Here is a 72,089-nt window from a genome sequence, read left to right as displayed (position 1 = left end):
ATAAATAAAAAAATGTATTAAAAACGTGTAAAGCATATATTATCGACAAACTATATCATATTATATTTTATTATTATTTATATTTATATTTATTTTTTAAAGTTTATATTTTAAAATAAAAATTTTATGCAGATTGAATTAGGGTAGGGGTGTAAACGAGTTAAGTCGAGCTCGAGTATTGATGAGCTCGACTCAATTTGAAAACTCTAAAATAGAGCTCGACTCAACTCAAAAACTTTCGAGCTTAAAATTTTCAAGCTCGACTCGAACTCAAAATCCTAAACTAAAGCTCGTGGGCAACTCAAAAAGGTTCGAAATGAAAAAAAAAATTAAACTTATCTCGATTGAAGTCTCAAACTCAAACTTAAACCTGAACTTTAAATATATGAAAATATTACTATATTTTTTTATAAATCAATACATAAATGTTAATATTATTAATTATTTATTTTAAAAAATAAAATCTTAATATATTATATTTTCGAGCTGTTCATGAGCTTTTCGAGTCGAATATCAAGTAGCTCGTTTTGGCTCGTTATGAACTCGAGTCGAGCTCGAGTCAAGTCAAGTCTATTCGATATGAGTATTTATCGAGTCTTGATCGAGTCGATATCAAATAGTTTACAATCTATCTCGTCTCATTTACAACCATAAATTAAATAGTTGAAAGAAAAAAAAAGGCCGTTTTATAAAAATTAAAGTTCACAATTTTCACGCTAGGCTGACTGAAGGGTACGTAGCTTAAGTAACAGATAAGACGCTTGGATTTTCTGTTTAAAAGAAATGGTAGTTGGAAATTTAACCAATATTTTTCTCATTCATTAATTGCTCTAAACAATGCGTTAGAGATGCTCACCTAATTCGTCACCATAGTTTCTTTGTACATAACCCTCCACGTCATCACAATTCATAACTGAAGTTTCCTGGCAAATCTACATGATTCACACATAGGCGGTAAAGGAATCTATTCGAAAACTTAAAAATGGAGTTTGACATTATTTAAAAGAGAAAATCGCCTCAGTGACCAAAAAAAAGTTATAATATACGATTTTAACCAACTTTTTTTGGATTTGCCAAAATGACCAACAAAATCGCAACGCGAAATAAAAATCGCAACGCGATCCCCAGAATCGCAAATCAGTTTCCAAAATCGCAACGCGATTCTTGAAAATCGCAATGCGATAGTACAAATTCGCATTGCGATTTTCCAAAATCGCAACGCGAATATGAAAATCGCAACGCGAACACATAAATCGCAACGCGTATCCGTAAATCGCAACGCATATGGGTAAATCGCAATGCGTATCCGTATATCGCAACGCGTATCCGTAAATCGCAACGAGAATCTGTAAATCGCAACGATAATCCGTAAATCGCAACGAGAATCTGTAAATCGCAACGATAATCCGTAAATCGCAACGAGAATCTGTAAATCACAACACTGAAATTTTGGGTATATAACACTGAAATCATAAACTAAATCCCTAAATCGCAACTCATTCCATCTCCATCTATCACTCTCTCCGGCGACATCCGTTCCTATATCCAACGACATCCTTCCCAATCCGGCAACAGGTTTTAGTTTCGCAGCTCGTCTGTTTAGTAAATTAATTTACAACCATGAAATCATCTAATGTTGATCATGTTTGGATAGATTTGTGTTTTGGAGGGTCATGGGATAATGTTCATGGTGTTTTACAATATATGCCTTTACCCATGAATCTTCAACTAAAATTGTCTTTACAAAAGTTAACTTATGAAACTCTAATGCTACGTGTTTCAAATAAATTGAATTTAGAGCCCCTAAGTGGATTTAGGCTATCTTATCAGAGAAATGGTAAAGTTTATTTGTTAACCGACAATGAAGATGTTGAACGATTCATTGCTTACATTAGTGTTTCACAAGATGATGTTACATTGTATGTTGTTGAACCTAGAAGTAGTATTGTTGGGTCAGTAGCGGGTAGTAATCAACTAAGTTTTTCTCAAAACCCACAACCTTTCTCTAATCCAAATCCCAATCAACTTTCAGCACCAAATTCCGGTTTTCGTATTGACCAGTTAGACGATGATGAGCCAACAGAAAAAATTGTGAGTACTAGTCAGTATTCGAAATTTGGTCTTGGTCAATATCCGGACTTTGATATTGGTCAATACACGGATTTTGATGATGTTTCAGAAGAAGAAACAGACCATGTGTGTAATGATTTTCATATTGGTCAATACCCGAATTTTGATGATGAAACACCCGTTGCCGAGGAAGATGTTGTTGATGATAATGAGGAGGAAGTTACGACTGTGAATGAACATGTTGAACATCCATTCTGTAATTCATATAATCCTGAAGAAGAAAAAGAAGAAGAAAAAGTCCCCGAAGAAAAGAAAATGCCACGGGAGTATAACTGGAATATGCCAGAATTACTTCAGTTACCGGAAGAAGAGTTGGCAAAGAAAGCAGTTGATTGTTACACAAAAGTTATTCGTGTCAAGAAAGATGATTGTTTTGATACAAAGGAAGACTTGAAGATAGCTTTGTATACGAAATGTGTGGAAGATGGCTATCAACTAAAAGTTAACAAATCAAGCAAAGATCGTTTCGAAACAAGGTGTATGATTGACAAAAACTGTACGTGGCGTATGATTGCAAAGAGAATAAAAGATTGCAAAATGTTTCAAGTTGGGACTTTTATTGATAAACATACATGTTCAAGAACCCAAGTTTTTCCTCACCATAGACAGGCAAACAAAAAGGTGTTGGGTGGTTTTCTGGCTGAGTTAATGTTTTTGAATGGCAGGGTATATCGGGGACATGAAATTATGACTGACATGAATGCTCGGTTCAAGATTAGTATATCATATTCTCAAGCTTGGAGAGCCAAATTTTATGCCTTGGAATTGTTGAGGGGGTCGCCAGAAGCATCGTTTGCCCAACTGCCGGCTTATTCTCACAATTTAAAGCTGAAAAATCCTGGGTCGGTAACTCATATCAAAACAGATAGAGATGGACGCTTTGAGTTGCTGTTTATCGCCATTGGTGCTACGGTTAGTAAATCAATATAATTTTGTTGACTCATTTTGTTAGTTACATGCATTTCACATTTAAATGATTATATTTTTGTGTATATTATTTTGTAGATTCGTTCGTTTATTACTTGCATGCGCCCAGTTATTATAGTTGACGGAGCACATTTGAAAGGTCGATACCTTGGAGTAAACTTATTAGCAGTAGCCATGGATGCTAACAATGGGATATTGCCAATAGCTTACGGGGTTGGCAAATCTGAAACCTCTGATTCATGGACATGGTTTATGGGGCATCTTAGGGATTGCATAGGTCCTATTAGCAATCTGACAATCATATCCGATAGGGCAAACTCAATTGACAACGCTGTTAGAAGGTGTTTCCCAGATGCTTTTCATGGACTTTGTGGTGTTCATTTGTATAGAAATCTAAAATCAAGGTCTGCTGGTATAAAAAAGCACAAATGGACATACTGGAAGGCTGTAAAAGCTTATCGGGAAGTGGATTTCAATAAGCATATAAATTGTTTAAGACGTGTTTTGCCTCAGTGTGCTCAAACACTAGAAGATGTCGGGTTTGAAAGATGGTCAAGAGTACATCAACTTGGAGCAAGATATGGTTTCATGACGTCTAATAGTGCAGAATCAATCAACGCTCTAAGTCGTCATTCCCGGAAATTACCCATTACTATGTTAATGGAGTTTTTTCGAGCCTCTATTCAACAGTGGTACTACAAGAAAAGAAACCATGCAGGTATTATTTCTTTGAATTCGTAACTTATCATATTTATATATTTTACTAAGTATTGTTTATTTAAATTTACAGGAACATTGGAACATCGTGTTACACCATGGACTGAAAAAAAGATAACGAAACGTGTTGTGAAGTCAACGTCATGGAGAGTTGAACCATGTTCAAACACTTTGTTTCAAGTACTGGATAATAACTTAAATGGGCTAGTCGATCTAAATGCAAAGACGTGTAGTTGTATGAAATGGCAAACATCTGGTTATCCGTGTGGCCATGTTATAAAAGTTGCTCTTCATTTAAACCAAGATGATTCAAGCGCATACGCTATGGATTGCTACACTACAGAAGTTTATCGACAGACTTATGCCGAGATTGTCTACCCTATTCCACATCCTTCTGAGTGGGACATACCAGATGACTTACAAACAGTTTTGCCACCAGCCATGGACAGAAGGCTACCTGGCCGACCAAAAAGTCACGATCGTATACCGTCTAAGGGTGAAGAGAAGAAGAGATCGACATGTAGTCGGTGCAAGGAAAGTGGTCATACAAGGTTGACATGTGGATCACCAGTGCCATCAAAATCATCTTTTCCTCTACCAAAATATGGATCCTCATCAAAATCCAAAGCTCATATGGTGTCAAGCAAAAGGCAACCATCTTTAAAATCCCAATCACAATTGGCTTCACCTTTTGGGACTGTTAACTTAGGTGATTTTTAAATGCAAACGTTGTATTATGTGGATTTTATGTGTGAACTTTTAACATTTTCAGTTGAATTAATGACTCAGGCCAACCATTTTGACTTAACCAACTCTTGTTATTCAGTTGTTATCACTATTAGGCATGCATTTGACTATCGCAACACGGAAATTACAATCGCAACGAGAGAATCGCAATGCGAAATGAAAATCGCATTGCGATTCTCTCGTTGCGATTTTCATTTCCGCATTGCGATTTTCATTTCGCATTGCGATTCTCTCGTTGCGATTTTCATTTCGCATTGCGATTTTCATTTCGCATTGCGATAGTCAATTTTGCCTTCAACATAATGCAGATTGAAATCAACAAAATCAACCATTACATTTCGCAATGCGGAAATGAAAATCGCAACGAGAGAATCGCAATGCGAAATGAAAATCGCAACGAGAGAATCGCAATGCGAAATGAAAATCGCAACGAGATAATCGCAATGCGAAATTAAAATCGCATTGCGATTCTCCCATTGCGATTTTCATTTCCGCATTGCGATTTTCATTTCGCATTGCGATTCTCTCGTTGCGATTTTCATTTCGCATTGCGATTTTCATTTCGCATTGCGATAGTCAATTTTGCCTTCAACATAATGCAGATTGAAATCAACAAAATCAACCATTACATTTCAATCAATTAAACAAGCACAAATAAGAATTATATTCGCATCAATTACACAAATCAACTTTTACAAATCATCTTTTACAAATCAATTAAACAATCAAAAAATAAGCAATAATTCTTATTTCCGATCATCTACTATTGAATCAACTTTTACAAATCAACCTCCCACCATGCAGGATAAAGTTTAGCTTGTCCATTGCCCAAATCAAATGATTCATTTCGTGCATTCTTCAAGTGAACGGCGTGAAAAGACGTCGGCATAATTGTATATCGTATATTTTTATTTTTCTTAAGTTTTCTTATTATTAGAAGACGTGTCACCCACGCATCGATATGCTGTTTTACAAAAAAAGACATATATTAGTGACTTACATAAATTTAAAAAAAAAATTAATCAAATTGAAATATAAGAAAAATATAAGACTTACCCCCCCATCGAAATAGCCATTGTCTTCGACCCCTAATAATACGCCCCACCAAGACCGATCAAGCAACAAATAGATATCATCGGTGAGCTTGCATATGTCAGTGAAACACCCCTGGCTCCGCTCATGTAGATAAAAATCAACAGCGGTCTTAGCCCAAAGGGTGTTATCCAGAATTGTGTCCGGTAGTTGTTCCCTCTCCTCTTCAGATACCGGTATGGTACTGGCCGGTAACTCATACAAGAGCCAACTTGAATCCATCATGTCCGGCACGTCAGAGGGTTTCTCAAGAAGCCTACATATGACGCCATGTGAATCGGGCTCTTGAATGGTGGGAGGGACCTCTTCAATGATGACAGTGGCCTCTTGAACGGTGGGAGGGGACTCTCGAGGAATGATAGGGGGGGCCTCTTCAACGATAGGAGTGGACTCTTGAGGGATGACAGGCGAGTCGGGCTTCTTCTTGCGGTGTCTTCGCACTATTGGGGTGTACGGAGACTTAATAGCACGTGCACGCTGTCTGATGCGTGAACTCCGTCGTGCAAGCATAACCCGACGTAAAGCATCCACTCTATCGGGCCGCTAAATAATTAAATACAAAAATCAGTAAATAAACAGACATGATATTTAAACAGTGAAAACAAAGACAAATATGTTTCAAACTTGCATTGTATTCACCCAAGTCATTATTCTATCATAGTTCACAAAATGCATCAGATAACAAAGAAAAATATGTTTCAAACTAATACCCTGAAGTTAGTATTTGTCTTTGTTTTGTCTTTTGGTTGAAAGTAAATTTATCCATTCAAGTTTCAATTTGCAGAAGAAGAAATAGTTTACTTTCGCAACACGAAACTTAAAATCGCAACGCGAAACCAAAATCGCAACGCGAAATGAAAATCGCAACGACAGAATCGCAATGCGAAATGAAAATCGCAACGAAAGAATCGCAACGCGAAATGAAAATCGCAATGCGATTTTGGTTTCGCGTTGCGATCTTGTCGTTGCGATTTTGGTTTCGCGTTGCGATTCTGTCGTTGCGATTTTCATTTCGCGTTGCGATTTTGGTTTCGCGTTGCGATTTTAAGTTTCGTGTTGCGAAAGTAAACTATTTCTTCTTCTGCAAATTGAAACTTGAATGGATAAATTTACTTTCAACCAAAAGACAAAACAAAGACAAATACTATTTCACAGTGTTAAAGAATACACAGTTTAGCAGAATTGGCAGCAACCGAACAAATTTACTTTCAACCAAAAGACAAAACAAAGACAAATACTATTTCACAGTGTTATAGAATACACAGTTTAGCAGAATTGGCAGCAACCGAACAAATTTACTTTCAACCAAAAGACAAAACAAAGACAAATACTATTTCACAGTGTTAAAGAATACACAGTTTAGCAGAATTGGCAGCAACCGAACAAATTTACTTTCAACCAAAAGACAAAACAAAGACAAATACTATTTCACAGTGTTAAAGAATACACAGTTTAGCAAAATTGGCAGCAACCGAACAAATTTACTTTCAACCAAAAGACAAAACAAAGACAAATACTATTTCACAGTGTTAAAGAATACACAGTTTAGCAGAATTGGCAGCAACCGAATAAATTTACTAAGCAATCTAAGTGAAATGGCTAATCTAAGTGAAATTACGAGTAAATTTATCATTAAGTTAAATATGGAAAATCTTAAACTTACCTCGTTGCGTAGAGTATGAACCTCATTCTGCAACGATACTATCATCTCACGTAGAGCGGCAACCTCACCACGTAAAGTTGACACCTCCACACGCCATGCACCATCGTTATCGCGTAGAGTACCGATCTCCTCACGCAAGGCATTGACCTCATCACGTAACTCCCTTGACTCATCCCGTTGAGGTGGAGGTGGAGAACAGGGAGATAGGAGTCGTGGCATCTTTGCCGGTCGCCTATCATGAGGTGATGGTGGAGAAGAGGCTCGATGATGTGACGGGATAGGTGATGGCTCTCGTTCTAGAGGTGTATAGTCGGGTCGATCGGGTGATGGCTCTAGGTGAGGTGATGGCTCTCGAATTGGAGGAAGTGGATGCTGCTCATCATCCGTGCCATCAAAAAAATTCAGACTAGCTTGCCACCAATCAGTGGCAAGCTCTTCCTCCGTGGGTGTCAGTCTTTGTAATGGAATGTTAGCCTCCTAAAATATAAAAACTCAAACAAAGTTAAACGTCTACTATTAATAACTTGTTTATATATTATATGAAAGTATTTGTGTTAACTTACATTATTTATTGTGGCATATGGTATTAAGTCTTCCCAATCCAACAGAGTTTTCCTCTTCCAGGAAATAGCCCTGGGAATATCATTTGACGTTTTTATTGCATATGTACGCATGCTGGGGAAAGCCTCGAATATCCAAATCTACAAACAATATAATAACAAAATTAGTAATTGTTAAATAATTAATTATAATTTTAGAAACATTATATAGAAATTCTTACCTTAAAGGCCCAAACAAAGCCTGACAAAGTGTATTTGGACCCATCGCCCCGCAAACTTTTGCGGTCATCAAAGGCAGACGACAACTTAGTCCAGGTAGCTTTCCATATATACGAACCCCACGGAAACAGATTCCATGCATTCAGGTCCTCTACCAATATTATTAGCTCCCGATGAATAGGTTGTCTGGCCTCTCTGCCTAAAAAGCCGGCATACACAAGTAGTAGAAGGCATACTCGGACAACATCGACGTCATCCATCCGAGTGAAACCAGCTTTCTTATTAAACAATTTCTTCAGGTCGTCGACATGTAGGTTCGGCTTCTCCATTGACTCATCCGGAAAAACCCGGGATAACCATGATGGGCGGGCGATATGACGAGTGTACCGGCCTACATCATCGTGTCCGAATCGTAGACCAGTGATTAAGCAGAACTCCTTCCGCCCAAAACAAGTATACGCTGGTGGAAAATGAAACCATATCTCTTCCTCACCACGTTGTATACTGTCGGGTAGATTTGATGTCATGGTCTGAAGCCACAAATGGGTCAAATTAGCATCTCCACCCGGATGCTGTACTCTCAGCCATGGCCCGAAGCAGGTTTCCTCAAACAATTGTCTTTGAGCAGGTGAAAGCTTCTTTGCAATTGTAGTGGCCAGGCTGACTTTATTTCTCAAGGTCAATTGAGCCGAAAAAAATTTCTACAAAAACAATAAACATACCAAGTTAGATATACCAAAAACTACACTGTGAAGATATACCAAAAACAATAAACATAAAAAGTAGTAGTTTATTCTTGAAACTAAAATTTGCAACACTGTTTTGTCTTTTGGTTGAAATGAAAATCGCAACGAGAGAATCGCAACGCGAGATGACAATCGCAACGAGAGAATCGCAACGCGAAATGACAATCGCAACGAGAGAATCGCAACGCGAAATGAAAATCGCAATGCGATTTTGGTTTCGCGTTGCGATTCTCTCGTTGCGATTTTCATTTCGCGTTGCGATTCTCTCGTTGCGATTGTCATTTCTCTCGTTGCGACAGTCATTCTCTCGTTGCGATTTTCATTTATCTCGTTGCGACTCTTCTGCAAATTGAAACTTGAATGGATTGCATTACTTCAACCAAAAGACAGAACAAAGACAAAGACAAATACTAACTTGAAAATCGGAACGAGAGAATAGCAACGCGAAATGAAAATCGCAACGACAGAATCGTAACGCGAAATGAAATCTAAGTGAAATGGTTAATCTATTATTGAAATGACCAGTAAACTTATCATCAGTTTCAATATGAAAAACCTACAATAATGCAAACATTTCAAAATAAAAATAATTAAAAAAACTAACCCTCGGAGGTTGATTTTCCATTTCTGAATATTGTGAGGGATTTCTGACCGTGAATGGTTGTGAGGGATTTCGCCGGAGATGGGGACGGAAATCTTCGGAGATGGGGACGGATTTCTTCGCCGTAGAGAGTGAGAGATGGAGATGGGACTGAGTTGTGATTTTAGGTTTTAGGTTATGAGTTGCGATTACGGGATTTTGTCTTAATATTCTTTTTGTAATTTGAAAATAAAATACGCGTAGCGATTATAATGGCGCTTTAAATATCGCGTTGCGATTTACGGATTATCGTTGCGATTTACAGATTCTCGTTGCGATTTACGGATACGCGTTGCGATATACGGATACGCATTGCGATTTACCCATACGCGTTGCGATTTACGGATACACGTTGCGATTTACGGATACGCGTTGCGATTTATGTGTTCGCGTTGCGATTTTCATATTCGCGTTGCGATTTTGGAAAATCGCAATGCGAATTTGTACTATCGCATTGCGATTTTCAATAATCGCGTTGCGATTTTGGAAACTGATTTGCGATTCTGGGGATCGCGTTGCGATTTTTATTTCGCGTTGCGATTTTGTTGGTCATTTTGGCAAATCCAAAAAAAGTTGGTTAAAATCGTATATTATAACTTTTTTTTGGTCACTGAGGCGATTTTCTCTATTTAAAATTGGTGAGTATAAAATTTTTAAGTTCAAATCGAATTTGAAGTCATGTTTTAAAATTTGAAAAAACTCGAAATAAAAAAAAATAAACTTAACTTGATTGAAGCTCAAACTCAAACTTGAACTTTAAATTTGTATAAAAAAAAACTTGAATCTTAAATACATGAAAATTTTATATTATATTTTTTTAAAAAAAAGAACACATAAATATTAATATTATTAATAACTTTCTAAAAATAAAATCTTAATATATTATATTTTCAAGTTGTCCACGTATTTTTTGAGTCGAGTATTAAGTAACTCATTTCGACTCGTTGAGAATTTGAGTTGAGCTTGAGCTCGAATTGAATCGAGATCGACTTCTAATAGAGTCGATCTAGAATATCTGCAATCTTTATCATTACATTTACAATCCTATTCACAAATAAACTTTTTACTTTTACTAGTTTTTTACGGGTTTTCTTTTACTTTTACTAGTTAAATATGTAGATCTTCACTTTTACACATTTTGAAAACGTATTTGAAAAGTTCAGAAATATTTTTAGCGAATACATATATATTAATTATTAAAAAATTTCATATAAAATGAGAATAAAATTTTATGGTAGACACATACCCCTTCTAGATAAACTTTGCATTTATTACTGTTTATACTAAACCTTTTTTGATGTATTATAAAAAAATCGAAAAATATTATAAATTTTATATTTGAGATACATTTTTCTAAAATGTTTAAATATTTTAGTGACATGCATTTCGGTAAACGTTATGAATTTCATATCGATAACATATTATAATTAAATCAAATGATTTTTTAATATATAATAAGCTAATTTTATTAAAAATGTATATAAAATATCTAAAATTATAATAAAAAAATATAAATTAAGTACATAATTGAAATGTTTTTCTAAAATCATTAAGATATTATTGACTACATTGACAAATGAACTGTAACACGATATTAAATTATTTAAAGATCGCACGAACCGAGCGACCTAAGTGGTAAAAGAATTAATGTTATTCCTTGAGGTTCCGGGTTCGAGCACCAAGATTGGCAGGAGTGTGAGCGTTCAATATCAAATGATTGAGAGTTATCTTTGAACAGATATTATCGTATACATACCCCAGATAAATAAAAAAATATTAAAAGATCACCGAGAAAATACAAATCAGAGTCAAACATCCTTAGATAACTATCTACGATCCAATTTGAGTGTCCAAAACAAGAAAAGTTAATAGGATAATAAATTAGCGTCATTTTGATCAATCGTGACGACATCAAATCCATTATTAAGAAAAATATAAGACAAACAATAAAAAAAAAACAAAAAAGGTTACAAAAGTAAAAAAAATGTATTGTAAAAGTAAGAAAACCGTACTAAGGCTAGTATCGTTGCTGACTAACAAAAAAAATAAGAAAAAAGACCAATAACGGGATAGAGAAACTGAGAAAGCAAACACTAAGGTTTAAGTCAAATGTTTTTTTATATTAATACTCGTTAATTTGATATTAATAAAATGATTGATCAATTATAAACATTGATTGATCGTTTCACAAACCAATCTATCTCAATAGTTAAAGATATGATTGTTGTTCTTAGAAGCCCTGTTCGAGCATCAACGTCTGTAAATAGAAGTGTTTGAAAATGTTCATTATCAAATGATTTAAAAAAAATACACAATACTAAATACTCATCTAGCCTTGATTATCATCAATCACAGCATTGCAAGATTGTACCCAACATTATCGTCAAGCACACGTAATACCCTAATGTATGAATACCATTGTCCTAACCAACGACTAGTCGATCACCCTTCTCACCATACCACTGATGCAACATCTCTACCTCACCCTTACCTTCAAGCCATTGTCGATCCTCTCCAACAATCTGTTGGAAGTATAACAATCTGAGATGATAAAATAAAAAAAGCTTATTTAAATAATTGATTCATATAATATTTAATTTCATGGCAAGATCTTGTCGCAAAGTTTATGTACATGAATCAAGGATAAAAAAATGATTAATCACATGAAAAAATTATTCTATTAAATAATCAAAAGAAGTGTAAAATAAATACACGACTGGAATCGCAACAACCAAATGGAAACGAGTTGAGGCATATAACTACGCAGTTTCCTTAAGAAATATTTTCAGGCACTCCTATAGTGCTCGAGATCATTGGTCGTCTATCTCCCAATATACAACAACTAGATAGTCAACTATAATCGCACTTTTGTAGAGATCACGAACTATTTTCTTGCCTTCATCTATCACTAAAACCAGAGAAAATAATTCTTTTGAATTTTTTGAGTTGTTTTGAATTATGTTTAACCTAGTAGGTTTACACTGTATTTATAGGGATTTCACATTGTGAAAGATCGAAATTTTTTTACCTAATGAAGCATTAATGAGAATCAAGCAACCAAGCAATTCCCAAAATTATTGTTTTGATTAAAGGAACCTTTTAATATTTATCATTTTAATTCCAAAACAAATTTTGAAAAGATGTGCTCTATTTGAGAAAAATATTTCACATTTGGGTTAAAATATCCGCAAGCCCACAAAGAGCCTGATCGGTTCGAATATTCATGTTACCAACGTAATGCACGTCTGCACATGTACGAACCAACAATTGGTTCCATATTTTCCTTAATAACATTTGGATCAATTTCTCATTCAAAGCTCCAAAATTATTGAATTTTTTCCAACAATCCCCCATGAATGAGATTGATCATGTTATCAAAACCATTTTGACTCGATGTGGTGATAGATTCTTCAATCGATAATTGCATATGATAGGTAGGTGTCCTCCTTTGAACATTTTCTTGTGACAACATATTTACTTTACTAGCTAACAAGTAGACATGATGTCCTTGAACTATTCTACCGTATGTGTAAATGATGATATACTTCACACAACTACCCCTCTAACAAGAATATTAGTTCTCATGGGTATGTCCATATAGACATTAACATTATATGTTTCTACAAGAGTTTGAAAGAATTGTGCCCAATAGTCTCCTTAAAGCGGCCCCATTTCACTCTCATATAGGTGACTTATGTTGCTCGACACATCAAAGCACACAATGGTCATTAAAACCTTTTCTTAATCTATACCAATTTAATAACTATTTATATCATAAGAATGGACTTGGGGATAAGAAAACCCCAGAGTGATCTCACACGATTTACACAATTAGGTTGTCTCTTTGAACCTAGATCTTGAGATCATCAGTCAACTAGGTAGGGTTTTACTTAACATTTTAAATTTCATGGGCTTTAGTCTCATTCATTTAGATTTTTTCTTAACTTGATATCAATTTAACCTTTTGGTTAGTGGATTCACTGAAAGCAACTTCCCTCACTGATAACCTAAAACTTTTTAGCATTACATTCATCATTTCTTTTTTTTAGAATTAATTCTTCTACTTTGTTACTCCATTTAATTTATGAGAGTATGATTGGTATCACTTCATTAATAACTTATTCACCACCTTTATCACTTCTTACCATCTTAATATTTTTATTAAGTTGGTTTTCAACTTTCAGTTTATAGAGAATAAATTTCTATATATAGCTTCACTTTTGCTCTTTAGCAAATATATAACAATACCTTTTGTTATCACCAATGAAGGTAATAAAATATTTATTCCTTATTGTTTTGAAAAATAGATCAAATAAACTCATTAAAACAACATGAATTAAATTCTCAAAGTAAATTTACTTTCAAGATCTCACTTTACAAACATATAGATATTTTCAAGACATAAATTTAACAATTTCTTTCTTTCTTACAAAATAGAATCATATTTGATTCCCAAGAAAATAAATTCAATCCAATGATTTATTTTCTTTTATAAAACAAGAAAATAAATCCAACGATTTATTTTATTTTACAAACAAGAATCATATAAGATTCCAAAAAAAAAGTCAATTATTTATTTATTTTTACAAAATAGGAAAATAAATCCAACGATTTATTTTCTAAAATAGGAAAATAAATCCAACGATTTATTTTCTAAAATAAGAAAATAAATCGAACGAGTTATTTCCTTTTACAAAATAGAAAATAAATCCAATGATTTATTTCCTTTAATAAAATAGAAAAATAAATCAAACGATTTATTTTCTTCTACAAAATATGATTTATTTTCTTTTACAAAATAGGAAAATAAATTCTACGATTTGTTTCCTTTTAAGTATCATAATCATATGAGATTCTTAGGAAAATAAATTCAACGATTTATTTCATTTTACAAATCAAGAAAATACATTCAACGATTTATTTCATTTTACAAATCAAGAAAATACATTCAACGATTTATTTTTTTTATAAATCAGAAAAATAAATTCAACAATTTATTTTCTTTTTCAAAATAGAAAAAAAATAAATTTTATGATTTATTTCCTTTTACAAAATAGAATCATATAAGATTATTAGGAAAATAAATTCAACAATTTATTTTCTTTTGTAAAATAGGAAAATAAATCCAACGATTTATTTTTTAAAAAGATAGAATCATTAAAAATTCATAAGAAAATAAATTCAACAATTTATTTCTTAATTCAAGATTCTTGAGAAAATAAATTCAACAATTTAGTTTCTTTAACAAAATAGAATCATTTAAGATTCTCAAAAAATAAATTTAACAATTTATTTTCCTTATAAAGTTAGAATCATTCAAGATTCTCAAGAAAATAAATTCAATTATTTATTTTCGTTACAAAGTTAGAATCATTTAAAATTCTTAAGGAAATAAATTCAACTATTTATTTTCCTTGCAAAGTTAGAATAATATAAGATTTTAAGGGAATAAATTCAACTATTTATTTTCTTTACGAAGTTAGAATCAACACAATATTCTAACATTGAAATAAATCCTCTTTTTTATGTTTTTATAATATGTTAAACAACATGATTAGTAGCAATAAAACCCGAAACAAATATATCATGACAACTTGATTTTTTAACCGAAAAAATCAAAAGAAATTAATACTTTAATTTTAGGAACCCAATAATCACAAGGAACTAATCCTTTGATTTTTAATTTTCGCAATCCAATAATTTAAAGGAACCAATTCTTTAATTTTAATTTTCGCAATCCAATAATCGAAGCGTGGATTAAACTCTGAATTTGCTTGTTTCTATAAAATTTCTCAAAAGAAATTATTAATACTATAATAAAATTTATAGTGTTTCCAAAACACGCAATCATATCAAAGATATTTTTTATTCATGCCATATTTAATATTCCATATTAAAAGGCCAAACGTTATAGGGAAATAATACCATAACAATAATCTCATGAATAATATCATGATTAATGCTTAAAAACACTTTTATGGGTGAAATCTTATCATAATGATATTCCCCAATAATACTATAACATAATAAGAATCACATTAATTTTTTATTTTTTATTTACTAAAGGTAAATCACCATGTGCTAATCACTATGCATTTTTGTATTTACAAAAGTTAGTTCCTATGTGAGCTTGCAAAACAATTTGCAAAAAGCTCATCTACTATTTGCGTAGATTAAAATCAATCTTGTTTATTTTCGATTTAATTATCGAACAAAATCAAAGTTTCAAAATCAGTAATCAACTAACTTTAATGATAATTTCTATTAAATAGATTTGTCCACTTTGAAATTAAGCAAACCCATTAAAACGGCAGGATAAATCCCGAAAATGAATTTATTTATTTTTTTCACGATTTTCCCAATATTTTTGAATCGTCTCGGATTTTTCAGAAAGTTAGAAGATAGAGTATGTGTTAAGATTGTTAGAAGTATAACAATATGAGACGATAAAATAAAAAATTATTTAAATAATTGATTCACACAAGTTGCGACAAATATCATTTAAATCCACGGTAAGATCTCGCAGCAAAGTTCGTGTACATGAATCAAGAATAAAACAAAAAAATATGATTAATCACATGGAAAAATTATTCTATTAAATAATCGAACGGAGTGTAAAATAAATACACGATTGGAATCGCAACAACTGAATGAAAACGAGTTGATGCCTGCAACTACACAATTTCCTTAAGACATATTTTCGGCCACTCCTATGGTGCTTGAGATCATTGGTTGCTTGTCTTTCAAGATACAACAACTAGATGATCAGCTACAGTTGCACTTCTGCAGAGATCACGAACTATTATCTTGCCTTCATCTATCACCAAAACTAGAGAAAAGAATTCTTTTGAATTGTTTTTGAGTTGTTTTGAATTGTGTTTAACCTAGTAGGTTTACACGATATTTATAGGGATTTTACATTGTGAACAATTGGAAATTTTTGACCTAATGAAGCATTAATGAGAATCAAGCAACCAATCAATTTCCAAAATTATTGTTTTGATTAAAAGAACCTTTTAATATTTATCTTTTTAATTCCAAAACAAAATTTGAAAAGATATGTTATTTGAGAAAAATATCTCACATTTGGTTTAAAATATCCGCAAGCTCACAAAGAGTCTGGTCGATTCAAATATTTATGTTACTCACATTGTGCACGTCTGCACATGTACAAACCAACAATTGATTCTACATTTTGATGAATAACGTTTGGATCAATTTTTCATTCAAAGTTCTAAAATTATTGAATTTTTCTAACACAATCAACCCACTGTCTATCGTTTTTAGAAGACAGAAATGGTGAGTTCTGCACTCAATACTACTTTTTTTTTTGTATTATCAATTTTTTCAATTACAATAATGTTATTTTTATCATCTAGTCATCGTATCAACAATTTTCATGTCATTTACGAGTTATCAATCTAATAATATAATTGAAACATAAATTAAAATTTAGTGCTATAAGTCTATAACTATATTAATTTTTGAATGATAAACTTGATATAAGCATTAAAATTTAATAATATTTAGAGTAGTTTATCCTTATAAATATTTAAGAAAAACATGTAATTGAAATCTTTTTTGGGACACCACAGAAGAACATTATTAATATGATGAATGCCGTCTTTTGGGTTGGAACCTTATTAGGTATACATACAAATACGGTCCGATTCTCTAGCACACTCATGTCTACATCAAGAAAAAGGGCCAATCCAGGAAGCAAATAACTCGGCATCAGCCCAAAGATCAAGGGCTGCTATTATTAGCTATCAAGGTCCGGCAAAAATCATCAAGCCTCTACATTTTGGTTTGCATAAATAATTAATAAATTGTAAGGCTTAAAATAGGGAAGCGGAATTAAAGTTACTTGGATCCCAAAATGTCAAGCCTTGAGACTCGTGAGTTTACGAGAGCGATTTAACGGTTCACAAGCAATTAGCTGCGAAATGACGGAAACGCCCTCCTAAGATAGAGAACGCTCGTCCCTACAACTGGGACAGGCCGGTTAATTTAATCGAGAAACAGAGGAGATGAGTTACGGGGTGCGGTTCAGTACATTGCATGATCAGCAATCATGTACCACCCGACAATAGTAGAGCACAAAATCTCTCTTTTCCATCTTCAAATAAAATATATATAAAAATGTTCTACTTAGTATCATAAAATGTCATTCTTCTTGAGTAATAAATGTGTGTTCTGATTTTTTAAGACCCGATTTGATTGCGACTTAACATTTCACCAACCTCTTTGACATGGATCATTGTAGCTTTGTGTTTTGTATTGTTTGGTTTTTAATTGGTCGCTACCCTGACTATTAAACGCTCCAAGTACATGTTTACCTTCTGACAAACATTTCAACTGACCATCTTATCTTATCCCATATATATATAATAGTTCAGATCGACGGCTTGGAAGTTGGAAGAAGGGGAGGCACGTGACCGGGAGATTTTTATTTATTTATTTATGTTGTTTGGGTCTCACGGGAATTGAGGCATGGCCGTCCCTCTTCAATCACGTGTTCCTCTGGGTGTGTGGTTGGTTTATTCATCCATATTGGGATGAATGTGTGTAGCCAACTGTTCTGTATCTGGAATAGTGGAATAGTAATTTTGGTTACGGCACTCCACGTTTCTTCTCATCCATGCATTCACCCTTTTTCCCTTGACGTCTTTGCCCTTATTTTGGTTGGTTCTATTCCCTTCTTTAACTGCCACTTGCACGCTGTTTCTCTCTACTATCAACCCTAATACCATCAAATTACCTTCAGCCGTATTCATAAATTATTCCAACTTCAGTTTGCCTTTAGAAAAACAATATGATAAGTAAATCAATCATGGCTCGTTGCGTTTGCGGGTCTTAAAAAGTTTAACAAGTGTACAAATGAGGTTAAACTGGACATTACAAGGCAAGGAATTACACAATGCTCGGGGCTGCAGTTCTGAGGCAGCAATGACACCACCCCTGCTACTCTTACTATGTTCTTTTTCTCCGACTCAACCCTACTACAACGACTATATACCCTAGTTTCCACTTTTAGTGCTACATTTTATTTTATTTTAATATATATACTTCTAAAAATTTAAATACAGAAATATGATAGTTTACACTTTTTTCTATAAATTTGGGAGTAATATGAATAATATTTAGATTTTCAATCATTTGACAATAAATGTTTATATCTATGTATGTTTAATACTCAAATTTAGAACTTAAAGAGATAATATCTAATTTCTTAACTATTTATTAATTATTAAATTATATAATTGATACTAGATTGTTGAATAAAAAAATTCTTAATTATATTATTAAATTTATATTAGTTTTCTTAATTTAATTTTTTTATGTGGGATTCATGTTTTTCGTTTTTTTTAAAAATGTAACATTCTCTTCCATTTAATCTCGTAACGTTCTCATTATAGATTATCATCATAATTGTTCATCTTGTTTACCCTATCATATGATGTGCTTGATGTATAATTAGTCAATCAAAGTGTTACTATGATATTATTTATCATAAATTCATTATCGTTTTCCAAGAAAATTTTTTGATAGAATTTAAGGCGCCACATCTTATTATAATACTTTTTCTTTTCTCATATGAAATTAATATCTTTTATCTTTTTAAGAAGTGGCAATTCTTTTATCTGATGTGTAATTGTATTATTAATTTATGTTATTGATAAGCTAAGAATTTTACACATAAATTATATAAAATTAAAATTATTTACTTATTAAATTTAATTAATAAAATCATTTTAAAACAATTATGACATAACAAAGATATAATATAAAATAGATATAGGAATTCTCATGCTTCTTTAGGAAGTTTATATAAAAAAATCACTATGCTTCTTTTTTATTCCTCAAATGAAAAACCTTTTGATGATGGTTTGTAAGTAATCAATTGAGTCAACATTCTCGGGCCATTAGTTATTGGTATAAAAAATGAATCGTTTGTTTATTATTTTTTTATTAATCTTACAAATAATAGTATTTATTTTAGAGATTTTCAAATATTGAAGGTTGTTGATATTTAAATTTTTTTATTTCTAAAAATAACAACTATCTCTCTAATTACTGAGATAATTTAATGCCCGCAAACTATTTATTTATTAAAACAAATATAATTGTATAATATAACAATATAAATAAGATTGAATGTATGATTTTATTTTGATGAAATAATTTATTAAATTTTAAAATATTGAAAATAAATTATTAATATAAATAAAACAAATAATTAACTTATATAGAAAAAAAATTAGAACAAGGTCTCTCCAACCCATTGATCCATCGTAAGAGTTATTCATAATAAAGTTTACTGTCATACATGTAATACTAAACTTAAATATTACTTATACAAACATCACGGTATATATTACCAGATTTACTTTTAACAAAACGCTTAATAAAGGAACGAGAACCAATTTATCTTTATAGTTAAGGGAATTATTGTTGTTCTTAATAAAAAAAATTACGAATTCAAATATAGTTAAAAATATTTAGAATATATAATATTTTATAATTTCCTTACTTTAATAAAAAAAATGGGTAAAAGAAGTTCCCTTACAGTTTCTGTTAATAGAAATATACAAATAGAAAAATGGGAGTTAAATGATATATTTCAATGGGCTGAATTTACGAGATAATGTTGTGAGAAAAAAAAATTCACGAGATAACGCGTTCCAACAATTAATTGTTGAGATAGGATATTTACTACAGTTCGAATATAGATCGCCAGTTGATCTGGGCGACCAATGAAGGTCGCCAGGTGGTCTGGGCGACCAATGCTGGGGTTTGGGGTTTTTCACAAACAAAATGTAGTGTTCTCATCTTAGTCAAACACTAGTTGTTTGGGTTAAATGCAAATTTGGGCCTCACAACTTTACACTCTCATACGTGTGTTTTAATATTTAGGAGATAATAGCATTTTTGGTCCCCTGTGCTTTGTAATCTATTTGTTTAATCATTTAGTGACATTTTTAATGTTTTGTTTCAGGCATTTATATTTTAATAATTATATTTTAGTCACTACTTGTTTATTCTGTCAAGTTTGTGTATGCTTCATTTTGATCATAATATTTTTAGTTATTTCATTTTAATCACTGATTTCATGTGTTTTATATATTTTCCTTAATTTTGGAAATTGGCCATGAAATTTGTAAACATGTTATTTTAGCCACTGTTTAGTATTTATGTTTAATTATAATTTAGTCATACATGTTTCTTGTTTATCCTATTTTAGTATGTATTTATTTCTCCCTACCAACGATATTATTTCGCAAATTTTTCCAATATAAAATAAAACAAAATAAAACTAAAAAATAGTGAAAAATACTCGAAATAAATAAACGTAGAACAAATAAAAATTATTGAATACAAAACAAGATATCCCAATAATCAATTTTAAAATAAATACATACTAAATACAAAACAAGATATCCCAATAATCAATTTTAAAACAAATACATACTAAAATAGGATAAACAAGAAACATGTATGACTAAATTATAATTGTTTGTGACTAAAATAAATACATGTATGAGAGTGCAAAGTTATGAGAACCAAATTTGCATTTAACCCAAACAATTATTGTTTGATTGTTTCTCCCAAACTCAAACGGCATGTCAGACCACCCGGTGACCTTCATTCGACCTGTATCAAACATCCTATCTCAACAATTAATTATTGAAGAGCGTTACCTCGTGATTTTTTTTTTCTCACAACATTATCTCGTAAATTCATTATATTTCAATGTATCCGAACTTTGTTTCATTGCTCATCTCTGTCGTCTCAACTGAGACCCTGCCAGAAGTAGCTTCAGATGATATGGTTTCTTTGTCCGCTTGTTATTCAAGTGAGATCTAATTTTCTCTTCCTTCATTCCTTCTCTCTGTCTTTCATCAAACTCTTTATTTATTCCAATCTCCACCAGATCCAACCCTAAAAAAAAACCCATCACCCCCAAACCCTTCTTTGATGATTATCACAAGCCTCCATTTCTCTCTCTCTCTACATCGTCTTCCCCATGCATGAATTCAATCAATTGACCATCTTTACCTTTGCCAAAGGAAACTGAAACAAAAAAGAAAAAAGGAAATCCTTGAAACAAACCAACCCACAGTATCATTTTTGTTTTTCTGGTTTCCATGATGTCTCATGATAATCCCAGTGCAAAACCAGATGCTACCAAGAAAGAAAACCAAAGCAGTGGCAACCGGAAAACAGGTTCGACAAGGCAGCCGCAAGACCAGCAAGCGGCCCCAAAGTGTCCACGATGTGACTCTCCCAACACCAAATTCTGCTACTTTAACAACTACAGCCTCAGCCAACCCAGGCATTTTTGCAAGACTTGTAGGAGGTACTGGACCAAAGGTGGGGCTCTGCGTAACGTTCCGATCGGTGGCGGTTGCCGTAAGAACAAGAAGCTGAAGTCATCTTCAAGGCTTTCGGGTGACTACAAGGACTCGTCTTTGGAGATGGGTGAGTTGAAGTTCTTTCATGGCCTTTCTCCTGCCATAGATTTTCAGCTCAGTGGCTTGTCGTTTCCTAGACTCGATCCCTCACCGGCTACTGGTACTTATAACCAGTTTTCTTCATTTGGAGATAGTACTAGTAGCCCTTCTTTCAATCTCGATCCAGCTGGTAACTCCACCTCTTTGACGGGGTTTAACAATTATCCATTATCTTCAGTTACCAGTGGCCTTAGTGGTGCAATTCAGGAGATGGGTTCGTTGAACGTTAGTAGTGGCCTCGCTTCTTCAATTGAGTCTTTAAGTTCCATAAACCAAGATTTACATTGGAAGTTGCAGCAACAAAGATTGGTTATGCTTTTCGGTGGAGAGAATCAAAAGGAAAACAGCGCCACTGTTTCTTCCGTTCCAGTTGAGATTAACGAAGCAGAAAGGCTTCAACCCATTTTGTTCCAGAATCTGGAGATTTCTAAACCTGAAATATCAGCAGCTGGGAATCAAAGAAAAGGCACGAGCAATGAAACCGCCACGGAATGGTTCTTTGGGAATTCTTATGCACCGGTAACTCCGACTCCGACCACTAGCGGCAATGGCAATGATAACGCAACAACAAGCAACTGGAATGGGGTTCAAGCATGGAATGATTTGCATCATTACAGCACGTTACACTAAAAAGACGATCAAAAAAGGTACACCGCCTTAAAGGGAAGATATGAAAGAAGAAAAGAAAACAGTAGTAATATTTCTAAAAACACCCATTTTTAGTTCATTGTCTGTTTAAAATGTTTCGTTAAGATAAAAATCAACATGTAAACGTTGAGAAAAACTAATGTTTAAATTTTTTTCTTTTTAGTATTTATTTAAATAAAATATTTGTCACTATTGGTCACTTCATTATTTATACTTCTTTTTTATTGTGTTTTAAGGTATAGCTTTTGATGAATCTGCTGTTTGGTTTTTGCATGTTTCTACAAAAGATTATATGCAGAAGCCAGAAGCTGAAATTAAGATGAAAGTGAAAGCTATACTTGGCTCTACTATGTATACATGTAGATTTGTTTTTGTCTTATGGTTGATTGGGAACTATTTTAATTGAAAGCTTTGGGATCTGTGATAAGAACACAGGAGTGTTTATTAAAAGTGGAAATATAGAGAGGTAGATGTTTGATTTGTTTCATGTTGAGTCAGTGACTCACTGTCTCAGTGTGTTTCAATCTCTGCCTATTAGCTGAGGCTACTGAAGATTGTCATCGAATGTATATATGAAACATACACCACGGCCGTAGGGAGTAGCTGTTGGCGAAACCCCTACACGCCATTTGCGGTGTTAAATGTGTTGTTGAATGAAAAAGTGTCGAAATAATTTGAATTGAGAGAGAGAGAGAGAGAGGAAAAGCATGTAAAGCTTACTTTTGTCTGGAACGCTTCGTTTAGCCATTTTCTTTTCTTGGGGAGGGAGATACTCTTCTACCTGCTACTCATCGGCAGTATAATCACATTATGATTCTGTTTGCTTTTTTCGCTTAAATTGCCTTTCCCCTTTTCTTATTGACCACTTTTAACTTTTCTGTAAGTTCACTAAATATATGGATTTTTTTATTAATCTCGGTGAATTCGACGGGTTCTGATCCGCTTGATTTGATCGGGTCGGTCTTTTTAAAAAAATCCATGTTTAAATCAAGTTTTTTAAAAAAAATTATGTTTGTGTCGGGTTGAATTTTGATTTAGGGTGAAAAATAATCAGTAAATGTGTGTTGGAATAATGATAGTAACATACATATGTCAGCATCGTTAATTCATTGCATATAGTTTTTTCTCCTTACGAAAAGCAAGAGTTGTTTTTGTTGTGTTGTGTTGTGAGTGGCAACTGGCAACGAAAGGGGTGGGGGCAGATGAGATAGGATATGTCGCGTTAAGATGCCCCCACTGGAACGAGATAAACGTTTTGGTCTCTCATCATTCATCAGTGTTTTGGCATTTTGCCAGTGTAACGGGTGTTATTAAGCGCTATTGCGAGTGTAACGAGTAATTCGGACGGCGGCGTTATCGTTATTTTGCAGGTATTATTATATTTTTGGACCGTAATTTGAAATCCTAGATTTTAGTGTTTCAGATTTAAGTTTTACATGTGCTGATAATTTTTCTAGACCTATTTTATGAGTATATTATTTTGATTGATAAATATATTATTATCATAATTTACATGTTTATTATATAATAATGGCTTTGAATAATATTATTGATTATTCATATTAGATCGACTTATTTTGAGCTTGATAAATGATCAAAGTCATAAGATAATATCTAACAATTGTGTCATTAAATCCTTAGACTTAAAATTACCATAGTTCTCAACACAAGTAATTAAACATTATTTTTAATTGGACAATTATCAAAGTTAAACATAATAAGAATCATACAATAAGATATGAGTGATTAAAATGAGTTTTATCTCTCTTATTATAAGATATATCTTTGGGTCCTTAACAAGAGACTGTAAAGTGCATGGTCGTGTTCAAATAAATTGTTAGAGATCAACTTATGACTCATATAAGGTTGATATTTTCTTGTCTTATATTCTCTTAAGATATTGTTAGACAAAAGTATTATGTCATGAAGTGTATAAAGTTGTTTCGGATCACAAATTTTTCATTTAATTTTGGTAGTCGCAATATTTTGCTTGAGATAGCTTATGACTTATAGTATCAAATGTGATTTTGATCTACTACTAACATTAACTGAACCTATAGGATATTAATACATCGAGAATGAAAAAAATTGATTAGGGTTTATCAATATATAATAATATTGTTTTAAAAATTATTTAGATTTGAATTTAATTTAAGAAATATAAATTCTTAATTTAAGCATTAATATGTAATTAAATTTTTATATTTCTCAATTTGATTAGAAAATAATAATCAATAAAATTAATAAAGATTTGGTTTAAAAATGAATTATAAAGATACGGATTTTGTTTGTTATTATTATTTAAGGGGAGTTGGTTATATTTTGTTATTATTTAAAATGAGTTTGTTATATTTCCTTAAAAATATTTTTCTTATTTGATAATAATAAATAATTAATTTTTTATATTTATTAATCCATTTTTAAAGAAGAAGTTTTGCGGTTTGAGAGAAAATACAAACAATTTTAAGAAAATAAATTGGAAAACGAGTAAACTACATGATTAATCATTTATGTTTGTGTTTTGTCTACTTTTTTTCACTGATTTCGAAAAACATAATATATAGTCATTTTCGTTTTTATTTAATTAAAATATAATCATCATGAATTAATTGTTGTTAAATATTTTGATATAATCACACAACTGGTCCTTATTATTTACACATACTCTCAATTTAATCATACTTTTAATAAATTAAAAAAAAATTAATCCTCTTAACGAATGATGCCACGTGTCACTAGTACCATATGTCGTGCCATGTCTCACCATTCGGCTGAGGAACTAACTTTATTTTATTCTAACTTAATACTTTATTATTATCTTAATTTCAAAATATTTTAACATAAAATATATTAAAAGTAGGAATAAATTAGAATAAATTAAAATAAAGTTAGTCATCCAATCGAATGGTGACACGTGACATCATTCAATTGGAATATTAATTTTATTTTAATTTATTAAAGTGAGACTAAATTGAGAGAATATATAAACAATAGGGACCAAATGTGTGATTATACCAAAGTATCACGTCACCTAATCTGTTAACTATTAACGACAGTTAAATAAAAACAAAAGTGATCATATCTTAGTTAAATAAAAACGGAATACAACCATATATTATATTTTTTTGAAATCGATGAGAAAAAGTGAACAAAACACAAACATAAATGATTAATCATGTTACTTGAAAGATATACAACACCTTTAAAGATCATAAACAAACTAGAAATAACATCTAAAGATTAGTGAAGTGTATGCTACTGTAGAAGTTACATATAAATCCTTTTTTCTTGGCTTAACTTATCTTGACCAAATCTTTTTCTTGGTATCTCTCTCCATTGCTGCTTGGACCTGAGCTCTATTAATGACCTTTTTGTAAGCCAAGGTTCCATGTCCCTGAGCAGCAGCTATGCTACCTGGTTTTGCTGTTTTCACAACCCTTGCAATCTTAGATGGATCAGATTTTCTTGACCTTTTATCAGCCAAAGAAGCAGGTATAACCATATTGCTGTTATCAGTTTCACCACTTCTAGAGTACCTTTACCTTCTTGGCTCGTGGACTACATCACTAACTCTTGGATGTTTGGACCCCGGCTCAACGGACGGCTACTGGTTGAGTTTGAACTCCTCAGGATATGAAGTTCCGCTTCATTCATTGACTCGTTATCTCTTCTACATTTTCCTAGACTAGGACTGACCATTATCGCATCGGCAAAGTCGCTAGCTAGTGCACATTGTAACTGTTGTTCTTGCTCCTTCAGCCTAGCTTCCAGCTCCTTATTCTGCTACAAAATTATCATACTTAAGATATTACACGCAAAGGCAATTCAGTCCAGCAAATTTCTTATGAGAAAAGTAAATGAACTATCATCATTTGGAACTCGTCCGTAATTTTTAGTTTGAAAATGGGGTATGGTTTCAGATAATAAGAGCATTAATATATGCCAGACAAATTGTGAGTGAAAACAGAGGTATGTTATATATATGTAGATGACCTTTTGATGAAGCAAAATGGATTCTGGGTTTTCTTCTTGCTCTTTCAGCTTTCTCTCAACTTCCTTACTCTGGAAAAGACGCATAAAATGTTAAGCTTTATGTTTTTCCTATATATATAAACCAACATTACTAAAATATTAGCAACCTTGAGTACAAGAACAAGTGAGTGGGACTCGGATTCTCGTACTCACTCTTTCATCTTGTTTTCGAGATCTTTAATCTGTTTTGAATCAAATTATTTCATGTCAAAAGCAAGAAGCAGGATGAAGAAATGAGCCAATAAAGAAGATTCCATTTAGTGTAACCTTTTGCTGGTAACTAGTCTATTCTGACTGTTGCCGATCTTTAAGCTTGGCATCTAATTCTTTAGCCTTTACCAGATAACAGATTATAGTTAGTATTAACAACAACAATTGGCATGTGTGAATTATAATAGTTTAAAATGATGGCAACCTTTTGTTGCAAAGAAGCGTAAATCTTTTCTTTCCCTTTTAATCTATCTGAAAGTTGTGAGAGCTGCTTTTCTGACTGGTGGTGCATGCTAGTTTTCAGTTCCAATTGACCTTCAAGTTCTTTGATCTTCTCTTGCAGTGTTTTGTAAACCTGGTCTCTACCTTTGACCTTATTCTCTAGGTTCTGTAAGATTTCTTCTAATTTTCTTAACGATTCATCTTTCGATCTTGATTCCTGCCTTGCTTTTTCAAGCTTTGTAAGAATTTAAAAGTTAGTTGATTGATCTTATAATACAAATAGTAGTGGTGGAAGCAAAAACTTATCAAGAAGTACCATTGTTTTCATCTTCTGGAGCTCACTTGTATCGACTTGCCTCTTAGCAGGACCCAACTCAACTCCTCGAACTCGAGTTGCGAAATTCAAGGAGCTCAAGGTTTCGCGTAAGTCCATCTCTGAAGGACTAATTTGCACAAACATCAGTGTCTTAGAGTCACCTCCTGATAAATAATAGTTGTTAGTATAAAAAAATTGATATATCCAAAATCTATTGCCATTAAGACTAGCAAGCAGAAATCAAATAAACAGCTAGAGTATGAATCCCTCAGATTTACCTAATGAATCTTGAAGTAAATGTGTCAACTTCGAATTCCTGAAACAGAATGAAAGATGTCATGCAAAAGAATGAAAGAGAAACAGGCTACGTAGTTAAGGTAGACAATCAATGGACCTGTATGGAATGTGGCTACTTTTTGTTGCTAAAGCATATATGACATCCCCGAGGGCTGAAAGGGATTTTTTGATATTTTGAGCCTCCTTGAGTCGTTCACCTTGTGCGTCAGTTTTTGCAAGCCTCTCACTGCCTGCCAAATCAACAAGCCAAAGCTTGCTCTTCATGCACTCACCAGTCATCAAATTTTTGATTTTACCATTATACAAAGCATGCTGCACAAAAAGTTGAAGAAATTCTCTTTGTAGTTATTAATGAGATAAAAAGACAAACTTGAAAGATCTTCTTTCAATTTAGAGCATTGAAAAAGAAAAACAGAGATCCTGATACCAGTGGGATCGGCTGCTATGCTCATTCACATTGTTTGATCCAACAGCTCTAGAATTGCTTCCAATTTGCAATACATCCCAAACTTCCTTAATGTTATCAACTCGAGCTTCTACAATGCCTGGAACATGATGAAACCCTTCAGCAGATTGCTTTATCTCCAACCTATCAACCAAACCAATGAATCATTGTTTAGCATTTGGAATACGGAATGCCAAAAGTGACTAGTTAAAAATCTAATAGGGAGTACAGCCGTCTCACCTCTTTGATGTCGGTGATGTAGATAACAAATCTCGAATTTGTTCATTATAAACTTCAAGAACACTAACAGATATGTTGTATATAAAACTGTCTCTTCTTTCCTTAGCAATTTGAAAAAACTGCTCAAGAGTTCTATAATTGACTCCTCTGTTCTGTTCAGTGCCTTCCATTATAAATGTCTTTCCTGTTCCTGTTTGCCCATAAGCAAAAATACAGACATTGTATCCATCTAACACTGATGTCACCAGCGGTAAGGCATCCCCAAAAACATCGACTGTTATGCCAAAACAAATACTAGCTAAATCAGCATCTTACAGTATTTTACATGTTGATATTGGGGTTAATGCATAGAATAACATGAAATCTTTACCTTGATTGTTTTTCGGTGTGTAAACTCGGTCAAACTTGAAAGTCGTTTTGGTAGAGGCACCTGTCAGAATGCCAAGGTCTCCATCGTTTGCTGCATCGAAATCTACAACCTGACCGAAACCAGCTGATATCTCTTGTTTACTAAGAGGACGGCACCGGCAGAAGACCCTTATATTACCTGAAATTAAATGGATAGTGTAACAAGTGTTTTCCTCTGTACTCTTTGCTGACAAATTGCAAAAACTGCATTAATAAACTACTTAGAAGGGAGAAAAACCTTGCCTTTATCCTGAATCTGATTATAGAGCTCCTTTCGCTTTGCTTGCTCCTCACTATACTTTGAGATCCTCACACTGGAGAACTGCAAACTCATTCTGTGAGCCCATGTGGATGTAAAAATGTAAACTCAAACTAACCAGTTGAATTAGACCCTACCCAGTGCCTGAACACCAGTGACCATTTTGTTCAATTCGGGTATTGACTCAACGCATGCATGTGCTTCATGAGAGAGCTGAGCATGTTCTCTTTTCATTATCTGTAGAATAATCAGTAAGAAAATGCATTAAATAAATAATCTCACAACAACGAAAGGAAGTGAAATTATCACAAAGTAAGACATTATTGAAAAGATAACTTTTTTACCTTTATTTTCTCTTGTAAATTATTGATTGCTGATTCCCAATGTTTCTTATGAAGCTCATAACTGCTAGTAACATTTTTCAGATTTTCAGTTTGTTTCCCCACAGTTTCATCTGACAAGAGAAGATTTGTTGAGTTTGAAAGGAGCAGGTAATACTATCCCTCTACTTGTATAACTTAAGCACTAAATAATGACATGTCAGACATGTTGGTTAATCACGCTGGTGCCTGGAAGTCAATGGAATTTGACATTTCTCTAGTCATTGATAAAATGCGCCGACATGGTTGTGTACCCAAGGCTAACACTTACAACAAGCTTATTATAGGACATTGTAGAGTTGGCCGATTTGTAGAAGAGCAAAAGCTAATTGATCATACGAGAGATCAAGGAATATATCCTGGTGAAGATGTCTACAATTCTATTCTTAGTTGTTCCTGTGAGTTGGGAGTGTTTGATGATGCTAGTCAGTTACCACATCTGGATTCCTACAGGCAACTGATTTGCGGATTGTATGATCAAGGGGATAAGGAGAAGGCTGAGAAAACTTTTGGTAACTTGCTTCGTTGTGGTTATAATTGTGATGAAGTAGCTTGGAAGATTCTTGTTGATGGCTTACTTAGAAAGGGGCTAGCTGATAGATGCACTGATATCTCAAGTATCATGGAAAAAATGGGCTGCCAGCTCCATCCTACTACATATTCAATGTTAATTGAAGGTGCATAGATTCTTTACCTTTTTGTTACTGAAAAGGAGGCCAGTGCATTACTTTTCCTTCTGGATGGGCGCTTGATGCACAGATTGAAGAATGCATCATTCCTTTTGGCATGCTGTTTTGATGCATAAAACCAGGGGTAACTTCTTCAATTGAAACATTTATACTAGGCTGGCACCAAGGGAACAGTTTTTCACACATCTTTGAGTTCCTGGTCGGTTATAGAGGTAGTGACCACTAATCAAGGGAACCACTCTAGCTGAAAATCTCGAGGCAAGTACACATTCTCCTTTGTTCAAATACTAGTGTTTTTTGAGCGCTCCATTAATCATGTTCTTTACCTATCCTTACTCGTACGACTTTCACTGTTTTTGACTTTCTGCTCGCTTTACCTATCTTACATAGCTTGAGCGGAATGTGTTTACAGTTACTTGACTTGCTTAACAAGGTTTTGGAAGGAATGGGGAGACATTCTCTTTTTCATTTTTTTTAAATGAAGAAAGGAGCTTTAATAACTTTTTTCCTTCTTCGGTCGCAGAGTAATCCATTCAAGGATATAAAAGAAGCAAGCATTTACTCAGAACAGCAGTAAAGCCATGAATTTGGTACCATGCACGAGAGGGGTGACTACAGGTACCTAAATAAATTTTCAACTATGATTGTTTCCTTTTTCTCATTTATTTATATCCATCATGTAAGATAATCGTTTGCTTTAATTTCCTTGCTGCAGAAATCCATGCCTGCCCACAAGAGTCTACCGCAATCAAACCAGTTCGAAAGAACCATACTGAACCTAGCTGGCACCATTGGTACTCACTGATAAAACCTTGATTTCAATTATCCAAAAAACATCCCTTAATTTTGGCATATAGATTAGGGGTTTTTAACTAGCTACCCCCATCTCGTATGAAAAGAAAAAAATATTTCTACAGTGATAATGTCATTGAACTTAGCGTACATAATGAAAATATGCGGAAAGTGTTTAAGGTTGATCATGCCAATTTTGTCTTTGAAAACTTTTTTTGGGTGACTCCAAGAAACACTGAACATCTTCACCGGTTTCTTTCAATCTGAAATATTTCTCAAACACTCCAAGGAAAATTCATCTTTGGTCTAAATTGAAAAAAGAAGAAGAAAAAGAAGAAATAGACTGCCGCCACATGATTTAATCGACAATATGAGGATGAAGATGACAGAAATCATAATGCATGAGGATTAAATTATTTATAATTATGAACAAATTGATAGAATAGATAAATATTATAGGTTAAAATAAAACAAGTCAATAATTCATTAATCATTTAACAATGGATGACTAAATTTATAAGGTTTTAAAACATTAGTGACAAAATCAGAAAAAAAGTTAGTTTGGTGACTAAATTTAAAACATGTTAATAGTTGGATGACCGACATAGTAGTTTACCCATATTTTTATTTTGTGTCAAGTGCTAAGCTTATATGAATCGCAAAGCAATTAACCAAATTCGAGTCCAAAAATAATAAAAAGATGCAGATATTCGATCTGTGAACTGCTTTCTTAGAGAAAATTGATTTCAACTGGCTTTAATTTAAGGCTTAAGTATAAAATAAGTGACCAAACTATACATATTTTCACAAATAGGTGTCTACAGTATTTTTCAGTCCATCCCGCTGCCTAACGTTTCAAACGTTACCTATTTAGGTGCTCGTGCCGTCAACGACGTTAATTTTCCTCGTTAAGTGACACATGTCACAATCTGCTGATTTTAAATTTTTTTGTCTAAAATTTAAAAAATAAAATTATATATATATTTTTAAAAATAAAATACAGAAATTTTGAAATAAACCCAAAGCTTTGAAAATCTTCATTTCAACCCTTAAACTCACGCCGGCCCCCGTCGACAAAGATCAAACCGACCTCACCTCCCCCTGGTGATCAAAACCCCTATGAAATCGTGACCAATCGACGACCGATCAACGACTCATTTAATGGCTTGTTTTGAAGCTCGTTTACTTTTTTTATATTTTTAAATATTGATGAGTATAAGAATTAAATTGTACACATGGTGAAATTTGAAGTTTAAATAATGAAGCTTAAAGAGTTTAAGCACTAGTGACATACTTTTACCATTTTTAGCTTACAAATGAATATGTTCATGAATGCTAGACAAACCTTCAAAAAAAATAAAGATATTAAAAATTTAAATGAAAATAAATCGAACATAAACACCTTCAAAAATAAACAAAACGAACACAATCTTATTTATTCAACCTTAATTCATTTACACACCTAACAACAATGATCTAATGACATATAATTCATTATGCATGTTTTATATAACCTCATCCTCAACATCGTGTTCATATTCCATATCATACATATGCATGAACATTTTTTAACTTCTTTTATATTTTTCTTCAATTCATCATAAATTCACGTTTACTTACAAGCATGTCACTTGAGCATATAATTCACGTTTACTCATTGTTTGTCAGTAACTTGAGCGTATGATCTAGGATAAATACATTGTTTGTTCAAAGACTACTCTTAATCATTCGATAATGAATGCTCACACTCCTATAAACATAATATTCGAACTCGATATCTCAACGAATAATAATAATTTTTTTAACCATTACGGTCATTTAGTTCGTGCGAGTATATGAGATATTTAAAGCATAATTTAATAACATGCCGGACATCACTTCCCTCTGCATGGCTTATACTAACCATTCAAATAATGTCACACATTATAATTTATGAAGGTCATTAAATATATGTGACATTATTTTAAATCACTATCCAACTAAATACAAAATATGATGGATCCTCGTAAAATCCATTCCACTAATATATTAGGGGTAAATTATACCATTCACCGCAAAACTATCTTTTCATTCTTATTTTAGTCACTAAAATTTAAAAAAATCAATTTATTCATTACACTTTCGAATTACTCATATTTTGATCATTTTGCCATTATAAAATTAATTACATTATGATATAACAACTAACATCAAAACAACGTAGTTTTGAATTCTTGTAAAAAATAAATTTTAAATCAAAACAACATTGTTTTAATCTAAATAAAAAATTATTATTATTTCATTATTTTCCCTCTTTTTCCTTATTCTTCTTTCTCATTTTATCTCAATTTATCTTCTCAAACCTGAATACCATAGGTTTCGGCCACCACATTGGTCGCCTTTTTTACTACCATCGGCCACCATCGTTGGAGTCCAATTATTCTCAAAATTTTACACCAAACATCTCTCACCATTCTTAACGCGAATCCAATGTCTATTCAATCGAAAAATACTTCAAATTTTATAGATCTTATGTTGATATCACCGCCGCCTACGCGACCATGCTATTTCAGCCACCATTAGTGTTGATACATATACCAAAAGAAGGTTTTTTTTATGCCTTTTCAATTCCCGGTTCAGATCTTCATGAATTGGAGGCACCTAGATAGGCCGAAAAATACTATAGGCACCGATTCGTGAAAATAGGCATATTTTATACTTAAACCTTAATTTAATAATAGTTTATCATCACACTTCACAGTTAAGAAAAAAAATCAAATTGAAATGCATTTTTCATGGGCATTAAAGAATTCAGACTTTCTAAGATCATGAATTAATTGTTCGAACTGTACATATTATAGGCATATAGAAATATAGCATCTTATCTTTGTAGCAAAAAATGATACAAAACATTGAAGCAGGCTGCTCAGACAACCGTACTTCGAAAAGTACTTACATGGTGGCGGTCGGCAAGGTCAGCTTATTTTCCTCGGATTTGTGCTTCAAGGTGGTATCCCCACCCATCAATTCTGAAAAGCCTTCGACCTTCACCGGAGGAGCTCTAACAATACTCGTGTTCCTGAATGCATCAATGAAAGATGTTAAAATTCAGCATATTATCGAGTTAGAATATTTTTAAATTCTCCAACCGAGCTTTTCTTACGGTGCTTGAGGAATTTGTGGAGACGTCAACTGCCTGAATTGATTGTTGGATTGAGAATGCATACTTGACATTGCGGGGAGTTGCTGCTGACGGAATTGCATTTGCTGATGTCGGGCATTGATAGGATTGAACACATTGTTATCCGTGGGCAGCTCCGATGGGTTTTCAAGCTTGACTCGCACTAAGGTCGGTCTTTATCTGCCATATCCATACCAGGACAGGCGGTGGATGGGTGGCGCCTAAGCATTCTTTCCAACTGCTGCTTCTGCTGAAATGATAAGTTTTGACTTTTGAGAACGAAGCATTTGCTGCAACTGCGGATGCATTTGTCGTGTCATCTGAAGCTACACCATCAAATTAGCGAACAATTGTTGTTAAGTAGAGCATAACATGCAAAAGAATTCATTAAAAAGGTAAAGAACGCAATACAAGAGATAAGTTAAATCAAGGAGCATCTCTTCTAAGTTTTCATCCATAACTCCACAAATCAATTGCTGCACACTCAAAGAATCCAATGTAATCTCCCCAAAGACAATGGCAACAGTAAAATCAGAAAAAGCCCAGAACCATAAAGATTTAAGAGAAAGTTGAAACCATAAAAATCCAGCTTGCTAATGATAAATCCAAGTCTAGTGACACAAGCTATACATACTTGCTGGGCCATTCGAAGAGCATTTTGGTGATGTGGCTGCAATTGAGACTGGATTGCACGCATTTGTTGCTGAGTTTGCTGCACTAAGTTCTTGGTATATCTGTGATGAATAAGATAATTTAGGGAAATAGAGAAGAAGAATCGTAGAGTAAGGAGCAGAATAGAGATACAGAAAGAGGATTTTTCATTCAAAAATAATGCTTAATTGTCCCTTTACACAGTACTGTTTTATTTGTTTACATGGTACCAGCAAATCTAACTAATACAAGCTGTAGATTCTAAATAACCGTTTGATATTTTCTCAACTAAAGGGCCATCAACTGGGCTTGCTGCTGTGATCCTGGCTCATCTCTCCTGATGGTAATTAACGCCTCATGCTCCTCACGTGATCATTAATCAGGTATTCATTCCCAATTCTCTATCAATCCCTAACCCTTAATTTCCATTTCCCCCAATTTCATCTTCGCTTCCTTCTTTTCTTCTCTCTTCTCTCCTGACAATACCCGCCGCTGGAGATGATCCTTGTCCCCAAGGATCGAAGCCTGGAAACTGGCCTTAAAGAACAGTATAATCCTCCCAAGTATCATGTGTCTCATCAAGGTTCGTCCACCGCACCAACAACTGAGTCACAAGTCTGTTTTGGCGATTAATGATTCGTCTTCCCAAAACTGTATATGGTTCGATTCGAAACTGATCCTCTGTGTCTATGGCAGGAGGGTCCGTAGAGGAAATGACAGAATTACCAATGTGTTTCTTCAAAAGACTAACATGAAAGACATGATGCAACCTCGATGTTTCAGGTAAGTTCAAACAGTAGACCACTTCCCCGATTCTCTCTATAATCTTATATGGCCCATAGAATTTTGCTGCTAATTTTAAATTCTTTCGCAGGGCTAATGTCGTCTGTTGATAAGGTTGCAACTTCAGGTAAACAGAATCCCCACTTCAAAAACTCTTTCTGATCTGTGTTTGTCTGCTTTTTGTTTCATTCCGTTACTTGCTATCTCAAGTTGTTCTTTAACTAGCTTTCGAATATCTTCTCTGCTACGCATTAGTTCATTAACAGATTGCACTTTAATTTCTGTGTACCAAACCATAGTAGGTGGTTTGTACCCATAAAGTGCTTGAAAAGGTGTGATCTTTAGGGCAGAATGGTAGGTAGTATTATACCACCATTCTGCATGAGGCAACCATTTAGCCCAGTGCTTTGGTTGAAAAAAACATAATCTCCTTAGATATTGCTCCAAGCATTGGTTAACCCTTTCTGTCTGACCATCAGTCTCTGGATGGCAAGCAGTACTGAATAAGGTTTTAGACCCCAATTGTTTCATTAGTTCTCTCCAAAAGAGACTAGTGAATGTTTTGTCTCTGTCAGAAATGGCTAACTTAGGCTGCCCATGAAGCTTGTAGACATTATCCAAATACAGTTTAGCCACATCAGATGCAGAATAAGGGTGTGATAATGCTAAAAAATGGTTGTATTTTGTAAATTTATCAACTACTACCAGAATGCAATTCTTCCTCAAGGATGTAGGTAAACCTTCTATAAAGTCCATAGTGATTACCTCCCAATCCTGTTGAGGAATAGGTAATGGCTGTAAAAGTCCTGGTTTAGGAATATGCTCTACTTTAGTCTGTTGACATACAGAACAAGACCTGATGTAAGTTGCCACCATAAATTTCAACTTAGGCCAGTAGAAACAAGCTCTAATCTTCTGATAAGTAGCCTGAATTCCAGAATGACCTCCATGAGGTGAATCATGTAGGGTTTGAAGAATTTGTAATCTCAGATCTCCAGCAACACCAATATAAACTCTATCCTTATATCTAAGGATACCTCTAGAGTATTTCCATTTAGAGTCTGCATTAGGATTGATAGTTAAGACAGAAATCCATTCAGTAGCTACTGAATCCTCTTTATAACTTTCCTCAATCTGATGAACCCAATTAGGAATAATCAAGGTAGTCCCCATTGCAAAACAGTGAGCTTGATCTTCCCATTGTCTAGATAGTGCATCGGCTACTATATTGGACTTACCTTTTCTATATTGAATAGTATAATCCAAGCCCAATAATTTAGTCAACCCCCTCTTTTGAATAACAGTAGTCAACTTCTGCTCCAACAGATATTTCAGAGATTCATGATCTGTCTTGATTATAAAATGAGTGCTCTCTAGATAATGACTCCATTTAGAGACTGCTAGTAAAATAGCCAAGTACTCCCTTTCATATATCGAGAGGGCAACATGTCTAGGGCTAAGGGCCTTACTAAGGTAAGAAATAGGTCTGTCATCCTGAGTTAAAACTGGCCCAATGCCTCCTGAACTGGCATATGTTTCCAAATAAAACTGCTTACCAAAATCTGGTAAAGCTAGAACTCGAGCAGTACACATGGCTTGCTTCAAGTCTTCAAAAGCATGTAAAGCTTCACTGCTCCAGGTAAAACTATCCTTCTTAAGCATTTGTGTCAATGGCTTACTGATCGTTCCATAATCCTTTATAAATCTCATGTAATATCCTGTCAATCCCAAAAAACCACACAAAGACTTTAAAGATTTAGGAATAGGCTAATTCCTCATAGATTCCACCTTAGTGGGATCAGTTGAAACTCCAGCAGCTGATATAATATGACCCAAATACTCTACCTGAGTCTGTCCAAAGAAACATTTGGACAACTTGGCAAATAACTGGTTAGTGTATAATATCTCCAAAACCAGTTCCAAATGAGTAATATGATCATTCATAGAGGTGTTGTTTACTAGGATATCATCAAAAAATACCAAAACAAATTTTCTAAGAAATGAACTAAACAAGTCATTCATTAGAGCTTGAAATGTAGCAGGGGCATTAGTAAGCCCAAAAGGCATTACCTTGAATTCATAATGACCCTGATGAGTTCTGAATGCTGTTTTGTAAATATCCTCAGCCTTAATTCTGATTTGCCAATAACTAGACCTGAGACCAATTTTTGAAAAGTAAACTGCTCTATGTAGTTCATCTAAGAGGTCCTCCACAACAGGAATAGGGAACTTGTCTTTCACAGTCATACTATTTAGTTTTCTGTAATCAACACAGAATCTCCAAGTCCCATCCTTCTTCTTTATAAGAAGACAAGGAGAAGCAAAAGAACTTTTGCTAGGTTGAATTATAGAAGAGGAGAGCATGGTAGCTATCTGTTTTTCCACCTCCTCCTTCTGATTATGTGGAAATCTGTAAGGTCTCAAATTTATAGGAGCAGACTCAGGTTTTAAAGGAATGGCATGATCATGATTCCTTGTAGGTGGTAGACCTGTAGGTTCATCAAAAACATACTGATATATTTTTAAGAGAGGTTGTAGAGCTGCAGGAATAGTCTTTGAATCCTCAAACATAGATAACAACACCACATGGCCCAAAATAGCAGAATCAGAAGCTGTCATTTTTAGCAAAGTAGCCCCTGAAATTTGTTGCAAAAAATTTAAGGGTTGCTGGCCATGTATAATAATATTTTCCTCTTGATGAACAAAACTTAGAGTCAATTTGTTAAAGTCCATCAAAATTGGACTGAATAATTTCATCCAATCCACCCCTAACACCATATCACTGCCCCCCAATTTTAGGAATCTAAAGTCATGAACAAAAGAATGACCTTTCATCTGCCATTCCACCTTATTACACCTTGCTGAACTATAAAGTTGTTGTCAATTAGCCACTGTAATAGCCAAAGGATAAGGTGTATTCACTAAAATACCAGCATCAACCCACTGAGGTGTTAGGAAACAGTGGGTACTCCCATTGTCAATCAGAATATTCAATGGTCTCTCTTGAATAGTGCCCTGAATCCTTAATGTATTATGGCCAATACAACCTGTGATAGCATTCATTGATATTTCTAGGTTCTCCTCCTCCTGTAGATTATGCTGTTCCAAATCAGTGGGTAACTGAAGGTATAACAGTGTCATCCTCAATCATCATATTTAACTGTTTTACCTTACACTGATGGCCTGGAACAAATTTTTCACCACACTTAAAACATAAATTGTTTTTTCTTCTGTAGTTTATCAAGTTATGTCTTTGTGGAGTATTGAATACATTCTTTTGTGGTAATGGCAGTTGGTTAGGCTTAGAACCTGGTAGAGGGTTTGAATAAGCTGGATTTTCAACCAAAGGTCTGAATCTTTTGTTCTCAAATTCAACAGATAGCTCATATAATTTAGCTTGCCTGCTTGCCTCAGACAATGTTTTAGGGGCTAGAACTTTGACTCTATGTTTAATGTCATCCCTTAATCCACTAATAAACAAAGAGACAAAAAATTCTTCACCTAAATTAGGATTCTGTAAAAGCATGTGAGGTTGTAACTCTTCAAATCTGTCTTGATATTCTTCTACAGACCCTTTCTGGACTAATTTTGTAAACTCCTACACTATATCCACAAAGACTTTATCACAGAACCTATGACATAAATCTGCCTCAAACTCATGCCAGGTTACATGATGTTTTTGCATAATATAACCATCAAACCAAATTTCTGCTTTACCAGTTAAATACATTGTAGCTACTTCCACTCTTTGCTCCTCATCAATACTACATAATGAAAAATATTTTAAGCATTTCTGTAGCCAACCTCTTGGATTACTTCCATCAAAAAAAGGTAGCTCAATTTTTGGTCTATGTAGCATAATCCCTGCCATATTAGAAGACCCCCCTGTACCCCTTTTATCCACTTCTAAAGCCATTAACTGATTTCTTGCAGCACTGTTCTCCCCCATTTGGTTATCATTTTTGAAGCTAGCTAGATGAACAGGCAAATCATTCGGTTTAGACTTCAGAATCCCAGGTTCATCCGGTTTATAAGTAAACCGAGTCTTATCATTAATTACTGTCACTTTAACAGGTTGTTTGCTACTCAAATTAGATGAGTCAGGGGTCTGTACCTAATTTTCAACAGACTGGTCTTGGTCCTCCTTCCTACCAGTCAGAATCTTTAAAATTTCCGCAACATAACCATGATTCATAGCCATCCTAGACTCCAATGCAGAAATCATGTTTTCTTTAGTCTCCCACCATTTAGGAGGATTAGACTCATCTTTTCCTTGTTTCACGAGTGCTGTCAATTCCTCCATTTGTTTCTGCAACTCAGCTAATTCTTCTGCCATGTTCTGATTTTTCTTGGGCATGCCACCACTTGCCAGAAACCGAGGCTCTCGATACCAATTTGTGATGAATAAGATAATTTAGGGAAATGGAGAAGAAGAATCGTAGAGTAAGGAGCAGAATAGAGATACAGAAAGAGGATTTTTCATTCAAAAATAATGCTTAATTGTCCCTTTACACAGTATTGTTTTATTTGTTTACATGGTACCAGCAAATCTAACTAATGCCAACTGTAGATTCTAAATAACCGTTTGATATTTTCTCAACTAAAGGGCCATCAACTGGGCTTGCTGCTGTGATCCTGGCTCATCTCTCCTAATGGTAATTAACGCCTCATGCTCCTCACGTGATCATTAATCAGGTATTCATTCTCAATTCTCTATCAATATATTTGACAAATTCAGCTAGAACCCCAAAGTTACTGCAATTAGAAATCATGTTAGATAATGCATCAAAGAGAGAAACCTTCAAATAAAGGGGATAAAATTAAGTGTGCAAAAAGGAGACAGGTGTACGAAACATCAAAAAGTTGAGAATATGAAAAGTCATACAAAAAGACATACATACAGACATACATTATATATATAACAACCTAATTCAAAGGGAAAGGCAAGTTTTAGACCAGTAGTTTAGCTCTTATCCAAGATGAACGGGCTTTTTGTCAGAAACTGTCTAAATAAGGCATCAATATAATATGTCTTAATACTGAAATTATGATTCTCAGGTCATGATGAAAGATGTAAATGTACATTCACTTCAAACCATAAACTTATGCATAGGCTATTCTAAAAAAATTCGAATTTAAAATTCAAGGGAAATCAAAATCAAAAGTTTTTCCGCCACCCAAATGTGCAAGGAAGGTTACATGACAGTGCCCCCATGCAACATGCATTCTCTTCTATAATATTCTAGACCAATTAACTAGAGCACCAAAATAACGGTTTTAGGAAGTTCAAAGCAGTACATTGAACTTAGAACCAATGCCATAAAGTAAAGCGAATTGAATTTCAAATTTACCTATATCCTGATGTTTGAAGGAACATCCCGATTAGTTCAATGGCTGAACATTGTTTTCTGTAATTATCAGTCAGAGCTTTTAGATTACGACCAAGTTTAGAAATATGACAGCTGAGAAACTGAGAGAAGACTTCCACTGGAGCTTCTGTGGCATCTTCAAACCCGACACCAGTCAGTAACCATGCTATGACCTTTCGAGAATTCTGTGATGCTTGCTCCTGACTAAGATGCTTCTTGGGAGTCTTCCTGCTATTTATGTTTGCACCCTGTTCCATATTAAGGTACTCAGGCATTAAACCAAGCCTCTCGATCATAACAGAACTTCGGTTTGAAACCTGTGGTAGAGTATCAAGAACTCCATAAGACACTATTGCCTTCTTATCCAGCACTCTACTTGTTGGAGGGAGGGGACTATCAGGTACACAGTTCATTGTAAACTTTGTTTCAGGGAAGAAAGGGGTGTCGTCATCGGCTGAGTTATTGCCATCTAGATCAGTATTTCCATATCCTGTATACTGATCATCCTGAAATGCCGCTTGTCTTCTCTTATGCTTCTCGAGCGTTCTAAGATACTTAGTCATTTCCTCTAGAGTACGTTCTTCAGACTCTCGATCCCCAAAAGACAACTTATAGGGTCTTGTAAGTTTATACTTCTCAATAAATTTATTATACCAAGTCTCTGGCAACTCTTCGTTCCTATGTCTCTGGGATAAACTATCAAATTCTGATTCACCATACCTCGATCCAGCACTAAAAGACAATTTTGACTGATTTCCATAAAACAGGAACTAGTTAGAAACTTTCAGTTAGACATACAGTAGGAAAGGGAAACATCAGTTGGATGTAAGAATCAAATGAGGTTTCCGAAAAACATGGAATGATTAAAAACTTACGATTAACACAAGGAAAGGGTAAATATATTTGGTTGTAAAAATCAAATATAACTTCTAAAAGATGAAAAGTAAAAAAAAAAAAGAAGTCTTCTTTAATTTTCTAAAAGCAAGTGCATGATTTTAGTTTTACACAAAAATACTATAACCGAAGTGATAATTAATTTTCATCATGCACTCAGTTGTTTGAAATACAAAATAATTTTTGTTTCCATTATTCACTGATATATGCACGCAAGAAACTGTAAAACTGAACACTGAAGTAAAGAGAAAAGCCAAACCTTGGAGGGTGCCGTATTAGATGCAGCACCACCATCCTGTGACGAGCCCTCCAAAGTAAAGTACACGACATCACCGTGCAATTGTAAATCTAACCGAAGCTAAAAAAAGATCTAGTTTCTTTTTTCAAATAACTAAATACTTTCAGTCAGTTCGTAATTGTGAAAAACATCTTACAATTTGGATTAAGCATTGAAACGGCAACTGAAGAAGAAGAATTAGCGGCGTTGGTAGGATGGCATCCGAGGAAGAGAGCGATTGTGGCTTTATCAAACAAGAGGGCTCGACACCTGAGCTGGAGATGGATTTGAGCCTTAGACATTGAATCGTCAATGTTAAAAGTCCAAAGGTTGGCAACCAACTTTGAAAATGGTTTTTAAAGTTCGGTAAATGTTTCTTTGAAAATGGTTTTCAAAGTTTTGTAAATATTTCTTTAAAAAATATTTTTTAAAGTTTGGTAAAGTTTGGTAGATGTTTGTTGAAAATAGGAATGAGTAAATTCACTTTAGTCATTGCACTGTAAGGTATTTTCAAAGATTAGTACCTAAGTTTCAACTATAAATACCCTAGCTCATTTAGCTTCAAAATCATCCCAAATCCCAAATCATTTCTTTCTCCCAATACTAGAGAGTTTCTTGTGAGTAGTGAGTGTTTTGTAAACACCTGTAAATTTTATCTCTTAGTAAAAGATCTGCAACAGTCCGAAGACGTAAGCACAATTGGCTGAACTCCGTTATTAATTTTCGGGTATTATTTTTCCGCTTTTATTTCGCATTCTTACTAATATGGTTATAGGGAAATTACTCGTACTCTGTTTATTTCTCAACAACCGGTAATCAGAGCTTTTGGTTGTGAATTTTGTCAATTTTTGCGAGGTTACTATTCATTACTATTCATGTGAATAGTGAATTTTTGTCGACGATACAAATTTTTCGACAGAGGTGTTCTAATACACGGCGGTTCGCGAAAATTGTCAGAATGATCCAAAGAAGCCAGATTCGAGTGGGAGCGATGGCTGCAGACGAAGGGAAGGTAAAAATTGAAAAGTTCGATGGTACGGACTTTGGCTTTTGGAAGATGCAGATTGAATATTTTCTGTACCAGAAAAATCTATATCAACCACTCTCAGGAAAGCAACCAGAGGACATGAAGAATGAAGACTGGGCTCTTCTCGACAGACAAGCCCTCGGAGTTATCCGACTGACGTTATCCCGCAATGTTGCTTTCAACATAGCAAAGGAAAAGACCACGGCGGGTCTTATGGCAGCTCTCTTTAGTATGTATGAGAAGCCATCAGCCTCAAACAAAGTTCATTTGATGAGGCGATTGTTCAATTTGCGGATGGCGGAAGGGGCATCGGTGGCTCAACACCTAAATGAACTCAACACAATCACAACCCAGTTGAGTTCCGTGGAAATTGAATTTGATGATGAAGTTCGAGCTTTAATTCTCTTATCGTCTCTACCAGACAATTGGAATGCTATTGTTACAGCAGTCAGCAGCTCGTCGGGAAACAGCAAATTAAAATTCGACGATGTTCGGGATCTGATATTGAGTGAAGAAATTCGACGGAGAGAATCGGGTGAAGCATCAACCTCCTCAGCCTTGCACACGGAGTCCAGAGGGAGAACTTCAGAAAGAAATTCAAATAGTGGCAGATCCAAATCCAGAACAGGAAAATCAAGAACGGGAAAGAAAGATTTTATCTGTTATAAATGCGACAAGAAGGGCCACCTTAAAAAGGATTGTCGAGTACCGAAGAAAAATATCGGCGCACAGGAATCTGCCAACGTGACAGAGGATACAGGTGATGCCATGATTCTAAGCGTCAACAGTCCGATTGAATCATGAATCTTGGATTCAGGAGCATCTTTCCACTCCACCCCATGCCAAGAAATCATGGAGAACTATGTCAGTGGTGATTTTGGGAAGGTTCATCTAGCTGATGATGAAACCTTGAAGATCGTCGGAAAATGAGACATCCGATTAAAGTTGCCAAACCAGACCACCTGGAAGCTGACAGGAGTGAGACATATTCCTGACCTCAAAAGGAATTTGATTTCTGTAGGACAACTTGATGGAGAAGGATATAGTACAACTTTTTCAGGCTGTGAATGGAAGATTACCAAAGGAGCACTCGTCATTGCTCGTGGTAAGAAGACTGGTACTCTCTATGTAACCTCAAACTTAGAGAATATCATTGTTGCAGCAGATGCTGATAGAAAATCAAACCTATGACACCAAAGGCTTGGTCATATGAGCGAAAAAGGGATGAAAACACTTTTATCAAAAGGGAAGCTGCCGGATCTAAAGAATGTAGATGTCGGACTATGCGAGGATTGCATCTTTGGCAAACAAAAGAAAGTCAGCTTTGCAAAGATTGGTAAGACACCCAAGGCTGAAAATTTAGAGTTGGTTCATACTGATGTATGGGGACCATCTCCAATTCCATCTCTTGCAGGCTCATTATATTATGTTACCTTCATCGATGATTCTACAAGGAATGTGTGGGTTTATTTTCTGAAGAAGAAATCAGAAGTCTTTGATACCTTCAGAAAATGGAAGGCCATGGTGGAAAATGAGACTGGTCTGAAAGACAAGCGGTTGAGGTTTGACAATGGAGGAGAGTATAGAAATAGGAGATTCAGAGATTTATGCGCAAACAATGGGATCAAGATGGAGACTGTAACACCCCCAACCCGTACCCGACCCGGATACGAGTCCGAGGTGTAACATTGACTTTTCAAACTTTGACTAATGACAAAAACTCGAGAAAATTTAAAACTTTCATTAAAGTCACAGCGGTTTGTTTAACTCAATCAATTAGTACATGTCAACTATATTCAATTTACAGAATACATCTAATTCAAGACATCTTTTCTGATCTGATATTCGGTAAGAAGTAACTGACCGGTCTTGCTCCTCTTCACATTTCTTCTAGCTTTCCGGAACCTACGTGTGAAACACTTACACGCTAAGTCGATGACTTAGTGAGGCATAAAAACATATAACCACTACTAATGCATTCATAATCTATACTTATTATATCATACAAAATCATACATTCTGTCATGCAACCACTATCCACTTGTACACACTCATCATTCACATATTCTTATAACATGTTTCTTAGCACAAAACATGTAAATCATATGTAAGGTATTTATTATTATCTCTTTATTAGTCTTATTTTCGTTCTTTATCTTTTTGTTATATGTTCTTCTATCAATTCCTCTTAACCAAGCTATATACACATCATCATATCACATATATCACTTCACACCATAAAGATTACAAACCAATCACATACTATCATGCAAGGTTCTTTTATATTATTTCCTTTATTAGCCCATGTACACATGTGAGAACCATAGATATGTGAGTCTATAGAGGTTGTGCACTAATGCTGTCACCACAACTCATATAATTGCACCGAAGTGCCACGTAGAATTGCACCGGAGTGCCGCGTAGAATTGCACCATATTGCCATATAATAATGTCCATAAGGACCACATATCATTTCTTAAGAATCATATACATATAATAGGGATCAAGTATGTGTCTCACAAGACTTCACACATGTTCCAAAGAATATGTATATATCCCGAAGGACCGCGTAGACCCTCGACTCTTGGCATGCCAACTATACCCTAGCTCTCAAGACACATAACATGGGTATTTTCTTTTATATTTATCATTTCACATAACACATAGTTCACTTTCACATATCACGTAGCTTATATAACCTTTCGTGTCATTTTACATTTCTTGACACCTTGCTTACATTCTATTATTATGACTTTTCATAATTACATATACACATAATCTTATAGTTCATTCACATGGCTCATCATAAATTTTCATAAGATCACACCCATTCACGTAGTTCATTTCCATATAATTCACCTGTACCTATTTGGTTTCTCATATAATCAAAGAGTCTTATAATATTTCATACGACCTCATACATCACATCACCTAGATACATACTCAAATACTCATAGTTATATAGTACTTAAATTATTCCTATTCACATCATTCATGGTCATATTTATAAACATGCATTTTATATTCTATGTGCATATCATCATTTTATATCCAAATCTCCTAAGTGATATATTATTCTCAGTTCCTTTTATAGTTCAGTCTTATCTAGTTTTCCTCCATTCTCCATAAATCTTATAACTCTAATGCACAATTTCCCATAATTTATCATATCATTACTTACTTGTCTCATTTATATTTCTATTATTTATATAACCTTTACACATGTTTACCTAATTCAGTTTCACATACTTATCGCATATGCAAGTCTTTTAATAAATTATCATCAAAAGCTCCTATAACATATTCCTATAGCTTCATAGATCTTTACCATATAATTGGTCTTACATATCCCTATAATCAGTTCTATCAATATCTCCTAATATATATATATATATCTATTAATCTCATATTGTTCTATAGGTCAATTTTATTTAACTTATCTCACATTTTATTTAATCCCTTAAGTTGATTCCACCAATTCCCTTATATCTAAATCAGGTAATTTATATCTTGTTTCATATTTTATGTCACTTTCTCTTGTTAACACATAAGTCGTGGTTACCTTACATAATTTGTGATCCTATAACTTATATCACATGTTCATATAACAATTTTCCTATAATACATAAATCATTGTCATATAACTCATATCATATAAATTTATACCACATAACATATAATACGAACAAAACATATTCACGCAATATCAAACATAATCATACTTCTACTCCTACAATCATATTGGAAACAGACTTGTCGCAAGTCCAATTTCCATATTCAATACGTATATTATAATAATATGCATTCATCTGGCCTCACTAGTCAATACCGATCTCTTATCTTTTCCTTGATCGATCTTACTTGCCAAATATTCCGGAATTGCTTTACGCTTAGAATCTACATAAATGTACATTTTAAGGCAATTATTAGATACCTACACCTTGTAATTGGATACTAGCAACTTACATGAACCTATTAAACCAATATTCACAACTTTCCTTTAGGGGGGAATCGGTTCCCTCCTGTGGGGGTATCAGTTTCCCCCATGACATTCTGTAAATTCTGGTTCGTTTGAGAGGGTATTGATTCCCCTTGAATGGGTACCGATTCCCCTAGCTCAGAAATCACATTTTGAGCTCAAAAATTACTTCATTTTCAGTTCCACACTTCCTATTTCACTTCCTTTAATATTCTTAACTCAAATATACATACTTAAACTAATAAATTTTCATTCAATATCTCTTTAACTTAAAAATACACTCCTCCACATAGCATTCAAGAATCATACCAATTTTTCCATTTTACCCAAACTTAATTCTAACACTTCTAGCTTCTTATTCTCATAGATGACAAGTCAAATTCAACTTCCAATTTGAGTAATGAACTCTATTCCAAAATTTCATTCAAAAACTCTTAATCTTTAATCTCTCCTAATTCCACCATCCTTTGTTTTTAAGATGATTTAAGCTTTCCTTAAGCTTAATTATCATCCAATAATCATAACCAAATCATAAATTCAACTAAATATAAACTAACAAGAGATCTTACCTTTGCTTATGGCTTCACGGTGGAAAAGAAGAGAATGAAGAAGAGAAGTCCGGAACTCTCTCATATTTCCCACGTTTTATAATACTCAAAAAGGGAAGATAAAAATCTTGCCCATGAAAAGACCATTTTGCCCCTTTAGTTCATCCATCTTTGCTATTTAATCCAATATTAAAATTCTTTACTTAACTCCCGAGACTTTTAATTTATTTCTAAACTGAGCACAAAACTTTCAAAATTTGTAATTTAGTCACTGACCCTGATTTGGGATGTTACAAATCTCCCCTCCTTTAAAGAAAATTCGTCCTCGAATTTTCACTGCATGCCTTTATAATATCATGTCTTCTAATATTTTCATGTTGTTTCCCTTAATATTTCCTGCTACCGCTAGCAACTTACCATTTTCCCATACTCAATTCTTCATATACGTCCACATCTTTATAAGTCCATATAATATTATTCATTATATAGACTGCAACCTCAAATCCTTAATCCTCACTATTAAGAATTAATTGATTTTTTCCATCATTCTCTATGTGCTTTGCACATAAATCAAGCTTTTGCTCATTTCTTAATCCTTGTATGTATTACTATACACACAATCTTTTCATATAACCCTTACGTATTTGTTCAAAGAATAATCACCCATTCTCGTTCTTCTAATAATTGAAAATTGTATTATTTTAATATCAAACTTATAACTTATATCTCAATATACCTCTTGTCTTACTTGATCGTTTAACCTCCATCTTTTTCTTTTCCTATCCCTTTATTCTTTTATTCCTTCCAAAATCAAAATCTCCTTATAACATAGATCACATCTTTTCTTCAGGCTCTCATACTCTTTTCATATCGTTTATACTTATCCCTAATTACTGATCTTCATGGCATCTTTATAACTTTGATAATCCGCTTTACTTATACATAACCTCATTCTTTACCATCTCTTGTACTTGTATTTTCTTCCTCAAAGCTCCTTTTTAGACATACAAATACTTATTTCTTTGCCTACATCATATCTATATGATCAAAACCATATCCAAATCCACATCATACTTGATTAACTTACTTTATCTTTTTTTTCGAATCTTATAACTTTATTATCCATACTATTATAATTAATCAGTCATAACTTTTCCAATTTAGGGTATAAGCCCTAATCAGACTAATCATATTCATCTTCTCAGTTGAAATCCAATCAGTGCAATTTACTCACTTATCCAGCCCACACTCCTATTCGTATACAGTATTATTCTCTTGTTTTTTTTCTATTACCTTACATTTCTGTGATCAAAATACATAATCGTGTCTCAATTCACACCATACTTAGTTAATTTACCCTGACATCATCTTCTAATCCTTTACCTTTGATACACTTACCATCACATAATTCTGTTAGTCATCACCAGTCCTTCCAATCCAAAGCATAAACCTTCATCGAACCATTCATATACATTCTTTCCTGTCAGAATTATCTCAACCATAGTTTACTTAACTTATCAAATCCACATTTATTCTCCTACACCATGCAATTTCTGTTGTTCCAACCCAACCTTCTAATTCCTTTATCTTATAAACTGATCACTGATGTTCCTATTCTCAAACTCTTCTTAACAATCCTTAGCTTTATTCAAACATACGAATCCTCATCTTCTTCACTATATCACAATATTATGATCAAAATATACAACTGTATCTAGATCCACCTCATCTTTGGTTATCTTATCTTGATAATATCTCAAAATCTTATATTTCTATACCTTTTCCATCACATAATATGGTTAGCCAACGCTAACTCTTTCCATCTAAAATGCAAACCCTTATCATATCCATATTCTTGCTTAAACATAGTACTATCCTTTTGTCTTAAATTCATAAACTCTATCTCCATATCTCTTATACACTTTTCACTGATGCATCTTGTCGTAACCGGTTTTCGTCCGGGCACGAATTTTAAATACTTGACGAGAAAAGTGATGTGAATAAATGGTTTTGAAAATAATTTGGGAGTCGCCATCGGCCTTTTGGGTCAGGTAGGTCGAATACCTAAAAAAAATTATCTTTTAAAAGAGTTTTTAAGAAAACATCAGTTAAAAGATAAACTGATCTGCGTTTATAACCAAAAATTCATTCTTTTTATTAATAAAAAGGGATTCGTGGTCGGTTACGTTTAGGGAATGATTAGCACCCCTACAACGCCCAAAATTGGTACTTCATTAATTAGAAATTGTCTCTATTATTGGAAATTTAAAAATTCAAAGATATTTTTAATTCATAATTCTGTTATTTCAAATAATTTTAAGAAAATATATTAATATACATAAATAAGATATTTATATATTTAGAAATATCTGAAAAGGGCTTCTAGGTGCTTTAAGACAGCTCTTTTCTTCGATATAAATAAATAACTAAAAATATAATAATTTAATAATTTAAATAAAACTAAATTATAATTTTTTTATAATATTTAATTATTTAAAATACCAGAATAGGACATCCAGTTATATTAAGATTGTCCTTTTCTTTGATATTAAAAAGAAATAAACATTATTATTTAAAATATATATATATATATATATATATAAATATAATATATATATATATATATATATATATATATATATGACTAAGATTAAATAAAATAAAATATAATAACTAAAGTATAATAATAGAAATAAAATAAATTTGCAATTATATAATAATCAAATAAAATAATTAAAATTATAACAATAAATTTAAATAAAATAAATAAACTTATGTTACAAAAAACTAATATATATCAGTAATTAAAATGTAAAATACCAAAATTAAAGGTTCTAATTCAAAATATTATGAAATTTAGTGTAATTTAATTTTAATTATTAACCAATGATTAAAATATAAATTATTAAAATCTGAGAGACTAAATCTGTTATTTACCATAAATATATACATTTACTGATAATGACTAAATTATAAATAAAATAAAATTAGAAGATCGAATTAAAACGTATAAGAATTGATTTTAGTGACCAAAATAGAAATTTACAAAGCTAGGATGACTACGCGAGTGGTTTGACCCGTGCGCAAAAATACAGATATACCCTTACCCAAAACGGCGTCGTTTGGGAGGGGTATATAAGACCAAATGGCTGGCCCGTAGGGCCAGCATCCCTCATTTCCTTGTTCTGCTTATCTCTCAAAAGAGAGAGAAGCTCTGCCTTCTCTCTACAAATTCCCTCGCCTGAGGGATCAGGCCACCGGCCGGCAGCCATACTCCGGCTCCGATCTCCGCCGCCAGCCACCGTCACGGTGGCTGAAAAATCCCAAAATACCCCAAAACGGAGCTCTAAATCCCTTAAAGCCGAACCTAGCCTTAGTTTTCCTTAAAAATCTCCTAATCGGAGTAAATCTAGAAAACAAACCGACGATTTTACCTCGGTTTTTACACCGTTTTCGGCTATGTTTGGGCTTCCCGAGGGTAAGTCTTTTCTTTTTTTCTCTCTTTGCTTTAGATTTGCTGCTATGGGTGTTGTTTGGCTTGCTGTTGTGGTCTGTTTCTCCTTTCTCCTCTCTTTTTTTTTTTGCTCTTTGTTTCTGTATCTTGGTTGCTCCCCTCCCCTTTTTTGTTTGCAGGGAACCAGTGGCTTTTATAGCTACCATGAGGTTCGTCTCGGACCGGTCACAAAGGGGTGACCTTTGGTGAGTCACCGGACTATGGTGGTGACTCACCATAGGGCTTCGACATGGGGCCTTGATGAGGCACTTCTGGAGTCTTCAACGGGGCGTGGCTGAAGCTGGAACGTTGGTGTGGCGGTGGAGTCTTCTGGAAACAGAGGCGGTGGCTGGGACGTGTCCCTAGGGTATCATCACCCTAGGGTTTTATCTGGAAAGCTGTGGATCGTTGGATCAAACCAGATCCAACGGCTGAGATCATTGGCGGCTGTAAGCTGAGATGATGAAAACCCTAATTGGGTTTAGGGTTTGGCTGGATCCGAGTTGGGCTTGTTGGGCTTCGGGATTGATATCTTTGGGTTGTGTAACTGGGCCTGTAATATAAATTTATTATATTACTAATAATAATAACAATAAAATATTTATAATAATATTTATAATAAATAAACTAATAATAAAAACAAATGGATAAAAAACGAGTATCTTCAGCTGCCCCTCTTTGCTCATTCTTGTGTTTAACAAGAATAGGGCAAAGATGGAAAGATAATAAGTTTTTTTATCCATTTGATTTCACTTGATTAGGATGGAAATGTTAAACAAGTTTCTTCTTTGGGATTAGTTCTTCTCATTATGAACTTTTTCACTGGGGATGACAATTTATTTCTTTCTATAATGTAATCTAGCAAAGAGTTGAAAATTTTTTTCTCTTTCAAATGAACACTTCTGGTAATGTTGATGCTGATCTATCTCCTTCTGTGATAGAGTTATGCAAAAGGTTGAACAAGCTCTTCTCAATATGAACTTCTTCTTTTTCTTCAGATAAGTTCTTTTCATTATGAACTTTCTCTGGAAAAGTTGATCCATCGAGTGATGAATTCAAGCAAAAGGTTGAACAAATTCTTCTCATTATGAATTTCTTCTTCCTCTTCAGATGAGTTCTTCTCATTATGAACTTCCTCTGGAAAAGTTGATGTTGATCTATCTCCTTCAATGATAGACTCATGCAAAAGGTTGAACAAATTCTTCTCATTATGAATTTCTTCTTCCTTCTTCAGATGAGTTCTTCTCATTATGAACTTTTTCTGGAAAAGCTGATCCATCAAGTGATGGATTTGAGCAAAAGGTTTGAACAAATTCTTCTCATTATGAATTTTTTCTTCCTCTTTAGATGAGTTCTTCTCATTATGAACTTTCTCTGGCAAAGTTGATGTTGATCTATCTCCTTCAATGATAGACTCATGCAAAAGGTTGAACAAATTCTTCTCATTATGAATTTCTTCTTCTTTCTTCAGATGAGTTCTTCTCATTATGAACTTTTTCTGGAAAAGCTGATCCATCAAGTGATGGATTTGAGAAAAAGGTTGAACAAATTCTTCTCATTATGAATTTCTTCTTCCTTCTTCAGATGAGTTCTTCTCATTATGAACTTTATCTGGCAAAGCTAATCCATCAAGTGATGGATTTGAGCAAAAGGTTGAACAAATTCTTCTCATTATGAACTTCTTCTTCCTTCTTCAGATGAGTTCTTCTTATTATGAACTTTCTCTGGCAAAGCTAATCCATCAAGTGATGGATTTGAGCAAAAAGTTGAATAAGTTCTTCTCATTATGAACTTCTTCTTCTTTCTTCAGATGAGTTATTCTCATTATGAACTTGACCTGGTAATGTTGATCCATTGAACGATGGATTTGAATCTTTGCTAAAATCTTTGAAATTCCTGTCAAATATTCAATATGGATAAAATGAATGAAAATGTTCCTATTTTGCAAATGTCTAAATATGATGCATGAATGTTGATGCAATCTTCATTTGACTTCAAAGTGGTGAGCTTAGTTTTCCTCCACTTCATCATTTATTTCCAAGGTTACCCTTGGATATCAGTGTAGCAACTTATGCTATCAAGCTTGCATTTCTGAAGAACCATCTGATCAACTTGTATCTTTATGTCTTCTTTGCTTTATGAAAGTCTCAGAAGAATTGTTTCATTTGTGGAACTCTTGTCGTAGTCAGAACTATGACCTTGATGCCCCATTTTGTCTTGGATAAAACCAACTTTCCTTGCTTGGAGTTGTGCAGAAATCCGATAAAGCTTTCATCTTTGAAAAGAGAATCTGTCATCTTTAAAAAGGGAATCTATCATCTTTGAAGAGTGTAGATGTAGATATGCCTGACTCAGCAGGGATTAATTAGGGGAGTAGAGTCTGTTCTGATTTGACTCTTGAAACACATCATAAGGAGAATTTATCTCAATTCCTTTCATGTCTCCACATTTAATTCAATCTTAAATACAGCAACTTGGACCATATCATGTCGAGATGCTTAACAACAACCTGTCGTTCAACCTTAGTTGACTCCATTAGTTTCTTGTTGTTAAAATTTCAGCTTTCCTTCTGTGGAAAGAAATCTTCATCATATCTCACTTCTAATCTTGGGGTTGAAGAAGACAGACTTCATCTTGGATCAATAAAGGAAAACCATATGATAACAACATTGGTTCAGCATCAGAATAACTGGTTCGTAAAACATTTGACATAACAACATTGGTTAAGCATCAGAATAACTGGTTCGTAAAACATTTGACAACACATTCATCCTTTCTTGTGGCTTCTGCTCAGATGTTTGCAAAGCACTTGACACCACATTCATCCTTTCCTGTGTCTTCTGCTCAGATGTTTGCAAAGCACTTGACAACACATTCATCCTTTCCTGTGTCTTCTGCCAAGTTTTCTCAATCATTGAAGCTCCTTGCCTAGTGTTCAAAGCTTTTGTATGATGTCACAAGATCACTTGAGAACAATACTCAATGAGAATACAAATGAGATTCTGGTGTGACCAAAAAGTTGGTCAAATCCACGAGATATGCTAGTGCCAAATTGAATAGGAGACACTAATTGATCTTGATATTATCTCGGGCAAGGGCAAGTGTAATACTGATCATGTTTTCTTCTGTAATGAGAATTGTAGAAAGTAGAAACACTTCAGCTATAGGATCCATGTACAGAAAGATATCCGTAGAATTCTTGCAGCTGGGGATGAAACGCACATGATAAACCAAATAGATGAAAACTCGGTTCAGTCTAGCTGGCAATGATAACCCCAGTAACATCGGGAAAGAGCAATATACATGAGCTTCTTTCTTCAATGTCATCAAGTAAACAAGACTGATGTGAAAAACAGCTTCGTAACCTCAACAGTATGGTTGAAACTAACTGCCAGGAATCTCAAAGAAATATTTTCAATTATCACCGACACACAGAATGCAAAATTCAAAGCTGAGATCTTGAGGAACTGAACCCTGGATCGAGTAGTCTGCCTGGGGATCATCTTTATTCATGCAACCGTAATATAGCTTAACAAAGAACATACTATCATGTGACATACGGTTAAGAAGATTAGGTATTTGAAAACATACTTGCTGAGTAAACATTTGTTCAACAACATGATCATAATGTAACTGCCTGATGAACGAAGCAATTATGTATAGTCAGCTCGACTGTCACTGTTTCACCATTTTCATTCTTCATATCTTTCTGTCTCATTGGAAATATTTTTTCAAGTCAATGATCTTGACACATGATGTTGTGGGCCTTCAGCATGCCCCAACATTGGCTAATACAATTGTTCAAAATGCATCAACAGTTCTGATTCTGATTGAAATGGGTTTTCAGCATGCCCTAGCATTTTGCTGATAAATATTCAGAATATTTCAACATTTCTGATTCTGATTGAAAAGGGTTTTCAGCATGCCCCAACATTTGCTTCTTGTTAATCTGAGCCTTCAAAATGCCCCACATGGATCTGTCTGAAGGAACCTTTAAAATGCCCCAACAATTGTTGATACAGATGTTAAAAGTGCGCTCAACATTACTTCTTGTTGAGATGAGCCTCCAAGAATGCCCAAATATTCATATTGTTGTGAGCCTTCAAAATGCCCCAATATTCTATTTCTGGTTGAAATGGGTCCTCAAGATATCCCACATGAAACATTTCTGTCTGAAATGGGCTTTCGAGATGCCCCAATATTCTACTTCTGGTTGACTCTCAATGTCTTTTTGACTTGAATATCATGATCCCCACGAGGTCTAATTTTGACAATACACTGTTGTACTTGTGGCTTTATTCATGCCCCAAATCGGTTTATCTTGAATACTCTCATTCTGGTGTTACTGAACAACAATGTTGTCAAGTAACTGGAGAAATTCTCTTTATGTTGTCATAAACTTAAGAAGTATTCAATCATTCATTCCAGGTTGACACAGTGGCTTATCATCTTTCAGTGAAGGTCATCTCTGAAATATACTTTTCTGTGGGAGAGAAACCAATTTATGCGAATAGTAATCTGATGCAATGGCAAGATTACATATACAGTGGTACAGGCTCATCAAAAATCCGCACCCATGTAACATGTTGATTCTGATAACAACTCATCTGATTATGAAGTGATTTTTCAGGATGATTTCACAGATATTGATAGTTCTTTCTGATACCGAGGAAATCCTGAATTCTGATTCTGATGAGGAGAGTAAACTGTTATACTTGACAAAAATGAGATTCTCATAGGCTGAGGCTTCAATAACCATGGAGAGATGTGGTTCAGATTCATTAATTGCATAATTGACAGATTTTATATGTGCTGATCAAATGGCTAAGGTTACTGATGCACTTCTTATGGTAGAAGATAGGAAGCCATTATGCAATGATCCCAATTACAAGCAAAGGCGAAACTTGGGCTATGATTTGTGGAAAAGGAAGAAGCAGAGGAAGCTTGAAAAGAAGCTTCTTAATGAAGATGATCATGCAGTTCATCTTTCAATTCCAATGATCGGTTCTGGGGTTCCTATCGAATCAGATCAGATAACTCAAAGAACACTTCCAGAAGATGCTATTGGGTCTCCTTATTTCTACTATGAGCAAATTCATCTTTCAAATCCAATGATTGGTTTTGGGGTTCATACCAAACCAGATCAGATAACTCAAAGAACACTTCCAGAAGATGCTATTGAGTCTTCTTATTTCTACTATGAGCAAATTCATATTTCAAATCCAATAATTGGTTTTTGGGGTTCATACCAAACCAGATCAGATAACTCAAAGAACACTTCCAGAAGATGCTATTGAGTCTTTTTATTTCTACTATGAGCACATGGCACTTGCTCCAGTTAATGTTTGGACTGGAATATCACAGTACTTATTCGATGTAGAGCCATAATTTGTAGATTCGAAGCATTTTCATGCTACTACACTGAAAATGGCTATATTCATAATTCTGCCAATTGAGAACAGATTTTCTCTTATTCTGCTTCCTCCATGTGCTGATGCTTTTCCATTGACAAAGAAATGATGGCCTTCCTGGGATCCAAGAACAAAGTTGCACTGTTTATAAATATGTACAGGAAGTGCCAAATTGACAGAAAGGATCTGTAAGGCTCTTGAAGCTTATGACAATGAGCCACCTTCGAGTGTCCAGAAGTATGTTCTTGATGAGTGCTGAAAATGGAATCTGGTATGGGTTGAAAAGAATAAAATTGTTCCACTTGAATCTGATGAGGTGGAAATGCTTCTAGGTTTCCCTAAAAACCATACACAAAGATCTGTATAGAGACATGTTCCATGGTGGTATCAATGTCCTGTCTCTTTTCTCTGGAATCAGTGATGCAGAGGCCGTCTTTTACTATCTTGGCATATATTTGAAAATAGATGTGCAAGAACTGAATGATGATTGATTGGAGCAATTGATGAGTAGTTTTGTCAAATTCGACCTTGTTGTAAGTGGCATCCAGCGTAACAACCTTACTGGAAGAAATAAACATCATTGTGATGGGCTTGAAGATTTTTGTTGGTGCATTTACTTGCAATGATTGCTACAACAAACTGTCTCTTCTGCTGCTTCAATATATCCCACTCTTTTCAAATTATGGAACGGTTTAGTTGACAGTAAAATTTGTCATCTTCAACTTTTGGAATCCTGTAACCAATGTTACCCTATATAAAAGGCCTATAAGGGTAGATTCTGTTCCAATGTCTTATTCTGTGCCATAAGTCCTCAAATTTAAATTCAGCAATCTTCTGAAGGACATAATGAATATCATCTTGACAAAGAAAATGATCAGCATAGAAGAAGTAGCAATAATGTATCAAGACTTGAGCCAGCATCACGGTATAACCAGAGTGCAGGTAGTGACTTGTTCATGGCTTTATGATGTAATCTTCTAGAGAACATGAATTGATGGTTGGGGAAAATAATCTGTCTGGTGATGCTTATCGCCCTCAGCATGAGATAAACAATAATCTTTCTTGATGAATTGCTAATGTCATAGGAGAGTGTCACAAGTTCAATTCTCTAGACTTTCTGGCTTCTTGGACCATTTACCTTCAAAAATGTGAAGCGCTTCATTCTTCTGGCTTCGTTCATTCTTTTTCTACAACGGAGGTAGAATAAGCAACAATTGCTTTAAGGACCTTCCTCATTTGAGACTGTCCTGTTTGAAAATGTTTTTTTCCTTTCTTTATGAAAGAATTTTGTAAAGTATTATCCCTTTCAGGTTCACAATATGATCAAATCATAAGCATGAATTCAATGAATATCAAATAAATCAACTACACTTTTAAATCATTCAAAAACCATACTCCTATGGCAAATGTCAAAATTATTGATTGTTTTGAGGTGTATGTTGATTTTGGTAAAGTAGGTTCTTTCAAGTTGGTTCAGTATGTCACTTCGGGCTTCCACTAACTTGAAGAAATGGTTGTTATGCTCATCTTGTGGAGATGCTTCTCGTTTCCAGAATCTCAGGAACGTTTTTGAGATGGGTGGTGCTTCATTAAGAGCTTAAGATCGTCTCTTATGTCGTTGTTTCACCATTCAATATTCGAGCCGCCTTTTCAGGTTTTCAACTCAAATCCTCCTTTGGTTTCAAAGATGTTTTTTTTAAAAATTTATATCTTGAACCCTCATTTTATCATTTTTCATATCATGCATTAAAGATTTTAAAAAACAATTTTTGCAAATAAAAATCAATCTTGAGAGGCGGAATGAATTCTGAAGATATTCTCTTTTACTTAGAAATCCATGTACGATTAAAATGGACTTTTCAGGTACGTAACGTAGGCCATGGCTTATGGGTATGAAAAAAAGGGATAAAAAGGCCTAAATAAGTGTTTAAGGGTCATCAAACCAAGGATCAATTCATTCTGATGCCATCAATCTTGTTTTGTTTGACTTGGATCTGCCTTGCTGGGGAATTTTCCATCAACTGGATCCCTCTAGACTGCCAAATTTTGGATTCATTTCCATTTTCTCATATCTCCAGCATTTCTTGCTCTTTTTGTTTGTACTTGATCAACCTTGTAACATGAGGCTCAATAAGTCACCCATCTTGATTCAATTTTCCTTTTTCTTTTTTTTTCTTTTTTTTTCTTTTTTTTCTTTCTTTGCTGGATGAGTATAATACTTCAATTGCTTTGAGCACCTCCTTTTCCTTTTGCATTTTGGAGGTTTTCCATTATTCTTGATTGGATTGATCTTCAAGCACTCTGTATTTGACATACTTTGTAGTTCAAAACTTTCATGACTTCATGGAAACTTGTCCTCGTAATAAAACTGTATTGACAATCTTTATTCTTGTGAGCCAATATCCTGTACCTTGCCCCCCAATGTAGAGGGTGATCCTTGGTTAGGGTTGAATTAGAAGAAAAATTATTCAGGCTCAAATGGGGACAATAAAGGATATATATGTATATATTAAAGGATAAATGAAACAATGCCGTTCATCATCTCATACACAGAAACCTTTGTAAAAAGAGGTATCCACAGGGGGATGGATATTCAAGATTAACTTTATTTACATGAAAAAATGTAATTAATGCATGATATATTTATTTCAATCAATCACTTTCCCCTTCTTCTTTGAGTATGCCCTAATCACTCGAAATTATCATCAATGAGTTGGTCCATGATGCCTCATCTCGTCTCTTCTTGCAGTAAAATTCACGAATAGTTGAAAGTTTGGTTCTTTTGAGGTATTTTGGTTTATGATGGTTTTGTATTTGGAAGGACAAATGTGTGACTTATAAAGTCATGTATATGGTGGAAGGGATAATATCATAAACCAACCAACTCTATCCGAGAAGGTAAACATCTAGAGTTGATGTCTCAAAAACAAGTAGAGACATTTCTTCAGAATCTCAGATAAATGTAGTGTCAGGATTTGGTTTTGGTAAGGATCAAGTAATTGGCATTGGATGGAAGGTATAATTTTATCACTTGCCAATAGATCTGTAACTCTTGAAAAATTAAAAGAATATTTAATCTACTTGATACTCAATAATCTCAAGATTAAAATTTGATTCCTTGCTCATAACCATAAAAAGACACATATTTATTTATTGCACAAAAGGCGGAGAAAGGAAAAAAACATATTCAAACAAGATGCTGAAAATAGAAAGTACTACAGTGGTAGATAACACTTCCACTTGTTTATGCATCATTACTCCTCTATTGTTGGATGTGTACTTGGCCCAGGATTTTTATCCTTATTTGCCCCCCATTTCTTGATCGTTTATTGTGTCAAGACTCCCTTGTCAACGAGCGTCTCTATTTCCTTTAACAGTGACCAACAATTCCCTGTTGAATGTCCAGATACTCCCAAGTGAAAATTACAGAAGCTATTTTGATCATAGCAATGGGCATAAGGCTTTGGTGACACCTTCACCAATCTTAGTGTAATGTAGTGACCTTTAACCAAATGAGGGTACAGATCTGAGATAGATTCTTGAAAAACCTTCAGAATTTTTCTTGCTCGCGAGGCTATCACTTTCTTTGATCGTTCTGAATGAATGAATGCTCTCATGTTATCGAGGGGTTTCTGAATACTCATTTCAGCTATAACTGGGGTAATATTAACCAGATTTCTTAAGTTGTCCTTTGCCTTACTGGTTTTCGGAAAATCTGATACATGTATCTGAGGTGTCTTCTGGGATATATCTGCCTCATTCTTTCTTAGACATATAGGCCAATCTCGAATTACATCCATGGGAGCCTTTTGATTTCTTTTCCCATTTTCTTGCGCCTGATATTCTTCGTAGGATTTGGTTACATTAGTCTCTGTTGCAACAATGGTTTCTGAACATTGAACCTTAACCCCTTCTTTTATCTTGCATTTTTGAATTGTTTGCTCTAAAGGATCTTGGAAATTTCCCTCAAGGTTACCAGGAACCTTAGATGAACAATTTGAAATTCCAGTCTGATTTATCCAAGGAACTTCCTTATAAGTCCAATTCTCATTTGGAGGCCACTGTGATTGATCAAGTTGTGGAGTAATTGATCTGGCTGAGAGCATTTTTGGATGCAATTTTTCACTCGAACAGTGGAAGGGAGGAAATTGAAATCCCTGCACATTCTTTTTCTTCTTGATCACTCTATAAGGTTTGGCACTATGTTTAACTGAATAAGACCTCATTGTATTAACCCCAGCTTCTTTATTGACTTTAGTACTGTCAGAGCCTCTTATCTTGCCATTCTTGATAGCCATTTCGATGATTTCTCCACTTATGATGATGTCATAGAAATTACTAGGGATAACCCTTATCATGCGATTAACATAAGGAAATTTTAATGTGCTGATGAACAAAGTAGTGAACTCTTTTTCAGTCAATGGTGGATGTACTTGAGAAGCAACGTCTTTCCATCGTTGTGAATATTGTCGAAAGCTTTCATTGCACTTCATATTCATGCTTTGCAACATTATTCGATCAGGGGCCATATCAGTCATGTGCTTGTATTGGCCCAAAAAAGCTTGAGCTAAATCCCTCCAAGAACGTATTTGAGTACGTTTTAGCTGATTATACCATCTGGATGCAGATCCAGATAAACTGTCTTGGAAACAGTGGATTAACAACTTTTCATTCTCTACATAGCCAGTCATACGACGACAATACATAGTGATATGATATGAAGGGCATGTAGTCCCATTATACTTCTCAAAATCTGGAAACTTGAACTTTGGTGGAATAACCAGTCCAGGGACCAAAATTAATTCTTTGGCATCAAACCCATAAAATGACTCAACTGTCTCTATAGATTTTATCACCTCTTCTATATTTTCCAGTCGTTGAGTGAATTTTTCCTTCTCAACTGATTTGTTTAGGTCAAGGACCTCATTACTAATACAAAATTCATCAGGCTTCAACTCAAAAGTAGTAGGACAATCAGTGGGGAATGATGCTCCAGCTTGATATGGTGAGTTCTTAACAGCGAAGTAAATCGGTGATTGAATTTCCTGGGGTACAGAGGTGAACTCAGGAATATGAACAGGTGTAACACCCAAAGAATTTATGGGGTTTTCAACAGGACTCTTTCCAACGGTCTGGTGCTTCTCAATCATTTCTTTCATATTGTTCAGTAGATCGATATGAGAATTTGTGATATTAGCTTCAATTTGTGGCAACTTGCTCCTTAATTCCTCTTGTATTTCTTTCTGCTCTATCTCAAATTTGGCTAGCCTATCCTCAGTTTCTTTAGACATTTTTCTTGTGTCGTGCTGAGCGTTCTTGCTTCAAGGAAAAACCAAGATCACTTCGTTTGAAATCCTTATTTTAATGAACGTTTTAATGTATTATGACAAAAAAATGCAAAGATGCCAAATGCAAATGTAAATATGTGAATGTAATAATAAGAATACAAATTGTGCAATACAAAAGCAAACATGAAAGTATAAATGCAAAATGAAAAATGCAAGGATGCAAAATGTAAATGTATGCATGAAAAGGTGTTACTCAAGAGTGATCATCTTAGAACAGATTTCATTGAACACAAAAGTTTCGGTACATCAAACAAAACTTTACATATAGGGATATCTTTCACTTCTAACTTCTCCAAAGCCAAATTAATCTATCAGCTTAAGGGACATATTGCTTGTCTGGACTACAACTTCTTCCATGACATTCTCCTTCATCTTCTGTGTCACTTCTCGGAGTTGCTCATATTCCTTTGTAAGTGAACCTTTCTGTCCAAGAAGTTCTTGAACCAGATCTTCATATATGTTGCAGCTCTTTTTCAGCTTGGTGACCCCTGTGACCCACTCTTCTGGGGTGCTTCATAGGCCAGCATTTTGAAAAGTTTGACTAATCTTCTGAAAATCTTCATGCATGGTTTTCATTTCTGTGCTCAATTTCTTGTTTTGGTCGTTCAAGTCCTTCAAATAACATGCTTGAGCTTCATTAAAACCTCCACTACTCTGAATGTCCCGACTGATATTCTTACTGTAGACTGCTTTTGGTATCAATCTGGTAGGATCTTTGTGTAATACTTTTGGTATTAATATAACCGGTTCTCTATGTACAGAACTTCCCTCGATCCTTGTAGTTTCTTCAGGATGTCTTTCCTTGGCCGCATCATATTTTGTTTGATCATAAAACTTTTTGTCCATTTACGATTTCTTTCCAATTTGATGAACAGTCTTTCAAGTCAACACCTTTTGATTATGCCATGATCATGCAATGTAAACAAAAGAAATCAATATGAACAGATTAGAGCAATGTAACATGCATGAAAAAATAAGAAAAAAAATAGAATAGTTAGTACCAACTAAATGAAAAAAATCTATCTATCAAGGTGTAAATCTTAATCTCATGCTTTCTAGTTCCATGCTTTGTTTGAAAAAAATTAACCTAACCGCATGATTTCTAGTTCGCATTCATTTATTCAGGAAAAAGAAAAGGAATTAAAAGCTAGAGCTTATTTCTCCTTTGTGTATACCTACAAAATTTTGGCATGGTTTCAGATCGGGAGAGTTTCTAGGGTTTATTATATGCAGGTTTTCAGTTCTAAGAGTAAAGGTACTCGAACTGTCCTTGTTGATGCCCCCTTGGGCTATCAAACCCTCAATCCTAGTCCGTTACAGACTTAAATGGATCGAGTTCAATTCGAGGGGATACATTTCTCTATGACTAACACGGAGAATAAATTCTCACGAAGACATAGAGCATATGAATCCCGAAAGTTACTTGCTAGGTCTGACACGGAGAATAAATTCTCACGAAGACGTCGCTTTCACTCCCACTTAAAAGGGACAAACTCAATTATAGAGCTTTATGTTATGCAAGTGTTGTGTGTGAGGAGAAATATTCAAATCTCTAACAAACAAATAAATAATGAAATTTAATACTTGAAAATAAAATAATAAATATAATAAATATTATGAAAATAATAAATAATAAAAATTTTGAAATAAAAGAATTAAAAATTAAATAAATGATTTTTTTAATTTCTAATTAGTAGAGACAATTTATAATTGATTTTAAAAGCTTGACCAGCATCCCCAGCGGAGTCGCCAAGCTGTCGTAACAGGTTTTTGTCCGGGCACGAATTTTAAATACTTGACGGGAAAAGTGATGTGAATAAATGGTTTTGAAAATAATTTGGGAGTCGCCATCGGCCTTTTGGGTCAGGTAGGTCGAATACCTAAAAAAAATTATCTTTTAAAAGAGTTTTTAAGAAAACATCAGTTAAAAGATAAACTGATCTGCGTTTATAACCAAAAATTCATTCTTTTTATTAATAAAAAGGGATTCGTGGTCGGTTACGTTTAGGGAATGATTAGCACCCCTACAACGCCCAAAATTGGTACTTCATTAATTAGAAATTGTCTCTATTATTGGAAATTTAAAAATTCAAAGATATTTTTAATTCATATTTCCGTTATTTCAAATAATTTTAAGAAAATATATTAATATACATAAATAAGATATTTATATATTTAGAAATATCTGAAAAGGGTTTCTAGGTGCTTTAAGACAGTTCTTTTCTTCGATATAAATAAATAACTAAAAATATAATAATTTAATAATTTAAATAAAACTAAATTATAATTTTTTTTATAATATTTAATTATTTAAAATACCAGAATAGGACATCCAGTTATATTAAGATTGTCCTTTTCTTTGATATTAAAAAGAAATAAACATTATTATTTAAAATATATATATATATATATATATATATATATATATATATATATATATATATATATGACTAAGATTAAATAAAATGAAATATAATAACTAAAGTATAATAATAGAAATAAAATAAATTTGCAATTATATAATAATCAAATAAAATAATTAAAATTATAACAATAAATTTAAATAAAATAAATAAACTTATGTTACAAAAAACTAATATATATCAGTAATTAAAATGTAAAATACCAAAATTAAAGGTTCTAATTCAAAATATTATGAAATTTAGTGTAATTTAATTTTAATTATTAACCAAAGATTAAAATATAAATTATTAAAATCTGAGAGACTAAATCTGTTATTTACCATAAATATATACATTTACTGATAATGACTAAATTATAAATAAAATAAAATTAGAAGATCGAATTAAAACGTATAAGAATTGATTTTAGTGACCAAAATAGAAATTTACAAAGCTAGGATGACTACGCGAGTGGTTTGACCCGTGCGCAAAAATACAGATATACCCCTACCCAAAACGGCGTCGTTTGGGAGGGGTATATAAGACCAAATGGCTGGCCCGTAGGGCCAGCATCCCTCATTTCCTTGTTCTGCTTCTCTCTCAAAAGAGAGAGAAGCTCTGCCTTCTCTCTACAAATTCCCTCGCCTGAGGGATCAGGCCACCGGCCGGCAGCCATACTCCGGCTCCGATCTCCGCCGCCGGCCACCGTCACGGTGGCCGGAAAATCCCAAAATACCCCAAAACGGAGCTCTAAATCCCTTAAAGCCGAACCTAGCCTTAGTTTTCCTTAAAACTCTCCTAATCGGAGTAAATCTAGAAAACAAACCGACGGTTTTACCTCGGTTTTTACACCATTTTTGGCTATGTTTGGGCTTCCCGAGGGTAAGTCTTTTCTTTTTTTCTCTCTTTGCTTTAGATTTGCTGCTATGGGTGTTGTTTGGCTTGCTGTTGTGGTCTGTTTCTCCTTTCTCCTCTCTTTTTTTTTTGCTCTCTGTTTCTGTATCTTGGTTGCTCCCCTCCCCTTTTTTGTTTGCAGGGAACCAGTGGCTTTTATAGCTACCATGAGGTTCGTCTCGGATCGGTCACAAAGGGGTGACCTTTGGTGAGTCACCGGACTATGGTGGTGACTCACCATAGGGCTTCGACATGGGGCCTTGATGAGGCACTTTTGGAGTCTTCAACGGGGCGTGGCTGAAGCTGGAACGTTGGTGTGGCGGTGGAGTCTTCTGGAAGCAGAGGCGGTGGCTGGGACGTGTCCCTAGGGTATCATCACCCTAGGGTTTTATCTGGAAAGCTGTGGACCGTTGGATCAAACCAGATCCAACGGCTGAGATCATTGGCGGCTGTAAGCTGAGATGATGAAAACCCTAATTGGGTTTAGGGTTTGGCTGGATCCGGGTTGGGCTTGTTGGGCTTCGGGATTGATATCTTTGGGTTGTGTAACTGGGCCTGTAATATAAATTTATTATATTACTAATAATAATAACAATAAAATATTTATAATAATATTTATAATAAATAAACTAATAATAAAAACAAATGGATAAAAAACGAGTATCTTCACATCTATTCTTGAATTCTTATACAAATACTCACCACATCCTTTGATCTTTTTAACAATCTTATGGTGACACTTTTTCACCATATTCTATCTTATCCACGTAATAATAAAACTACTTCATATCGTGTTTCTGATTCAAAATAATGAAAACTTTCTATCATTATTCAGATATGATTTCAACTTCCTGAAATCAACTTTTGATCTTACTAGGCATTTCCTGAGGTGTCCGCTCTTCATCCTGCCTGGCCAGGGCAGATGAATAGCTATAACAATCAGGAATATCACATTTCCCTTTATTTCGAAATTATCACGATCAGATTTCTACTATATTAAACTAATCTTATTCTATTAGCAAGACAACACACTCCTTACACTATCAGATCAGAAATTTTCACTCTATGTTGGCATGTACACATCTTTAAAACTCATTTGACTTCGGTTTAAACCTAGAATCGGCTAAACCTTATCTCTGATACCATTAAAAGTAACACCCTCAACCCGTACCTGACCCGGATACTAGTCTGAGGTGTCACATTGACTTTTCAAACTTTGACTCATGACAAAAACTCGAGAAAATTTAAAACTTTCATTAAAGTCTTAGCGGTTTGTTTAACTCAATCAATTAGTACATGCCAACTATATTCAATATACAGAATACATCTAATTCAAGACATCTTTTCTGATCTGATCTTCGGTAAGAAGTAATTGACCGGTCTTGCTCCTCTTCACTTTTCTTCTATCTTTCCGGAATCTACGTATGAAACACTCACACGCTAAGTCGATGACTTAGTGAGGCATAAAAACATATAACCACTACTAATGCATTCATAATCTATACTTATTATATTATACAAAATCATACATTCTATCATGCAACCACTATCCACTTGTACACACACATCATTCACATATTCTTATAACAGGTTTCATAGCACAAAACATGTAAATCATATGTAAGGTATTTATTATTATCTCTTTATTAGTCTTATTTTCGTTCTTTATATTTTTGTCATATGTTCTTGCATCAATTCCTCTTAACCAAGCTATATACACATCATCATATCACATATATCACTTCACACCATAAAGATTACAAACCAATCACATACTATCATGCAAGGTTTTTTTATATTATTTCCTTTATTAGCCCATGTACACATGTGAGAACCATAGATATGTGAGTCTATAGAGGTTGTGCACTAATGCTGTCACCACAGCTCATATAATTGCACCGAAGTGCCACGTAGAATTGCACCGAAGTGCCGCGTAGAATTGCACCGTAGTGCCATATAATAATGTCCATAAGGACCACATATCATTCCTTAAGAATCATATACATATACTAGGGATCAAGTATGTGTCTCACAAGACTTCACACATGTTCCAAAGAATATATATATATCCCGAAGGACCGCGTAGACCCTCGACTCTTGGCATGCCAACTATACCCCTAGCTCTCAAGACACATAACATGGGCATTTTCTTTTATACTTATCATTTCACATAACACATAGTTCACTTTCACATATCACGTAGCTTATATAACCTTTCATGTCATTTTACATTTCTTGACACCTTGCTTACATTCTATTATTATGACTTTTCATAATTACATATACACATAATCTTATAGTTTATTCACATGGCTCATCATAAATTTTCATAAGATCACACCCATTCACGTAGTTCATTTCCATATAATTCAACTGTACCTATTTGGTTTCTCATATAATCACAGAGTCTTATAATATTTCATACGACCTCATGCATCACATCACCTAGATACATACTCAAATACTCATAGTTATATAGTACTTAAATTATTCCTATTCATATCATTCATGGTCATATTTATAAACATGCATTTTATATTCTATGTGCATATCATCACTTTATATCCAAATCTCCTAAGTGATATATTATTCTCAGTTCCTTTTATAGTTCAGTCTTATCTAGTTTTCCTCCATTCTCCATTAATCTTATAACTCTAATGCACAATTTCCCATAATTGATCATATCATTACTTATTTGTCTCATTTATATTTCTATTATTTATATAACCTTTACACATGTTTACCTAATTCAGTTTCACATACTTATCGCATATGCAAGTCTTCTAATAAATTATCATCAAAAGCTCCTATAACATCTTCTTATAGCTTCATAGATCTTTACCATATAATTGGTCTTACATATCCCTATAACATGTTCTATCAATATCTCCTAATATATATATATATATATTAATCTCATATTGTTTTATAGGTCAATTTTATTTAACTTATCTCACATTTTATTTAATCCCTTAAGTTGATTCCACCAATTCCCTTATATCTAAATCATGTAATTTATATCTTGTTCTATATTTTATGTCACTTTCTCTTGTTAACACATAAGTCGTGGTTACCTTACATAATTTGTGATTCTATAACTTATATCACATGTTCATATAACAATTTTCCTATAATACATAAATCATTGTCATATAACTCATATCATATAAATTCATACCACATAACATATAATACGAACAAAATATATTCACACAATATCAAACATAATCATTCTTCTACTCCTACAATCATATTGGAAACAGACTTGTCGCAAGTCCAATTTCCATATTCAATACGTATATTATAATAATATGTATTCACCTGACCTCACTAATCAATACCGATCTCTTATCTTTTCCTTGATCGATCTTACTTGCCAAATATTCCAGAATTGCTTTACGCTTAGAATCTACATAAATGTACATTTTAAGGCAATTATTAGATACCTACACCATGTAATTGGATACTAGCAACTTACACGAACCTAATAAACAAATATTCATAACTTTCCTTTAGGGGGAATCGGTTCCCTCCTGTGGGGGTATCGGTTCCCCCCATGACATTATGTAAATTCTGGTTCGTTTGAGAGGGTATCAATTCCCCTTGAATGGGTACCGATTCCCCTAGCCCAGAAATCACATTTTGAGCTCAAAAATCACTTCATTTTTAGTTCCACACTTCCTATTTCACTTCCTTTAATATTCTTAACTCAAATATACACACTTAAACTAATAAATTTTCACTCAATATCTCTTTAACTTAAAAATCCACTCCTCCACATAGCATTCAAGAATCATACCAATTTTTCCATGTTACCCAAACTTAATTCTAACACTTCTAGCTCATAGATGACAAGTTAAATTCAACTTCCAATTTGAGTAATGAACTCTATTCCAAAATTTCATTCAAAAACTCTTAATCTTTAATCTCTCCTAATTCCACCATCCTTTGTTTTTAAGATGATTTAAGCTTTCCTTAAGCTTAATTATCATCCAATAATCATAACCAAATCCTAAATTCAGCTAAATATAAACTAACAAGAGATCTTACCTTTTCTTATGGCTTCACGGTGGAAAAGAAGAGAATGAAGAAGAGAAGTCTGGAACTCTCTCATATTTCCCACGTTTTATAATACTCAAAAGGGAAGATAAAAATCTTTCCCATGAAAAGACCATTTTACCCCTTTAGTTCATCCATCTTTGCTATTTAATCTAATATTAAAATTTTTTACTTAACTCTCGAGACTTTTAATTTATTTCTAAATTGAGCACAAAACTTTCAAAATTTGCAATTTAGTCATTGACCCTGATTTGGGATGTTACAGAGACAACATTTCCCATGACACCGCAGCAGAATGGCGTAGCAGAGCGCATGAACAGAACTCTAAATGAATGTGCCAGAAGCATGAGGATACATGTCGGATTACCCAAATTTCTATGGGCTGAAGCTATCAGCACTGCAGCTTACCTGATCAACCGTGGGCCCTCAGTTCCTTTGGATGGCAGAATACTAGAGGAAGTTTGGAGCAAGAAAGAAATAAACCTTTCACACATAAGAGTGTTTGGTTGTATTTCTTATGTACGCATAGACTCCGTTGAACGAAGTAAACTTGATGCTAAGTCCAACAAATGTGCCTTTGTTGGTTATGGTGGTGATGAGTTTGGCTACTGGTTTTGGGACTATGAAAATCGGAAGATAATCAGAAGCAGAGATGTCATTTTCAATGAGAATATGATGTACAAAGACATGTCAACTGTAGAATCAAGCAACTCCAATACCAAAGTTGAAACAAAGGAATTTGCTGAGTTCGAGGAGATTTCTGGAAATGATGTTCAGATCAGTCCAGAAGCAGTTCAAGAAGAACCAGACACACCGGAACTAAGACGCTCCTCTAGAATTCCTAAACCAACTCAACGGTATTCTCATTCTTTGCACTACTTGTTGCTGACTGACAATAGTGAACCAGAGTGCTATGATGAAGCAATGCAAGTGGAGGATTCAGTCAAGTGGGAGTCTTCTATGAAAGATGAGATGGACTCTCTTATGTCAAATCAGACATGGGAATTAACTGAATTACAACTAGGCAAGAAAGCGCTTCACAACAAGTGGATTTACAGGATCAAGGAAGAGCACGATGGGAGAAAACGCTACAAAGCGAGATTGGTTGTCAAAGGTTTTCAATAAAAAGAAGGTATTGACTACAATGAAATTTTCTCTTCAGTCGTGAAGCTGTCTACAATCAGACTGGTATTGAAAATTGTAGCTGAGAGAATTTACATCTTGAGCAGTTAGATGTAAAGACAGCTTTCCTTCATGGTGATTTGGAGGAAGAAATCTATATGAGGCAGCCAGAAGGCTTCATAGAGGCAGGCAAGAAAAACCCGGTATGCAGGTTGAAGAAGAGCTTGTATGGTTTAAAACAGGCTCCTAGACAGTGGTACAAGAAGTTCGATAGCTTTATGGGTAGCAGTGGTTTTACCAGATGCCAAGCAGATTATTGTTGCCACATCAAGAGGTTCGACAATAGCTTCATTATTTTATTGTTGTACGTTGATGACATACTCGTTGCAGGCTCAAACATGCAAGAGATTATACACTTGAAGCAAAAATTGTCGAAGCAGTTTGCTATGAAGGATCTGGGCGCTGCAAAGCAGATTCTTGGGATGAGGATCAAGAGAGACACAAAGTCGGGGACTTTGTTGTTATCACAGGCTGAGTACATCAAAAAAGTACTCTCCAGGTTTAACATGCAAGATGCTAAACCAGTAAGTACATATTTAGGTGTTCATTTTAGACTCTCTAAAGAACAGTCACCAAAGACGGAGGAAGAACGTGCACACATGATGAAGGTTTCGTATGCCTCAGCAATTGGAAGTCTGATGTATGCCATGGTTTGTACCAGACCAGATATTGCTCATGCAGTGGGAGCTGTTAGTAGGTACATGAATAATCCGGGCAAGGTACATTGGGAAGCAGTCAAATGGATCCTCAGATATCTGTGAGGTACCACAAACAAAACACTTTGTTTCAAAGGTGGAGATACGATACTGACATGCTATGTAGATGCTGACTTAGCTGGAAATGTTGACATCACAAAGAGCACTACATGGTATGTCTATACTCTAGGAGGAACCGCAGTGAGTTGGGTTTCTCAACTACAAAACATAGTTGCTATCTCCACAACTGAAGCAGAATATGTCGCTGTTACGGAAGCCAGCAAAGAGATGGTCTGGCTCCAAAGTTTCTTGGAAGAGTTAGGCAAGAAACAAGAAAACAATATCTTGTATTGCGATAGTCAAAGTGTTATCCATCTAGCAAAGAATCCATCTTTTCATTCCAGGATGAAGCACATACAATTGCGATATCATTTTATACGATCTCTTCTGGAAGATGGGATTTTGAAACTTGAAAAGATTAGCGGAGCTCAAAATCCGGCAGACATGTTGACAAAGACGGTGACCACGGACAAACTGAAGTTGTGTTCAGCTTCAGTTGGCATGCAAGAATAACAAGACTAGAAATGCTGCTACATCGATCGAGGTGTGAAGACAGATTAAAATCAGTCTTCAAGTGGGAGATTGTTAAAAGTCCAAAGGTTGGCAACCAACTTTGAAAATGGTTTTCAAAGTTTAGTAAATGTTTCTTTGAAAATGGTTTTCAAAGTTTGGTAAATGTTTCTTTGAAAAATGTTTTTCAAAGTTTGGTAAAGTTTGGTAGATGTTTGTTGAAAATAGGAATGGGTAAATTCACTTTAGTCATTGCACTGTAGGGTATTTTCAAAGATTAGTCCCTAAGTTTCAACTATAAATACCCTAGCTCATTTAGCTTCAAAATCATCCCAAATCCCAAATCATTTCTTTCTCCCAATACTAGAGAGTTTCTTGTGAGTAGTGAGTGTTTTGTAAACACCTGTAAATTTTCTCTCTTAGTAAAAGATCTGCAGCAGTCCGGAGATGTAA

At 34.2% G+C, this 72,089-nt stretch overlaps 2 protein-coding genes and 1 pseudogene across 2 annotated transcripts; 1 reads left to right on the top strand and 2 right to left on the bottom strand.

Moving 5' to 3' along the window:
* Positions 1-21,217: 21,217 nt before the first annotated feature.
* Positions 21,218-22,648, top strand: LOC120130553 (dof zinc finger protein DOF5.7-like). Its single transcript, XM_039147771.1, has one exon. It carries the CDS (start codon positions 21,591-21,593, stop codon positions 22,584-22,586), a length of 996 nt encoding a protein of 331 aa, XP_039003702.1. The 5' UTR covers positions 21,218-21,590; the 3' UTR covers positions 22,587-22,648.
* A 3,245-nt stretch (positions 22,649-25,893) lies between these two features.
* LOC120131005 lies at positions 25,894-29,626 on the bottom strand (annotated as a pseudogene).
* A 4,742-nt stretch (positions 29,627-34,368) lies between these two features.
* Positions 34,369-42,330, bottom strand: LOC120130742. The gene is made up of 7 exons (XM_039147905.1): positions 42,186-42,330; positions 42,011-42,099; positions 41,175-41,606; positions 40,840-41,105; positions 40,214-40,243; positions 34,689-34,790; positions 34,369-34,380 (listed from the first exon to the last, which is right to left on the bottom strand). The coding sequence occupies exons 1-6, from the start codon at positions 42,328-42,330 to the stop codon at positions 34,772-34,774; spliced, it is 981 nt and encodes a 326-aa protein (XP_039003836.1). The 3' UTR covers positions 34,369-34,380; positions 34,689-34,771.
* Between the last annotated feature and the right edge of the window lie 29,759 nt (positions 42,331-72,089).

The sequence above is a fragment of the Hibiscus syriacus genome, unplaced genomic scaffold (genome assembly GCF_006381635.1).
Source record: "Hibiscus syriacus cultivar Baekdansim isolate YM2019G1 unplaced genomic scaffold, ASM638163v2 tig00110548_pilon, whole genome shotgun sequence".
Classification (NCBI taxonomy): domain Eukaryota; kingdom Viridiplantae; phylum Streptophyta; class Magnoliopsida; order Malvales; family Malvaceae; genus Hibiscus; species Hibiscus syriacus.
Note: the sequence above shows the minus strand (reverse complement) of the source record. Positions and strands in the feature narration are given on the sequence as shown.

Excerpts from the sequence above, each read along its gene's own strand:
- LOC120130742 (XM_039147905.1), bottom strand. The coding sequence starts at position 42,330 with ATGTCTAAGGCTCAAATCCATCTCCAGCTCAGGTGTCGAGCCCTCTTG. Across the intron at positions 42,100-42,185 it reads TTCAATGCTTAATCCAAATT|ATTTACAATTGCACGGTGAT; the intron begins GTAAGATGTTTT and ends AGCTTCGGTTAG. Across the intron at positions 41,106-41,174 it reads TTCTTGATACTCTACCACAG|GGTGCAAACATAAATAGCAG; the intron begins GTTTCAAACCGA and ends AATATGGAACAG.
- LOC120130553 (XM_039147771.1), top strand. The coding sequence starts at position 21,591 with ATGATGTCTCATGATAATCCCAGTGCAAAACCAGATGCTACCAAGAAA.